We start from the raw sequence: 54,503 nt of genomic DNA on the forward strand, positions 1-54,503 counted from the left end.
TGGTGGGCCTCACGGCTGGCTGGGCCGGGGGCCACCATCTCCCAATAACATGCCATTAGCGGCTAAGACTGGGCCTTGCAGCCAGCCAGGCCAAGGGCCAGTGCTGCCCACCGGGGCACTTAAAGCAGTCACAGCCCCGCCACCAAAGGATAGTGGATACAGCCCACAGAGGGGACACCCCGGCAGCAGCTGCCTCTGGTGGTCAGGGGAGTATTGTGCTTTGGGGTCTCAAAAGGACATCTCCTACCTCTAAGGCTACCCCCTTCAAGACTATGAGACCGCGCTGAACTACCTAATACATAGAAACAGGCACAGAGAGAGTTAGACAAAATGAGAAGACAGCTGAGTATGTTCCAAATGAAATAACAAGACAAAACTTCAGGAAGCGAACTAAACGAAACAGAAATAAGCAATCTACCTGACTGAGAGTTCAAAGTAATGGTCATAAAGATGATTACTGAACTCAGGAGAAGAATGGGTGAACACAGTGAGGATTTCAACCAAGAAAGTAGTGATCAGAGCTAAAGAATACAATGACAGAAATGAAAAAAATACACTAGAGGGAATAAATAGCAGATCAGATGATACAGATGAATGGATCAGCAATCTGGAAGACAGGTAGAGATCACCCAAACTGAACAGCAAACAGAAAAAAGAAGGTTTACATGACATTAGTTTAAGGGACCTCTGGGACAACGTCAAGCTTATTAGCGATCACATTGTAAGGGTCCCAGAAGGAGAAGAGACAGAGAAAGGGTGCAGAAAACTGATTTGAAGAAGTAACTCCTGAAAACTTCCCTAACCTGGAGAAGAAAACATACATCTAGGTCCAGAAATCACGGAGAGTCCCAAACAAGACAAACCCAAAGAGATCCATACAAAAACATATTATAATTAAAATGTCAAAAATTAAAAATAAAGAGAGAATCTTAAAAGCCTGGAGAGAAAAGTACCCCATAAAACTTTCAGCAGATTTCTCAGCAGAAATTTTGCAGGCAGGAAGAAAGTAGCATGATATATTCAAAGTGCTGAAAGGAAAAAATTTTCAACAAAGAATACTCTACCTGGCAATGTAATCATTCACAATTGAAGGGGAGATAAAGAGTTTCCCAGACAGGCAAAAGCTAAAGGAACTCATCACCACTAAACTGGCTTTATAAGAAATATTAAAGGGACTTCTTTAACTAGAAAAAAAAGGCCAAAACCAGAAATAGGAAAATATATCAAAGAAAAAAATCCCACTGGTAAAGGCAAATATATAGTAAAGGTAGTAGACCAACCACTTATAAAGCTAATCTGAGGGAACGCCTGGGTGGCTCAGTCAGTTAAGTGGCTGCCTTCGACTCAGGTCATGATCCCGAGGTCCTGGGATTGAGCCCCACATTGGGCTCCTTGCTCAACAGGGAGTCTGCTTCTCCCTCTGCCTGCCGCTCCCCCTGCTTGTGCTTGCTCTCTTTCTGATAAATAAATAAATAAATAAATAAATAAATAAATAAATAAATAAATAAAATCTTTTTTAAAAAAGGCTAATCTGAAGGTTAAAAGATAAAAGTTGTAAAATCAACCATATCTACAATAATTTGTTAAGGAATACACACACAAAGATGTATAAAATATGACATCAAAAACATAAAATGTGGGTATTGGGAGTAAAAGTGTAGTGCTTTGAGAATGTGATCAAACTTAGGGGCTCCTGGGTGGCTTAGCCAGTTAAGTGTCTGCCTTTAGCTCAGGTCACAATCTCAGGGTCCTGGATTTGAGCCCCACATCGGGCTCCCTGCTCAGTGGGGAGTCGGCTTCTCCCTCTCCCTCTGCCCCCCGCTCATGTTCTCTCTCTCACTCACTCTCTCTCTCAAATAAAAATAAATGAAATCTTTAAAAAAAGAGTGTTCAAACTTAAGGGACCACCAACTTTAAATAGACTGCTATATATATATATGTTATTAAATGTGAACTTCATGATAACCACACACCAACAACCTATAATAAATACACAAAAAATAAAGGGAAAGGAATCCAAACATAACACTAAAGAAAGTCATCAAATTGCAAGGGAAGAGAGCAAGAAAAGAACTACAAAAACCACCAGAAAACAAATTTAAAAATGGCAATAATTATTTAAAATGTAAATGAACTAACTGCTCCCATCAAACTAGGGTGGCTGAATGGATAAAAAAAAAAAGCAACAAGATCCATTTATATGTTGCTTATAAGAGGTTCACTTCAAATCTAAGACAGGCACAAACTGAAAGTGAAGGGATGGAAAAAGACACTCCATGCAAATGGCCACAGAAAGCTGGGGTAGTGATACTTATATCCGACCAAAATTACTTTAAATCACAGGTGGTAACAAGAGACGAAGAAGGGCATTACATATGATAAAGAGATCAATCCAACAAGAAGGTAGAATGCTTGCAGATATTTACACACCCAACATAAGAGCACCTAAATATATAAAGCCAATATTAACCGACACAAAGGGAGACATGGACAGTAATACAATAACAATAGGAGACTTTAATACCCCCACTTACATCAGTAGATCATCCAGACAGAAAATGAATAAGGAAACATTGGCCTAAAACAATATATTAGACCAGATGGACGTAATAGGTATATACAGAATATTTCATTTAACAACAGCAGAGAATGTATGATTTTACTCATATGTGGAATTTATTTTTTTATTTATTTTTTTAAAAGATTTTATTTATTTATTTGATAGAGAGAGACACAGTGAGAGAGGGAACACAAGCAAGGGGAGTGGGAGAGGGAGAAGCAGGCTTCCCGCTGGGCAGGGAGCCTGATGCGGGGCTCGATCCCAGGACCCTGGGATCATGTCCTGAGCTGAAGGCAGATGCTTAACCAACTGAGCCACCCAGGTGCCCCTCATATGTGGAATTTAAGAAACAAAACCGATGAACAGGAGACAAACTAGGAAACAGACTCTTAACTCTAGAGAACAAACTGATGGTTACCAGAGGGGAGGTGGGTGGAGGGGTGGGTGAAATAGGTGATGGGGATTAAGGAGTACACTTATTTTGTTTTTAAGATTTTATTTATTTATTTGACAGAAAGAGAGTGAGCACAAGCAGGGGGAGTGGGAGAGGGAGAAGCAGGCTTCCCGTGGAGCAGGGAGCCAGATGTGGGGCTCGATCCCAGGACCCTGGGATTGTGACCTGAGCCAAAGGCAGATGCTTAACCGGCTAAGCCACCCAGGCACTCCAAAGAGTACACTTATAATGAGCACTGAGTAATGGATAAAATTGTTGAATCACTATACAGTACACCTGAAACTAATATAACACTATGTTAATTGTAAGGTTTTTTAAAATTAATTTTGTAATTTTAAAAACAGCAGAGTACACATTCTTCTCCAACCAAACAAGTCTCAATAAATTTAAGAAGACTGAAATCATATCAAGCATCTTTTCTGACCACAACACTCTGAAACTAGAAATTAATTACAGGAAAAAACCTGGGGAAAAAAACACAAAACGTGGAGACTAAACAACATGCTTCTAAATAACCAATGGGTCAGGGGCGCCTGGGTGGCTCAGTCGTTAAGTGTCTGCCTTCGGCTCAGGTCATGGTCCCAGGGTCCTGGGATCGAGCCCCGCATCGGGCTCCCTGCTCCGCAGGAGGCCTGCTTCTCCCTCTCCCACTCCCCCTGCTTGTGTTCCCTCTCTCGCTGTGTCTCTCTCTGTCAAATAAATAAAATCTTTAAAAATAAATAAGAGGAAATAAAGGGCGCCTGGGTGGCTCAGTTGGTTAAGTGTGGCCTTCGGCTCAGGTCACAATCCCAGGGTCCTGGGATGGAGTCCTGCATCGGGCTCCCTGCTCGGTGGGAAGCTGCTTCTCCCTCTGCCTGCCGCTCCCCCTGCTTGTGCTCTCTCACTTTCTCTGTCAAATAAATAAATAAAATCTTTAAAAAAAAATTGAGGAAATAAAAAAATTACCTTGAGACAAATGAAAATGAAAACACAACATTCCAAAATCTTTAAGACACAGCAAAAGCAGTTCTAAGAGGGTAGTTTATAGCAATACACATTCACCTCAAGAACCAAGAAAAATCTCAAATAAACAATCTAACCTTAGACCTAAAGGAACTAGAAAAAGAAAAAAATAAAACCCAAAGTTAGTAGGAGAAAGGAAATAATAAAGATCAGATTGGAAATAAATGAAATAGGAAAAAATAGAAAAGTCCAATAAAACTCAGAGCTGGTTCTTTGAAAAGATAGATGAAATTGATAAACCTTTAGCCAGACTCATCATGAGAAAAAAAGAGAGAGGGCCCAAATAAATTCATCAGAAATGAAAGAGAAGTTACAACCAATAGCACAGAAAGGCAAAGGAACAAAACAAAACTGCATGATCAGATGGCTTCACAGGCAAATTCTACCAAACATTTAAAGAAGAGTTAATACTTGTCCTTCTCAAACTATGGCAAAAATTTTAAGGGGAAGGAATGCTTCTAAACTCATTCTATGAGGCCTGCATTACCCTGATACTTAAACCAGACAAAGACACTATGAAAGAAAGAAAGAGAGAGAGAAGAAAGAAAAAGAAAGAAAGAAAAAGAAAGAAAGAAAGAAAGAAAGAAAGAAAGAAAGAAAGAAAGAAAGAAGAAAGAAAGAAAGAAAGAAAAGAAAACTAAAAGAGAAAGAAAGAAGAAAGGAAGGAAGAAGGAAAGACAATTATAGGTCAATATATGTGATGAACATAGATGTAAAAATCTTCAACAGGATATTAGCAAACTGTATTCAACAATACAGTAAAAGGATCATTCACAACAATCAAGGGGGATTTATTCCAGGGATGCAAAGATGGCTTAATACCCACAAACTAATCAACATGATACAACACATTAGCAAAACAAAGGATAAAAATCATGATCCTCACAATAGATGCAGAAAAAGTATTTGAGGGGCGCCCGGGTGGCACAGTTGATTAAGCGTCTGACTCTTGGTTTTGGCTCAGGTCGTGATCACAGGGTCATGGTATCGAGTTCTGCATCAGGCTCCATGCTCAGCAGGGAGTCTGCTTGAGAGTCTCTTTCCCTCTCCCTCTATCCCTTACCCCATTCACTCTCTCCTTCTCCCAAATAAATAAATAAACCTTAAAAAAGGCATTTGACAAAATCCAACATCCATTCATGATAACAACCCTCAACGAAGTGTGTATACACGGAACTTACCTCAACATAATAAAGACCTGTATGACAAACCCACAGCTAACATCATATTAGATGATGGAAAGCTCAAAGCTTTTTCTCTACAGTTAGGAACAAGACAAGGATGCCCACCCTTGCCATTTTTATTCAACATAGTATTGGAAGTCCTAGCCACAGCAAGTAGGCAAGGAAAAGAAATAAAAGGCATCCAAATTGGTAAAGAACAAGTCAAACTTTCACTATTTGCAGGTGATATGACTATATAAAGCAAACCTAAAGATTCCACCAAAAAACTATTAGACCTGATAATTGAATTCAGTAAGTTTGCAGGATACAAAATCAATATACAGAAATCCCTTGCATTCCTGCACGCTAATAATGAAGCAGCAGAAAGAGAAATTAAAAAAAAAAAATCCCATTTACAATTGCATCAAAAAGAATAAAATACCTAGAAATAAATTTAGCCAAGGAGGTGACAGACCTGTCCTCTGAAACTTGTGATATGTTGATGAAAGAAATTGAAGGTGACAAAATAAATGGGAAGATATAACATGCTCATGGATTGGAAGAATGAATACTGTTAAAATGCCCATACTGCTCAAAGCAATCTACAGATTCAGTGCAATCCCTATCAAAATACCAATGACATTCTTTCCAGGACCATTACAACTCATCCTAAAACTTGTATGAAACCACAAAAGACCCTGAATAGACAAAGCAAGCTTGAGGGAAAAAAAAAAAAAAAAAAAAAAGCTGGAGGTATCATGTGCTCAGATTTCAAACTATACTACAAAACTGTAGTGATCAAAACAGTATGGTATTGGTACAAAAACAGACAGATCAATGGAACAGAATAGAAAGCCCAGAAATAAACCCACACTTACACGGTCAATTAATCTATGACAAAAGGGGCAAGAATATACAATGGGGAAAATACAGTCTCCTCAATAAATGCTATTGGGAAAACTGGACAGCTACCCACAAAAGAATGAAATTGGACCACTTTCTTACACCATACGTAAAAATAAACTCAAAATAGATTAAAGACCTAAATGTGAGACCTGAAACCATAAAAATCCTAGAAGAAAACACAGGCAGTAAGTTCTTTGATGTTGGTTTCAGTGGTATTTTTTACTCTGTCTCCTCAGGCAAGGACAAGACAAGCAAAAATAAATAAATGAGACTAAATTGAACTAAAAAGATTTTGCGGGGCACCTGGGGACAGCTCAGTCAGCTAAGCATCTGACTTCAGCTCAGGGCATAATCTCAGGGTCCTGGGATCGAGCCCTGAATCTGGCTCCTAGCTTAGTGGGGAACCTGCTTCTTCCTCTCCCTCTGCTCCTGCCCCCCCAAATAAGTAAATAAAATCTTAAAAAAATAAAAAATAAAAAGCTTTTGCATAGTGAAGGAAACCATCAATAAAACGAAAAAGCAACATACTTGCAAATAATATATTTGATAAGGGGTTAACATCTCAAATAGATAAAGAACTCCTACAACTTAATATATATATTAAAAAAAACCCCAAAGTCCAATTTAAAAATGGACAGCGTGGGGCACCTGGGTGGTTCAGTGGGTTAAGCATCTGCTTTCGGCTCAGGTCATGATCCCAGGGTCCTGGGATTGAGCCCAGTGTCGGGCTCCCTGCTCAGCGGGGAGTCTGCTTCTCCCTCTGCCTGCTGCTCCTCCTGCTAGTGCGCTCTCTCTCTCTCTCTCTCTCTCTCTCTGGCAAATAAAGAAAATCCTTAAAAAAAAAGATTAAAAAAAATAAAAAAATAGACAGGACTTGAATAGACATTTTTCCAAAGAAGACATCCAGATGGCCAACAGACACATGAAAAGATGCTCCACATCACTCAGCATCAGGGAAATGCCAATCAAAACTACAAGATATCACCTCACATGTCGAAATGACTGTTATCAAAAAGACAAGAAATCACAAGCATTGGCAAGGATGTGGAGACTAGGGAACCTTTATGCGGTGTTGGTGGAAATGTAAATTGGTGCAGCTATTATGGAAAATAATATGAAGGTTCCTCCAAAAATTAAAGTAGAACTACCATAAGATTCAACAATTCCACTTTAGATATTTATCGCAAGAAAACAAAAACACAAATTTGGAAAGAGATGTGCATTCCTATGTTCAGCACAGCAGTATTTACAATAGCCAAGATGTGCAAGCAGCCTAAATGTCCATTGACAAATAAAAAGATAAATACGATGTGGTAAATAAATACAATGGAATATTACTCGGCCATAAAAAATGAAATCTTGCTATTTGCAACAACATGAATAGACCTAGAGGGCATTCTGCTAAGTGAAATAAATCAGACAGAGAAAGACAAGTACTATATGATTTCACGTCTATGTGAAATCTAAAAAACAAAAAAAATGGAACAAACAAAACAGATAGAGATACAGGGAAAAAACTGGAGGTTGCCAGAGAAGAGGAAGATGGAGGGAGAGACAAAATCCTCTCGAAGGGGATTAAGAGATACATTCTTCCAGACACAACATAAATAAAGACACAGGGATGTAATGTACAGCATGGGGAATGTTGTCAATAATATTTTAACAACTTTGTATAATGACAGATGGTAACTAGACTTATTGTGGTGGCCATTTCATAATGTATATAAATAGTGAATCACTGTATCCTATACCTGGAACTAAAATTGTATGTCAATTTTTCTTCAGTTTTGAAAAAAATAAAAAAAAAAAGAATGGTTTTGGTGCAGAGGTGAGAATGGAAGCTAGATGGGAATGAGTTCAGGAATGAATGGACTTAAAACACACGAGCGGATGGGAAGGGAGACATCAAAACCATGTGCATAGACACTTCTTCCAAGCGTTGTTTTTTTTGTTTTAGAGAGGAAGGTGGAAATGAGTTCAGTCTGATGCAGGTTGAACCTGAGGTGCCTTTAAGACATCCAGGCAAGAGTGTCCAATTAGGACAAGGATGTAGGGGCCTGGAGATCAGGAGAAAAGTCTGGCTGTATATATAGATTTGTCAACCACTCCACAGGTAATTACTGAAGCTCTAGGGACTGATGAAATTGATGGGAAGACCTCTCGAAGCCCAAGGCTGTGAGGGGATTAGGAGCCCTATGGTGGGAAGGTAAAGTCTAGATGGTCCCTAATTGTTGACATTGTAGCATCTGGAAACTACATGAACAAAGGTCATTCACAATAGCAAGGTACAAAACTAACCACTCAAATTTCACAAGGAAATGTACAGGGATGCCTGGGTGGCTCAGTTGGTTGAGCATCTGCCTTTGGCTTGGGTCATGATCCCAGGGTCCTGGGATGGAGCCCCGCATCGGGCTCCCTGCTCAGTGGGGAGGTTGCTTCTCCCTCTCCCTCTGTGGCTCCGCCTGCTTGTGCTCTCCCTCTCTCTCTTTCAAATAAATAAATAAATAAATAAATAAATAAATAAATAAATAAATAAAACCTTAAAAAGAGCAATTTAAAAAAAGGAAGTGTATGTGATGACATCATTTATGTAAAATTAAAAAACAGACATCCATGTTACATACTGTGTTTGGATATACACTACGTAGTAAAAGCACAGAGACATAAATCCGACACACTCACCAACCATCAACTTTAGAACGATGACAGCCAGTGGGGAGTGTTGGCTGTTTTGGCGATATTTGAATTTTTTCAAAGGATCTAAAGTAAAAATGGCAAAAAAAGAACATTTGTTAACTCTCGATCGTGGCTACACAGGTGTTCATTATAAAGGTCCCAGCCTCGCTGGGTTTTTACGAAGAATGAGTTCCTTCATTGAACATGTTTTGAATAGGACTGGCCCCAGCCTGCACTCAAGAACGAAGTTTTAGAATCAGCTATTGTCTCTGTATGTTTTAAGCATTTCTGAATTTTAAAAATATCTGTTTAAGAAAAATAACCACTCCGTGGGAAAGAGCACCTATGAACTTCTGAGCACTGTCCGCTGTGATGGGGATGTCAGTGTGTGAATCAAGAGCACAGTGAACGGCATCCATTATGGTCCAGACCATCCACTAGATGCAGTGTGAAATGGACAGTCCTGCAGATGCATCAAATGGAAAATCAGCTAGCTAAGCAGCGGACCTATTAGACCTTCTAGCTGGCTTTCCCTCGAACGTCTTACTGTGTTACATTTACATTGAGGCTACCATAGTCTACAGGGGCATCTCTGCCAGTTTAGAAGATTGGTAATTGCAGGACCCTCCCTTCTCTGGCCGAGGACTAGAAATGTCTTATTAGTGAGCCCAGTCCAGGCAGATCTGCAGCAGCAAGGGATGAGCACATCCTTCAGAAGGAGCAGAACCGAGTGATCTGCTAAGATTGCTGGGAAATGCCCAGGACAGGAGGGAGTGGATAGAGGTCATGAAAAGAGTGGTCAGAAGCATGTACCCAAGAACTGCCAAAGCTGGAAGGGCCCTTAAAGATCTTCTAATCTTTCTTTTTTTAAAAATATATTTTATTTATTTGAGAGAGAGAGAGAGCATGTGCATGAGAGAGCACGAGTGGGGGGAGGGGCAGAGGGAGAGGGAGAAGCAGTTCCGTGCGGAGCAGGGAGCCCAATGGGGGACTCGATCCTAGGACCCTGGAATCATGACCTGAGCCAAAGGCAGATGCTTAACCCACTGAGCCACCCAGGCGCCCCTAAGATCCTCTAATCTTTTTATCTTTAGGGATTAGAAAACTAGGGTCCAGAGATGGGACAGGACTGGTCCAACATTGACCAGCCACTCAAGTAGCAGGTCTAGGAACAGAACTTGGGGCTCCTAAGTTTTCTGTAGGGTGTTCATGCTCTTTTCTAGAGATCACTCTACCTTCCTGGGCCTTCAAACCTTCACCTGGGAATCAAGTTTAGCTGGGATGCAGCTCCCTTTGAAAAGAATTCATCTCTTCTATGGAATCTTCTCTTGGTCCCAAGAGGTAACGTGAGCCTGGGATGGCCCTCTTCCTATAGCACATAATACTGACATTACCAAACGGCAGGCCCGGCTGGAATCTTGGATGGATGGAGAATGGTTCTAATGTGTGGCCAGGCACCAAGAGTCTTCAGTCCTAGAATGATTAAATCAAGCTTTGAAAGGCTGCCCACAATGCATACGGAGGTGAGGACGGTGGTGAGGGGTGGGGATGGGGGCAATGACAAGCAAGAATGTCCCCCCCCCCCGCAAGGCCCAACAGCAATGGAGGCCATCTGGGATAGAAGGTTGGAGGGGAGAGTCATTGCTAAGCAGACGGGAGGGGAGCTCTGAGAAGCTTCTGGAAAGATATGATGGGAGATAAAGGAGGGGTAGGTGGGGACCGGAGAGAGTGAGTAAAGCCAGGAGGTTATTTAATTATTCCAGCTTCACCTTTTCTCAGAAAAGATATTCAGTCCGCTTACAAGGACACACAAGGTAAGTCAGGGCAGCATAAATTAAAGCTAGCAAAACAAGGGTGGGCAGAAAGCGGAGCCAAGAATAAGGGTAGAAGTGCATACCATAAAAGCCTCTGCTCCCCCGAGGGGTGGGCCCCAAAGTTGGCTCTAAGCTTTCTAGCAGCCAACAGGAAAGGGGAAACCTTATCGTTACACAATTCACAATGTCCAGGAGATAAAAACAAACTCATTGCTCAGAAGGGCAACTGTTCTTAGTACTAAGATCAGACAGGAATTCCTCCCGGGGGTCCTCAGAGAGGATGCTGCGGGATACAATGAAAGACATCCTTGACAACATTCTTAAAACAGCGGTAGCAACGAGTTTCAAAGGGCTGTTTTTCATAAGGACCCTCAGGATCAACCGCCTGGATCCCACTGCAGCCAGGCAATTAGGAGCTAAAAATAGTGCGCGAAGGTACACAACAGTACATCTAGTATGTTCACACTGGTGGGAAAAAAGAGGGTTATATATAGGCATGCATATGCATAGAATGCTTCTGGAAGGATACATTAGTAACAGCGGTTGCCTCTAGGGAGAGGAAGTGGAGGACTGTGGCCTGGGATAGGAGAAAGATTTCCTTTTCGTCGGAATACCGTTCTGTACCGCCTGGATTTGTGTTAACCATGTCTTATCTTTTTAATAAAATTCAAGTCACTGAATTTTAGTTCCTACTTTAGTTACCGAAATAATAATGACATTCAGCGTCCAGAGCGTCAGCTGGGTTTTATCTCAGAGCCACGGCCAGGCTGAGGATGTCCGAAAGTTCTTGATGTTTTGGGAAAGGATGAAAGTAACATTTTTGGAGCAACTCCTGGGTGTGAAGGGCTTTGGTTTCCGTGAGCTCGTTTAATCCACATAATAATCCTGGGAGAGAAATCTACCTCATGGACCGTCAACTCCGTTTCCTCGGAGGGGATGCATGAGTTAAAGTGCTTATTTTTCTTCCCGTTATTGATTTGTAGGAGAAATAAAAAAACTGGTAAGAAAACGGTGGCTGTGGGGAATTTCAGATAGCTGTTGCATGGGACATACTTACACTTTCAAATTAGTCCTTGTGTATCTGAAATTCAAATTTAGTTGCGTGTCCGGAATGTTTTTTAACTTTTAAAAAATTGAGATATAATTGGCATCCCACATTCTAGTAGTTTCCGGGGCACAACATTCAATACGTGTGCATATACTGCAAAATGATCACCACAATAAGTCTAGTTAATATCAATCTGGTATGCTTCCCCATGTTTCAAAAAAAATAGATTTTTTAAAATTTATGATTATTGTTTTAAAATATTTTATTTTGGGGGCACCTGGGTGGCTCAGCCAGTGAAGCGTCTGCCTTCGGCTCAGGTCGTGATCCCAGGGTCCTGGGATCGAGCCCCATGTTGGGCTCCCTGCTCGGTAGGGGGCCTGCTTCTCCCTCTCCCACTGCTGCTCCCCCCGCTTGTGCTTGCTTGTTCTCTAGATGATTTTTTACATTAAATCGATTTGATGTATAATTTTCATGTTCTTTAAATCCGCTATGCCAATCTAAGGTTTTTAACTGGTATATTTAGATCATATACATCAAATGTAATTATTTGCTAGTTATCCTGGAGATCAAGACCACCATTTTATTGTTGGTTTCCTGTTTGTTCTGTTTTTGTTTCTTTTCCCTAACTGCCTGTGTTTTGCTTTTACCATTTTTAGAATTGTATTTTAATTACAGGCATATGTCAGAGGTATTGTGAGTTCAGTTCCAGACCACCGCAAATAAAGTGACTATCACAATGAAGTGAGTCAAATGAATTTTTTTGGTTTCCCAGTGCATATAAAAGTTATGTTTACACCACACTGTAGTCTATTAAGTGTGCCATAGCATTATGTCTAAAAAAAAGTATTTTTTTGGAAATATTGCAAGAATTACCAAAATGTGACACACAGAGATGAAATGACCAAATGCTGTTGGGAAAATGGTACCAATAGACTTGCTTCATGTAGAGTCTCTATAAACCTTCAACATCCACAAAGCTGGGGCGCCTGTGTGGCTCTGTGGGATAAGCGTCTGCCGTCGCCTTGGGTCCTGCTCCCGCGTGGTGGGGAGCTTGCTTCTTCTCTCTCTGCCCCTTCCCCTGCTCATTCTCTCTCTCAAATAAATAAATAAAATCTTTTAAAAACATCCGTAAAGCAAATAAAGCAAGGTATGCTGCGTCTCTTTGTATAACATTTTAGCGACTGCTCTGGGCATGATATAAAATGTACATAATTGATCACGGGCTACTGATGTCTGCGTCTTAACATTTTGAGTGAAACCTAAAAACTTTATCTCCCTTTATGTCCCTTTACCCTCCCTCATTCATAATCGTCATTTATCCTATTCATTAATTTTTTCTAGCTTTATTAAAGTATAATCGACCAGCATATAATTGTCTTAAATATTCTACATACGTTGTGAACCACACCAGACAGGATTATAAGTTTTGCTTCAAACATCAAACCCGATCTAGAAAACTCAGGAGGGGAAGGATTTCTATTGTATTTACCCATATTTTGGCTAACTGTGTTTTTCTTCTTTTGTGATGTTCCAAGAGTCGATTCCTTCTTTTGTCAATTCCTTTCTGTTTAGAGAATTGCCCTTAGCCACTTTTTCAGAGTAGGTGCCATGATGACATACCATTCTTCGCTTTTCTTCATGTAAAGAATGCCTTGATTTCTCCTCTCGTGCCTGAAGGGTATTTTCATTGGATTCTGGCTTGATAGTTTTCTGTTAGCACTTCCTTCTGGCCCCATGGTTTCTGATGAGAAATCTGCTGTCATTTGAATTTTTTCCCCTATAGGTAAAGTATCATTTCTCTCTCCCTACTTTTGGGATTTTTTTCTTTGTCTTTAGGTTTTAAAAGTGTGACCGTGATGTATTTCAGTGTGGATTATATTTGGGTTTATCCCATTTGGGGCTCACTCAGCTTCTTCAATCTGTTGGTTTTGTTTTTTTCTTTTTTTGCTAAATTTAGGAAGTTTTCAGCCATTATTTCTTCTAGCACCTTTTAAACCTCATCCTTTTTCACCTCTCCTTGAACTCTGAGGTCATGAATGTTAGATTTTTTTGGTTAGAGTCATACAAGCCCCCAAGTTTCATTCTTTTTCCTTTCCATCTGTTTTCTCTCTGGTGTTCCAAATGAGTCATCTCTGTTGTTCTATCTTCAAGTGCACTCACTGATACGTTCCTCTGGCCCCTCCACTGTGCTGTTGAGCCTAGCCATTGTAATTTTTTTTTCAGTTCTAAAATCTCCAATTGTCCTTTTATATTTCTATTTCTTTGCTGAGATGGTCTATTATTTTTTTACTAGTTTCAAGCATGTTCGTATTTGCTCACTGAAGCATTTTTATGACGACTGCTTTAAAATCTTTGTCAGATGATTCTAACATCTCTGTCATCCTGGGGTTGGCATCTATTGATTGCCTTTTCTCAGTGAGCCTGAGATCCTCTTGGTTCCTGGAAATACGAGTCATTTTTTATTGCAGCTTGGACATGTGGGGTGTTATGAGACTCTGGATCTTGTTTAAAGCTTCTATTTCAGCCAGCTTTCTCAGATACCACACCGGGGAGAGGAGAGACATAGTCTCATAATGAGCCAGGTGAGGTAGAAGTCCAGGGTTCCCATTCAGGCTCCAGTAACACCCAGAGGCTGAACAGGAGTGGGAGTTCAGGATCCCCAAGAGGCCCCTTTTTGAGGGGCAGGAGTACCCCCCTGACAATATGGGGTGAGGGCCCCCTGGTGCCAGAAGCCCAGGGGCCCATGCTAGGCCTTTTCTGAAACCACCCTGATGGGAGGTTGGGGACGCATCCTTACAGCCTAGCAAGGGTAGAAATCTTGGCTTCCCATGGGGTCTCTGCTGGCTTGGGGCAGGTAGAGCTGGTTTTCTGGGTTCCCTGTGTCTCCAGTGCCCAGTCCAGGATATGCAAGGCAGAAAGAAAATCCAGAAGACTCACCACTATGTTGTTGCTCAGGTTATGAGAACCCTATAGCTACTCTACCTTCCTCTCTCAGTCTTTCAGAGTCTTATTTTTTTAAAGGATTTTTATTTATTTATTTGAGAGAGAGAGAAAGTGAGAGACAGAGCATGAGCAGGGGCGGGAGGGGGTGCAGAGGAGAGAGACAAGCAGACTCCCCATGGAGCAGGGAGCCCGACTTGAGGCGGGGGGCTCGATCCCAGGACTCTGGGATCATGACCTGAGCCAAAGGCAGATGCTTAACCGACTGAGCCACCCTAGGCACCCCCAGAGTCTTATTTTTTAAAGTATATAATGTCCTGTATTTGACAGTCTGTATTTTTATTTTCGAAAGCTGGCAACCCTACCTAGGATCCGTATTAATAGTTGAGGCAGTGAAGACATTGTGGGAATTTTGCATGCATATTCAACTACAAGGAGTGGAACAATGAGGTTTTCTCAGCCCCTATTAACTCATGAAATTCTTTTTTTTGAGAGAGAGAGAGAGAATTCAGCTGAACAGCCAATTTTCTTGCACATTTCTGTTAATCAAAGTTTTACTGTGCTTCTAGAACCTTGGCAGACTTCCCTCCCCATATATTTGCCCATGACATTGAGTTTGTGCTAATGAGGCCCTCTGCTGTCTGCAGACAGAAGGGCAACGCCATAAATCTGGAGGCTGTAGCAAATTTCTCTGCAGTGAACAAGGTGGATCATGAGTTCATAAATTACATTCAATTATTAGTGTAGCCGACCCCCAAACTTTGGGGAGCTGGAACGCCCTAGCTCTGTTTAACTTCAGCATACTCTTTCTTACTCTCCTCAGAGATGTGTAGTGGCATGGTTTAAAAATGAAGGTTATATCAAACTGCATTTTTGACAGTTAGTGACAAGCTCTCCCCTTAACACCCAAATTGGGGACTGAGAGCCACCTTGGGCCTTCGCCAAGGCAGGCCTGGCCATAGCAAGCCCGTACTATCTGCCAGAGAGAGAAAAGGACTCACAGAGGCCAAGCTAGGACATGGGGTTGTGCTAGCCTGGAACCTTCCAGAGCCTTTACTCTGCCAGACTAAGAGGGAAGTAGAACAGTGTTAAAGCTAGGGAGGCAGGAAAGCCTCAACCTACGGAAATAGGCTGGCTTTCCTTCCCTATTGCTTTCTACTCCATTCAGGCTTTTATGGACAGAGTCCCCAGTAGGGGCATGAAGAGAGGCAGTGGGAGCCGACCTTGTTCCTCAGCATGGGAAGGAAGTCTGTCAAAAGGGAGCATGTTGCATATTCTCAGGAGCTCCCCCCCCCACTCCCGGAAGGACAGCACAACACAGCTACTCTCCCCCCTTAAGCTTTTCCCTCCCTCCCTTCCTCCAACCCATGGGAACAAAATTGCAGTTGGTACTGATTCCCTGTTGCTCCCTGCAGGGAGGAAGGAGGCGAACTCGTGCATACTGAGTGCCAGGAACCGTACCAGGTGTTTGATAGAATTTGCATCAATATTCACAACAGCCCTACTGCTAATGATGGTAAGTAACACTGCTGTTGATGGAGGGTTGGGTTATGCATCAAGCACTATTCTACGCACTTCCCAGGGGGTGTTTCATTTCATCCTCACCCCACCGCCTCAAGCTCTATACTATTACTGCTCCCTTCTTGACCACACAGCTGAGGAGTGGCGGAGCTGGGATTTGAACTCAGATTCGACTTCGAAGCCCACTCTCTTAGTCACTACACTCAACTTTTGGAAAATAATAAAACTCAGATTTGAATCCGGGTCTATGAAGAACTTTCAAACCCACGGGTCTAGGCAAGGAAGTCAGATTGATAAAAGCTGTGTGCCCGAATCCGCAGTCCTACACACAAGAGGGCTTGTGACATGCACACACACACACACACACTCAAACACACACGTGTGCACATACACACACACTGGAGAGAACTTAAGGCTGTCAGGTTGCACCTCAAGCTATTGATACCCTTCTGCTAGGCCAGCCAGGTAAGAACCACAAGGCCCCTGCTAGTTAACTGCCTTCTCCCCTCCCTGTGATGCTCTCACTGCTTCCTTAGAACTGCTGCAGAAGTCAAACTTGACCATCTGGAACCCTGCTGGAAACCGTAGCTCTGTAACTGTGTGATTGGCCCAAGTCTTTGTTTTCTCACCTCACTTCCCGCCCAGTGTCTGGAGCCACGTCTGCCTGCTTTATAATCTTGAGGTGTCCACAGGCGAGATCCCGGGTGGTTTTGTGTGCAGAATAAAAAGGCCTCAGTGACCCGTAAAAAAACAAAAAAAGAAAAAGAAAAAGAAAAAAATAAAAAGAACCACTGAGGTAGTAGCTACTCTAGTGTGGAGAGTAGTGGCTGAAAGGAGTCAAGAGGGTGCTGGTCAGGTTCTGGCTATTTTTTTTTTTAAGATTTTATTTATTTATTTATTTTAGAGAGAGCGTGCGTGTGCATGTGCACACGCACGAGTTGGGGGAAGGGCAGCGGGAGAGGGAGAATCTCAAGCAGACTCCCCACTGAGCGTGGAGCCCCATGTGGGGCTCCATCCCATGACTCGGAGATCATGACCTGAACTGAAATCAAGAGTCAGGTGCTCAACCGACCGAGCCACCCAGGAGCCCCATGTTCTGTTTTTATTTATTTATTTTTTTAAAAGATTTTATTTATTTATTTGACAGAGAGATAGAGAGCACAAGTAGGCAGAGTGGCAGGCAGAGGGAGAGGGAGAAGCAGGCTCTCCGCTGAGCAGGGAGCCGGACGTGGGGCTCGATCCCAGGACCACAGGATCATGACCTGAGCTGAAGGCAGCCGCTTAACCGACTGAGCCACCCAGGCGCCCCCCCACCCCCCATGTTCTGTTTTTAGATCTGGGTGCTGGGTACGTTCAGTTTGTGAAAATTCAGTGAGCTATAAACTTGTGAATTGTTAACTTCCCTATATATTATACGACAAAAACTTTTGATTTCTTCAAAGACATACGAAGCTCTGGGAAGATCAAGTAGACATACTTTTTCTATTCCTTCTGTTAAGTACAACTGAAAGTTCTGGCCATTAGATATGAAACAACCATAGAAGACTCTGAGAGGTGGAGAAAAGGCAGCATAGCTAGGGGTACTGACTCAAGGAACAACATGGTTGTGAGTTCTCTGGGTTTTCTTTTTGCCTCATATATTCCAGACTTGAAGCTGAAGAAGCCGATGACCAGGAAACGCCAATGGGCACAGGCAAAAGAACCCCAGCAAAAGGCATTTCTCTCTAGGAAAGGGGCAGCCTAAGAAAACAAAATTTTAGATATCAGTTTTTCTACTGTATCCAAACAGCACAGGAATAACTGGGGCCCCACCCCCACCAGCTAAGGCCACGTAGGGAGCAGAGACTTCGACTTCAGGCTGTAATGAGCACCACAAGCCGTCGCCTGCACCCCCTGCCAAGGGGTGTCAGAGAAAACTGAGCAAGTAGAGAAGTGGGACTTTCATCTGGTTGAATGATAATGAGGTTCCTCCCCTCCAGCGGTATCAGTGGAGACCATGCGGGGCGCCCGGACTTCCATCCCCACTAGGCAGTGATATCTACCCTTCCTGGCTGGGTAGCGTCAGATCTGGTGGAGACTTGAAGATTTTCACCATCACCTAGCAGTAGCGAGACAACATTTCTCCAACCTTGTGGTGTCAGTGGAGGTCATGTGGGGAGTAGCTACAAGGAACTCCTACCCCTCCCAGCCAGGAGGAATCAATGGAAGTCTGGCGGAAGCTGGAACTCCCAATCCCACCCTGCAGTAACAAGGAGGCTCCCCATTTGGCTGTCAACAGACGCTGAGTGGGACCTGTAGTTCAACCCCCAGCTGGTAGTCCTGGGGTGATGCCAATTTCCCCTTCTAGGGCTGGAGCAGTGTCAGAGGGAGCCAACTAAAACAGCTTGGAAAGACTTGATTGGACACCCCAGCAAAGAGGATAGAAGGATGGCAAATAAGCACGTGTAAAGATGTCCAATCTCATTAGCCACTAGGGAAATGAAAATGAAAACCACAATGAGACATCACTACACACCGATCAGAGTAGCTACAATTAAAAAAAAAAAATTAGTGACAACACTGAATGCTGGTGAGGATGCAGAGAAACTCTTGCCGAAAACCGATCTCTGTGCTCTGGAGCCGAAATAGAACACAAAGACAGAATTTGGGGATAAAGAAGAATGATAGGGGTGCCTGGGTGACTGGGCATCTGACTCTTGATTTTGGCTGGGGTACTGATCTCAAGGGTCATGGGATCGAGCCCCAAGGCAGGCTCCATGCCGGGCATGGATCCTGCTTAAAATTCTCTCTCTTTCCCTCTGCCCCTCCACCCCCCGTTTGCTCACTTGCTGTCTCTCTCTCAAAAAATTAAATAAATTAATTAAGAGGAGCAATAGTTTTATTACTTTGCAAGGCAAAGGAGGCTGCAGCAGGCTAATGCCTTCACAACTGCAGACCCACCCAGGCAGGAAAAGGCTGAGGGGCTTTATAGGAAAATACAGAATCTGGGTGGTTTTGATAGGAATCTGGTACATGCTGGGAGCCATGTTTGATCATGTCTTCAAGGTAGTCTCATGACTGGACTAGTACAGGTGCCGGCCATCCCAGTCTCGTTACCTAGTATACATTGAAGTCAATGAGATGTCAGTATCAATAAGGAGTTCCTGGAACAAAGGATTCTACAGAAGAACAAGTGAAGGGGAGAGGGCGGCTTCAAGAATGAGGAAAAGAAAAATCTGTTCACCTCAGTCAAGCCTTGCTGAAGTGTTAAGTGTGTCCATCTTAATTTCCATCCATCTTTATGTTTCTATAGCAGTTTGAAAACTGGATCACTCATATATTGCTGGTAGGAATGCAAAATGGTACGATCACTCTGGAAAACAGTTTGGGAGTCTCTTTAAAAAACAAACAAACTTAACATGCAACTACCATACAACTCAGCGACTGCATTTCTGGGCTTTTATCCCGGAGAAGTAAAAACTTAGGTTCACACAACACCCTATACATGAATGTCAACAGTGGTTTTATTCTCAGCCAAAACCCAGAAACACAAATGTCCTTCCTTAAGTAAATGGTTAAACAAACTGGTACAAGTATACCATGGCACAAAAAAGAAACAAACTATTGAAACATACAACTTGGATGAACCTCCAGAGAATAAGGCTGAGTTTAAAGAAAAAGCCAAAAGGTTACATCTTGTTGGATTCTATTTTTACAACATTCTTGAAATGACAAGATCTCAGGGAATGGAGCACAGGTTAGTTAATTGCCAGTGGTTAATGAGGGCCCCCCCGGGGTGGGAAGGAGGTGGCTGTGGTTATTTAAGGCAGTGGAGGGCTCCTTGTGGTGATGGCACTCTGTATCTTCTTTGTATCAATGAATCAATTCCAGTTGTATATTATACTTCAGTTCTGCAAGATGTTACGCTGGGAGAAACTGGGTGAAAGGCATATGGGATCTCTATTGTTTTTTTACAACTGCCTATATGAACCTGTAATTATCTCAAAATAAACATTTTAATTAAAAAAAAAGCATAGGGACTCTGTTCAGCATGGACACAAGGCTCTGGAGCCCTCACCACCACCACCCCCTTCCATGAGTCTCTGATTGCCATTCTCTATCTGGGTTGCTGATGTAGCCTTCCAAGTCTGGCCTTGGACTTGTTAAACGGTTATTGTAGATCTTCCTCAGTTAGCCTGCATCTGTTACCTCTTGCTTCACTCAGCCATACCTCCTAAATACACTGAAATAATCTTCACTGTGATGACGTGACAGATCATGAGTTAAGGCTTTTCACGCACATTTCCCAAATTGTCTGTAATGCTGCCATGAACGGTCTATAATTTTTTTCTTTAAAAAAATTTTTTTTAAGATTTTATTTATTTATTTGAGAGAGAGATAATGAGAGATAGAGAGCACAAGAGGGAAGAGGGTCAGAGGGAGAAGCAGACTCCCCGCGGAGCAGGGAGCCCGACGCGGGACTCGATCCCGGGACTCCAGGATCATGACCTGAGCCGAAGGCAGTTGCTTAACCAACTGAGCCATCCAGGCGCCCCTAAAAAAAAATTTTTTTTAAGATTTTATTTATTTATCAGAGAGAGAGAGACAGAGGCAGGCAGAGGAGCCCGATGTGGGACTCAATCCCAGGACCCTGGGATCATGACCTGAGCCGAAAGCAGATGCTTAACCGACTGAGCCACCCAGGCGCCCCTGTCTGTAATTTTCAAAAGACCCCCATCTCTTTCTGTCAGAACCTTCTGTTGGCTTCTATTTATTTTCCTCCTGTAGATAACCTATAACCCAGACTTTTATCTTGTGCATTTTAAAACCCTTTTTACCCTTCTCCAGTGTAGCCCATCTTTCCTCGGGTTCCATGACCTCCCCCAACTTCTCCTTGTCCTTTGGATTCGAACACCCAGAATACTCGAGCCTGGCCTCGTTTGCAGCCCCGCGGCTTCAGGAGTATCTGGAGAGGGCATCTGGGCAAAAGTGTTTCGATGGACTCCTCTCCACTGGCTGCAAAGGCTGCCCGTTGAACCCTCCTGGCGAGGTGCCCCGGGCGGGGTACCTGGGACTGAGCAGTTCCTCAACCGAACTCAGCCTCATCCCTGATACTCCACGGTACCAGCGTCTGCCGGGCACTCGGGCATCCTTCTCCCTCAATCAAACATCAAACGTCACCAGGTTCTGTGGCATTTTCCTCCCGAATCTACTGTAAATGGGTCTTCTCTCACCCTGGCTGCCCTCCTCCCCTCTCCCCCCACCCAATCCGCTCTTCACATTTCTGCCACTTTAACTGAGTGACTCCAACCCAGTCAGCACCCTGCTTAAACCCCTCGGTGGCTCCTCTTTGCTCCCAGGATAAAGCTCAAACACCAGAGTATGTCTTAACACGAGTAGGGTAACCATATAACAGGCTTACATTGTTATCTGAACCAGGGCGCTTTTGAGAGCGAAAGGTGGTGCCATCAATAAATACACTGGGACAACAGGTGTGTGGTCACTCTACTTCGAAGATCCTTCAGATCTGGTCTCAGCAGCCCCATCCCTCATCACAGCTCCCCATCCTACCCTCAAACACATACATACACACCCCCCCATTCTTTAGGGGGCCCATGTAAGCACATGCTATTCTGTCTGCCTGAAAGATCCTTCTCCCCATCCCTCCTTTGGTGAATTTCTAATCAACTGCTTCCAAAGTCAAAATAATTTTCTCCAGGATGCCTTCCTGACTCCCAACATTGGCTGAGGCGCCCCCCCTCCTGTGCTCCCATCAAATCTTGCTCTTCCCTCACCACAGGCCTCATCACACGTAATTGTAATGCCCTGTTTTCCTCTCTAGACCAGAGTGCCTCGGGGGGGGGGGGCCCTGTCGGATTCGTTTCTGGGTCCCTAGCATCTGGCACCGCGCTTGGTTTGTGAAAAGGCACTGAGCTGCGCACTTACACTTTGCGCACCTTCCTGTCTGCCGAATGAATGGGAATCGGGCACCGTATTGTCCCCCTGGCTGCTGGGGGTATTAAGGGGAAGAGGGGACCTGGAAGACCAGCAGGTGCTCAGGCTCCTGCTCACGCCTCTCAAGGCTGGAGCTAGCCTCCCCCCCCCCCCGCCCCGCCCCCGGTCCCGTCCTCTGCTTGGCTCCCCCTAGTGGCAGCTGGGCAGCAGTGACGGGTCCCGTGGGCCAGGCGGCCACAGCAGCCAAGGGACGGGAGGAGGGCAGCGTCCTCAGTCAAGCTTCAACTCCTGCTGGGCAACCCTCCCTCCCTTGCCTGGCTGCAGCCCCTCCTGCGCCACAGAGTCCCCATCCACGGGGTCACCAGAGGCCCTACCCCAAGAACTTTGAGGGTGAGTGCTGAGGTTGGGTAGTGTGGCTCCAGGCTAACTTCCATGCTAGAGGTAGAAAACCGCTGTTCCGTGTATTGCCCTTGCAAAATGTATTGGTCAAGCCTGGCTGCCCTCTTTTGCCTTATATCCAAACCCTGGATCAGAGTCACAAGATGTGAGTGAGCTCAGGGCAACACTACGGATGAAGCGACAAGACCCAGCTGCGGCATGAGTGGATGGGCTGAGTGTGGTGGTGGGGACTTGGAAAATCTAAGGATGGGGCCAGTTGAAAACACAAAGCAGGGTGGAGGGGAATGGGATGAAGGTCCGTTGCCCCACTGCAAAATGAGCTTTCCCCTCCCCCTATTTGGAACTTTATAGTTGGTAGCTGAGCTATTGGGAGGAATACCTTGGGGGAAAGAGCTCAGGGAAAGGGAAAGACGGGAGAAGGGTCTCACTCTGGTGGCTTAGGGCATGGGTAGGGACAGTAGCCTGTCGCCGAGGGGCATCCAATAGGCCAGCAACAGAGGATCACACTCACATGGACTCAAGCTGGAGCAAGGAGCCAAGCCAGGTTTCTGAGTCTCGGCGAGGGGGCGGGGGGGGGGGGGCTGGTGAGGCGACCAAGGGCTGCGATGGAAAAAGCTACCCTGCCCCTCTGTCTCTCCTTCCCGGTCACTCTGCAAGCAAAAAAAAAAAAAAAAAAACCAAAACCAAAAAAAAAAAAAAAAACCCACAAAGGAACACTCTCAAAAAAGGCCAAGTTCACGGCAAGACTACTTGGGCATCTCAGAGGCTAAGGGCATCCAGGGGTGTGAGCAGGAGAGCAAGGCAGAATGGAAGATGGTGGTCAGGAAGAAGTGTCTTCTTTCTTGGAGCCCTTGGTGCTGAGACACAAAGCGATCTCGGGAAGGATGGGGTGGTAGCCATCTGTCCAGCTGCCACAAGCCCTCTCCCTTTGCAATCTTTGGGGCCTTGGAGAGCAGAACTAGATAATCGTGACCACAGGTCTTCCAGGTCTGAATATGCCTGCCGCTATCCCAGCCCCCTGCTGTTGTCCCACAAGTACCTAGACTTTGAAGAAGGGGACTTAAAAGAAATGCTTTACCAGAGACTCTGTGGAATACTGAACTTTATCCAGCAGGATTCGGGGCAGAATTTCCTTTACTCTGAAACAGGGAGTCTCAAGACTAGTAGAAAAAAAGATCTGCAGGAGAAAAACAGGCCTCAAAACATGGCAGGAATAAAGTAGGAGGGGGGAGTCCTGAGCTGTAGCATTCTTGCCTTGAAACCATGACCTGACGTCATGACAGGAGCCACCTGTTCCAAGCAGCTGGGGGGTGGGCGGCCGGGGGGAGATACCCCGGTGTGCTCTCTCAGATAATCGTTTGCAAAAGGCTGAGCCTGTAAGAACAGCCCTCCGGGAGAGCCAGCAGTTGGCAAAAAGGCAGCAAATGACTAACAGGCACAAGGTCAATCCTTGGCCTGAAAATGAGGTGTGAATTAACTTCCAGTATGTTCCTGCCCCGTGGTTGTATTAATTCTAATCCTCCCTTCTCCCATTTGCAGCTATTGAGGGCAGTATAGAGGACTCTGGTGACCTCAGTTATCATGTGATGGGCAGGGGTGGGGGGTGGGGGTTTGGCATCCCTAGAGGACGCATCTGGCGGGAGGCTAGGGGTGCAAACTGAAAGGTAGGAAGCTGGCTCCCCCTCCTGACCAAATGTAATGGCTGTTTTCACCAATAGGGCATTTACTCCCTCAGCGGTCTTTAGCCCGCTTGGGGGGCCCAGCGGCAGTGCAGAACCTTCTTTCTTCATCCTCACTTCCAGAGTTTTCGGGGAGGTGCCTCCAATAACCAGATTCCTTTCCAGAAGCTTACCCTCCCCCACAACCAAGAGCTACTAAGAGATGGTAGGAGGCAAGATTGCTAAGAGGGGCAGGTTTTTCTTTTTTTTAACTGCAGGCATTTTCCATGATCCTAATACCCCTCAGGTCAAGGGCTACATACTATTAACAGTCCAATTAAAGAACTCTCTAGCAGAAAATGCTTCAATTCCCAATCTGGCAGGGAGACCAGCAGCCCCAATTTGAAATGACTCTTTTATAAAGGCATTAGCTTGGGGACTCAGTGTGGTGAGGTTAGTGCTGTTCGAAGGAATCTCCCCTCTGGCTTGGAGGGTGGAAGGTGAGGGATGTGGAGTAGAAGCTGGGGATGCCTTTGGCTCAGCAGCAGTCATCTGGCCCTTACAGGTGCAGGCCCATTTGGCTTCGGTGCCTCCCCCTCCCACCGCACCACATCTGTTCCTGCTGCTGTTCCCTAGTCGAGAATCACTTGCCTTCCAGGGCACTTGGGGCGCTCCCACTAGAGGCAAAAACGAGATGGCCTCGGAGGTGCTATGGCACTTTGCTGGGTGTCACAGGAAACTGAATACTGACCCTCCCCCAGGCAGAGGGGCCAAAGGTAGGGACTGAGGGATTATCTAGGAACTGGATTCCCCAAGGGGGCCCACAGTAGAGTCAAAATGTTCGGACACAGCAAGCCCCGTGCCACTGATCCAATACTTGAGGGAACTGCACGGTTGGCAGGTTAGGGCACCGAGGCTCCATGTCAGCGGCTGCCGGAGCGTCGGCCCGATTAGCTCCAGAAGCATGTGGCTTCTCCCGAAGTAAAAGAACTCCCTTATTTGATGAGGCACCAAAATAACAAAAACAAAAACCCAGTGAGCGTTCTGGAATGCATAATTCATTCAATTGTACACATTCATCTTCCCCAGTTTTTAATTAGAAGGCCTGAAATTAAATGCCACACGTGTGTCTACTACTGATAGAGGGAAAGTTTGCATTTGGCAAAATTGGTTCCAAATGAATAAATTCTAGAGATTGAGAAAGCACTGAATTTCTAGCCCTGGGAAGAAGAACTGGAGATCCAGCAGGCCCGACACGCACTGCACCTCACGTATAAGGCACAGAATCTCACCGTATTTGGTTCTTGGTAAACCCCCGACTTCTCAAGGTCTTACCGTTGAACAGAACTTCGGTCAAGGCCTTCTCTGGGCTTAACCACGCAGCTAACGGTCTGAAGACACGGAAGTTAAGAGCTATCCATTGGGCAGCAAGACCCCGAGACCAACCCTGGAGCAGAAAGATCAGCACAGACAAGAAATGGACGAACGAATCACACACAGACACTTTATTAGTTTCCTCTATGAGAGACAGCAACATCAGTCTTTTTAACAGAAATCGCAGGTCACTGGAGAGGCCAAAGAGATGGAAGGAAGATGAAATATTTAAATTAATCAAAAGGCACTACGACCCCACCTAACACCTACTACCACAGCGGTAGCGGGCTAAGGAAGATTACGCTACGGCAAAAATAATCCTGTTAGAGATGACGTAGCAGGAAGCGACTTTGCTTTCCAGAAGACTGTGGTACGAGGAACACTTGCACCCCAGAGGACACCTGGCCAGGGGAAGGGCAAGATGGCTGAAGGTCAAGCCAAATGGAAAGGGACGGGTACAAAGGAGAATCCAAGCAACACAATCCCCAAGCAGGGGGTGAAGGATCAGGCTTTTTCCTCCCAAGAAGCATTCACTGCCCTGTGTGCCGCCTCCCCCCCTACCCCGGGCACCCCCACTCCCTCCAGAGAGCTGCAGCTTTACAGGACTCAGTGGCCTGGCCCGAGCTGGGCTGGGGCAGCCTAGGGTTCTTGCTGTCATTTTGCAGAGACTTTTGAGAGCCTGTCACAGGTTGGGGGTGGGGGGGGGAACTGGGGTGGCTTTGTTGCCAGTAGTTCTGAACAAAGGAAACCCTGAAGTATTCACATGCAAAGTAGTCTGCGCTTTCCCCCCCCTGCACATTCACACCCCTACAGAACACCCTCCGAAGCCTGAACTCTTGCTGTGCGCAGCTCAGCAGTTCAACTCGATCGATCGATCATCATTCTCTACATTTAGGAGAAATGCTAATATACCCGATGAGGGGTGGAGAAAGCTTCACCAGAGGCAAGCTGGGCCTTCTGCGGAATTTGTCATCAAATACCAAGGGAAAACAAGGGGGCGGGGTTCACTTTCTTCGTAAAAAGCCTCAGCAGTTACTCTATTATAAAGGGACGTGGCTGAACAGGTAGGAAACCGACTCCCCGTTGTGAGTTCTCCTGATGGCTTCTGCCAGGATCATGGAGATGTCGATCACCTAGGGGAGCCGAGAGGAGCATCAGGTTAGCAGCACACAGACAGATGCCAACCCTGGTGAGCAGCCTGACGAGGGGCCTTCCCCTTAAGGCTGCTGCACTAGGCTGTGTCCCCTCATGAGCCGCCCCCAGCTACCTTCTGCATAGTACTTTTTAACATAACCGCTTGGGAAAGGGCCAAAGTGCTCAAGGAGGAACACCCCTGACTCAGACTCACCAACACGGTGGTGCGCTGACACTTACAGATCCTCAGCAGTGAAAACAAGGGAATGCTTAAGCTGAAAAAACAAATCCTTAAGAAGGACATCGGTGCTCCACTTCTCCATATGAATCTCAGAAAGCTAAGGGATTACTGTACACGTTTTTAATGAGGCAAGGCCTTGTTCTTTTGGCGCCAACAGCCCTTGAACGTTAGTGTCTAATTACTTGGGGGAATTAAAGGAGGGGTCCCGGGACCTCCTGGTTTTGTAGGTCTCAGGTGGAGCAAAGGAACCTGCATTTTAACAAGAATCCTAGGTAACTAACTTAGGCTGTTTCCAGAGCATGCTCTGAGAGACACTGAAGTTCTGAGGGGTGTACCCCCCCCCCCCGTTTAAAGGTTTCCTACTGTGTCTGCAGGGGGCCAACAGTTCAGAGTGACACACACGCAAGTGTAAAGCACGGACTTGCAAATTTGGGTGTTAATCACAATCACTGAGAGCGTCCGCTGAAATGCTGTAGTCCCAATGCTCTGTCCTCCAGAGGTTCACCTCACAATCGGAATCTTTACATGTGATTTTTTTTTTTTTTTAACTTTTGGGTCACAGATCCTGATGACGGACTCAGCCCTTTAAGAGCAAAGGAGGACATCTTCAGAATCCAGACCCCTAACTCGCCATAGGCAACCACTTCCTGAAAATACTTCGTGGAGTCTTTTTTTGCAAGAACCTCCTCCTCACCTGTATTTTGGAGCAATGCTTCATCTTATCCTCCTGAGGTATGGTATTGGTGACTACTACTGCTTCAAAGCATGCGCTGTTAATGCGGGAAATGGCCGGGCCCGAAAAGATTCCGTGAGTCAAGATCGCATAAACTCTGGTGGCTCCAGCTGACAGAAGTCTAGAGGGAAACGCAGAGTTGCTCTGGATTACTCTCACTTGTCACTAGGGGACCTGAGTTGGGGGGGGGAGGAGTGTATCTGTCAGCCTGGGTGCCTTAAAAACTCGCCCTCTCAGTTCTGGAAGCTGGGACCCCCAAGATCAAGGTGGTTACAAGGTAGTGGTCGCGCTGAGGCCTCTTCTCTTGGCCACCTCCCTGTGCGCTCACGTGACCTCTGCGCGCGCCCATGCACGGGGGAACCAGCTCTCAGTGTCTCTTCTTACAAGGGCACTATTCCCATCATGAGGGTCCCCCCCACGACCTCATCTAAACCTAGGTACTTCCCCCAAAGGCCCCATCTCCAAATATCATCACTGGAAGGGTAGGACTTCCAACGTATGAGCTTTAGGGGGCCACGATTCAGTTCACAGCAAAGAGAAATAATTGGACTAAGAACTTACCCGACTAGGTTTGGATTAATGTAGTAAAATTGGCACAGACTGCTATGCTCAACAAAATCCATTGCCTTTCCCCACCCCCACCCCGGGCACACAGCTGGACTACATTTCCCAGCCTCCCTTGCAAAAAGTTAGGCGTGGCCATCTGCCTGAATTCTAGCTATCAGAATGTGGGCAGATGCAATGTATACCACTGGCTGGGCTCAGAAGAATCTTCCATGGGTGATTCTCCATGCTCTTGTTTTCCCTTTCTGGCTGGCCAAACTGGAAATGTCTCCCAAGGTAATCTTGGAAGCCTTATGTTAAAGATGCAGCACCACAAAACTGAAAGAGGGATACCTGCACTGGAGTAAGCCAGGAACAAGAAACTATCATGGTAACGAACTGACATTTCGGGGAGCTGATCTGTTACAGCAGTTAGGGTTAACTTAATCATAAAGGACGAAATGAGTTTTATCAGTGTATACTCCAGGGTCCCAGTCAGGAATTGCTCAGCCCACAAATACTTTTTTAGCCCCTATTATATGCCAGGCCCTCTGCATGGCACAGACACCCTGAGGTTAAGAAAAAATTAGAGGAGAAACAAGGCTCTTCGCAGTGGTGTGGACTATAGCAATGAGGAGCCACTTAAGGTTTTCAAGGAGAGGAGTGATGGGCTCTAGCCTTAGTTTTAGACAGATTAGCAAGTGGGGAGGCAATGAGAGAGATGGACTAGGGAGGTAATAAGAGACTGGTGACTAGCAGCAGAGCGAACAGAGTGAAGGCACAATTTAGTGCAGGCAAGGGGGCACCTGGGTGGCTCAGTCGGTGAAGCGTCTGTCTTCGGCTCAGGTCATGATCCCAGGGTCCTGGGATCGAGCCCTGCATTGGGCTCTCCGCTTAGCAGGGAGCCTGCTTCTCCCTCTCCCTTTGCCTGTCATTTCCCCTGCTTGTGCTCTCTCTCTCTCAAATAAATAAAATCTTAAAAAAAGAAAAAGAAAATCATAAGGAAATTATATTTATAGTACCGCACTGTATTTATAAAAAAAAAAAAATGCTTAAGTGGACTCACACAATTCAAATCCGTGTGAAGAGCCAATTCCTATCTTTTCAGGCCCATACATTTCTACTTTAATTTGTTTTTAAAAACGAACAAAAGTCGAGTATTCAGAGTGGTGAAAACATTTTGGAAATAAATACCGTCACACGGCACTGCCAATGTACCTAATGCCACTGAATCGTATACCTAATGGTCAAAACGGCAAATTTTATGCTCTATATGGTTTAGCATAATAAAACTCAGAAGATCTGGGGGAAAAAAGAAAATATCCATCAATGTATGCATATTGCAATTCAAAAGCCTCGGGTGATAACAACTCCCAAAGCTAGTTACCAGCCCACTCGACTTACTTCTACGAAGAATCCATAGGTGTAAGGCACTGAGACAGTGGCTAACTATGTTCCCCTTCTAACCACCAGCCCCACCTCTCCGCACTCACTTGTCGGCTGCGTGGCAGATTGTGCCACACGTGTCAGCCATGTCGTCCACCAGGATGGCCACCCGGTCCTTCACGTCTCCCACCAGCACCATGCGGTCTACTTCGTTGGCCTTCTTCCGCTCTTTGTGAATCAGAGCGAAGTCCACGTTCAACCGGTCTGCAATGGAGGTCACTCTGCAAAACAGGGTGTTCGCAGTTAAAACCTAAGGATGAAAGACAGGGACTAAACCATGGGCTTGCTTTCCGGCGGGGAGGTGGGGGGGGGAGCACTCTTTGAAACCAAACTGTTCCCAGGGCTAGAAGAAAACAGCTCTCATTGATTGACTTCTCAGAGGCCAGCAGCACAGAGTGGGTTTTATAGACTAATGCCTCCATATCCTGAGAGCAGTTTCTGAGCGTATTAGTCAGACTTCGATTATAATTAATTCTGGTTTACAGCGAGCGGGGGATAGCCAGATGCCTCACCAGTCCCAGGAAGCAGTAGGATGCGAAGGCACGTTCATTTAAGAGATTGGCAGCAGAAGGGGGAGAGAGAAGACGTCATTAACTAAGGCCGCGAGTGCACAGATTGGCCCAATTTGACATGCGGATGTTGTGAGAAGTGAACCTGAACCTGGCGGGAGAGGAGTCAGAATGCCTGTGCTCTCACCACACTCCCCTCAGTGCTCCATCAACTGTCAATGTCAACTGTACCTGGACACCAAGCTTGGAAGTTCCTTTTAGGAGCGCTAGAAAGAAAGTTATACCAATTAACCAGGAAAACTGGACATCTGGCTGCACAGCCCGAAGTATCTCCAAGTCAAAACGTCAGTCTCATTTTGCTATTACACAGTAATACAAACTGAACTAGAAGGTGGGACGGGAAGACCGATCTCTGATGACCAAGTCCCGTATAATTCACTCAACCAGAAATCGATTCAGTGTAAACGACAGCGTGCTGCTCAGTGTAAATGACGTGTAGGCCCCCCGCTCCACTGAGCCGTCCTCCCCGTGCATGAAGAAGCCTGTGCTTTGGGTCTTGTTTTTTTAAATGCAGCACTGATCCAACCAGAGCATTATGCCCGGTTTCCGCTGTGACTATGGTCATGTGACGGAGGTTGTGCTCGACAGGGGAGAATGTATGACCCTGTCATAGAGAACACAGAAGATCCAAACCACAACCTGGACGGTTCATGTACCGGCCTAGATGAACCACACCCTGTGCTCTCCTCTCCATGACTACGGTGTGGGCAGAGGACGTCAAGAATAACCCATCTGCTTGGAACATTTACTTAATCCAAGACAAACGCACGATCCAATTAGCTCAAGCATCCCCCACCGTCCAGACTCGATGGCCAACAACCTCAATGACCGACAAAGCGGAAGGGCTGGGAAGGCACTCCCTATACCTCTGAGGGGAGAACTCTGTGCAAGTCACCAGCACACAGGGATCTCCACTTACTCCGAAAACCCTGCCAAGACAGAAGTGATAATAGCCACTCACTCTGAAAATACTCTACCGCTGTTAAGAGAATTATCAACACACACACAAAATAGTAATGAAGCCATAAGTCACCTACTGAAGGCAGTTTTCCTGTACCCAAATTTGGAAAGAAAATCTTGCTTGATTATTTATTTTGAACACTATTTTCTAAGTCCCATGGCAAGATGGGAAAACACTGGCCAACAAGTTAAGACAAGTTTGACAACTACCATTAGGGAGATGCTTTTTAGGCTTGCTTGCTTTTACAGATGATAACTAGCGATTACGTGGGACTCACGAAGCCATGCATCTGGCTGGATAACGGAACCCAAGTTCTCAGCTTAGCTGTTCTGTTGAAGTTACTGAAATAATGAGGTTGTTGAGAAACAGTCTTTGAAGATTTGAATGGCCTTTAGAAAGATCTGAATTAGCTTTTCCTAATCATCTGTGTTTTGTAGCCTCTTCATTCTATTTCCACAACAAGAAGAACATGTGTCATCCTTTTGAATGCATTACTAATGAGTGATCCACTAAGGAAATCAAGAGCTCTTAGTCCGCGCCACGTGAGCTGTAAAGCACTGCAACTGGCAATCCTTGGCAATCAGTTTGTTTAAAATGTTAAGGTCCTGGTTTTAAATAAAGTTACTCCACTTTATTTTCCTTCCTGCTTAATATCTTAATGCCAGAATGAAGACGGTCTAACCACTGGCATCATGAGGTGTGGAAAAAGCCTACTTGTCCACTAATAGCACGTAGTTCGAAAGCGGGTGCCATTCATCAGAAATCCAAATTTCCCACCATTCCGGATCGCTTCACAGCGGTGTGGCTAGCTCTGCGGTGCCCAGTGACTCATGGGTTTCAGTCAAGCCTACAACACGGTAGCTACTTAAGGGCCCCCTCTGTGCTGTCCTGCCTTTCAGACAGTGACTCAGGCCAGTAAAAGAGGGTTAGTAAAACTATGTCTAGCCCGTGTCCTGGTTCCAGCCATTCTGAAGTAGAGCTGACCCTTGGAAGACACGGGTGTGAACTGTGCAGGTCCACTTATGAGCTGATATTTTCTTGATGCAGTACAGTACTGTAAATGTATTTTCTCAGCAACATTTTCTTTTCTCTAGCTTGCGTTCTTGTAATATAGTATTTAATACACATAAGATACAACATAGTTAATCGGCTGTTTATGTTATTGGGAATGCTTCCGGTTAACAGTTGGTTACCAGTAGTTAAGTTTTGGTGTGGTCAAAAGTTCTATGTGGATTTTTGACTGCATGGGCGGGGGGCGATGCCCCAAACCCCCATGTTGTTCAAGGATCAGCCATACTTAAAAACTGTCACCTGCTAGAAAAATATCACTTTCTGGGGCACCTGGAGGGGCTCAGTCAGTTAAGCATCTGCCTTCAGCTAAGGTCATGATCCTAGGGTCCTGGGATCGAGCCCCAGGTCGGGCTCTCTGCTCAGCAAGGAACCTGCTTCTCCCTCTCTCCCCCGCCTGTGCTCTCTCTCGCTCTCTCTCTCTCTAAAATAAATAAAATCTTGAAGAAAAAAAAAAGAAAACTATCACTTTCTGACACAGCTGTCTGAACGGTTTCCCCAGTACTTTGAGAATAATATGCATTCCGGCCATACCTCTTCGCTCCACCAGCGTCAGGTGACACAATAGTACAGTTCCTCCACTCAGAGATGTTCTCCCTTATCCACTTCAGGACAGCTGGCTCTGCATACAAATTGTCCACTGGGATATCAAAAAAGCCCTGTAGAAAGAAGCTGAGTCACGTTTGCTTTGTTTTTCTGCACTTCCATTTATAAATGACCAATACAAAGAGGTTAATAACTTGCCCGAAGAATACCTTCCTGTATCATTCAGACTGATTAGAAGGCATGCCCGCTGGAGCAGACTAAAAATGGCTTCCTCCTTCCTCAAACCTGGGCGGCACAAGAGAGTCCAGCCAAGAGGGGCAAAGCCTGCCCTCGGCTAACCCACAGCTGACCACAGGAACATGAGTGAGCCCTTGGCAAGAACGGCCAAGTTCAGCTGATACCAGAACAGCCCAGTCAATGTGCAGACCCATGAGGTCATATTGCCTTATGGCACCAAATGTTGGGCTGGTTCGTTAGGGAGCAAGAGCTAACTGCTAAACCAGTTAGACATGCTTTGATACGTAAACCTAGTGGAATGCATTTATAATAAATGGTCACAGAGAGTAACTCTAATACTAGCTGCTACAGATTAGTTGTGTTTCTCAACAGATCTGTTCCTCTTCTATAAAATGGGTAGAAGCACCTACCCCCCGGGTACCTCACTGGATCGCCACAAGCCTCCAATGAGGATGTGAAAGCCCCTTTCAATAGTACAGAATATAAGGTAGTATTCTGCTCTGCTTTCTCCGGGTTTATGCTACAAAGTAGGTTCCGACAGCTGCGGCTCTCAATTTAACGATGACAGTAACAGTTCCTATTAATTGAGCACTTGTCCTGGGCCATGCGTTCTACCACAAATTTCGCACTCACAACAACAATGCGGTGTGTGTTCAGAGCAGTTAAATAACCTGCCCAAAGTTACAAAGCTGCTGAGTGTCAGAGCCAGTATTCGAACTAGGTCTGAACCCAAAGCCTATGCTCTTCTCAGAATTCCAGACTGCCTCCCTTATCCAACCATCCCAAAGGCCAAGATCAGGAACTATGCTTAAGGCGAGGGTGCTTACAGCACTGTCAATGTCTAGTTCATCAGAGCCGTTCCTGGGCAGGTTTTTGCTTCTCTGCAGTCTCCAGCATTATCAGCTCTCTCCTCTCCCACCCCTTTCTCATGCCCAATATTTAGCTTCCAGATACCTGAATCTGAGAAGCATGCAGGTCCATGGTGATAATATGATCCGCGCCTGCTACAGAGAGCATATTTGCCACCAGCTTGGCTGAGATTGGAGCCCGGCTCTAAATGGAGGGGGAGGAAAGAAGAACAAAAAAACCAAAAAGCCATTTTGAGAAACAATTCATTTGCTCGAGAAGCATTCCTTTATTGTGCACTTACTATGTTTAAGGCACCGTGCTGCCAGGAAATTCATAGAAAGTGCCATGGCCGTTGACTTCATGAGTAGATCACAATCTAGCACGAATAGTTAAGTGGAATATCACTTTTCCAAATCAGGATATGGCTTTCAGAAGAGAAAAACACCTTCCTACCTTTTGTTTTCTTAACTTAATGTACATAGTTTCAGCCTACTGAGTGTTGCAATGCTCAATGATTTAAACTAGGCAGACTTAAAAAAAATCTTTTTCACAAAAATTATTAAAATCTCTTTTAACACATACTCAAACCTGTATGACATCTAACATGCCGAAATTTAAAGATCACAGAATGGAAATTATAGTTTATTTTGTAAATGATACCACTTTCCTACTCATCTGGAGGTTGACCTTCCGGCAACTTCAACCTCTTTAAATAACAGGCAAATACACCTGGCTGCACTATAAAATAGGAAAGGCCTTGCCCTTTATATTCTGTAGGAGCACTATACTCTCTCAGAATAAAAGTGTCTGGCTTTCTCCCAGACACTGTATGCAAAATTTGAGCACCGATTATTACAATAGTCCTGCAAAGTTTTATGTACATTACCTTAGCCTCTAAAATCCCAGATAAATGAGGTGAGATGTGTATGTTTATAATGAGATTAAGCCTTCATGTAACCGACTTCAAGTTTTATGAAGACATCACAGCTGGAACCCCAAGAGGGTCCCAGAGGATCTACCAGAGTTTAAAAAATATTCCACTCCACAGTAGCTGGTGCTTAGTCCTACTGACACAATTAAAAAGTCGCAGTGAGCTAACATATGGATGGATGTTACATATGTATGTAACATATGTATGAAAGTCACATTATGTATGACTAGAAAAAATACAGACTACAAATGAGTTGATTTATATAAACCAACCCCGTGTCAATTGTTTTTGAACACTGGGTGATACCCAAAAGAATGTGATTAAAAAAAAAAAAGTAATATACCCTCTAAATATGGGTCTGAGGATTAAGGAATTTTTGTGACTTTGGGCAAGTGCTGCTTCTGATTAAAAAAAAAAAAGTTATTTTGTTGTTTTTTTTTTTTAAAGGAGATTCTGCTCCCACCTTATCCTTCTTATCCTGTCGGGCATAAGGGAAGCATGGGATGACTGCAGTAACCCGGCTGGCTGAGGCAATCTTGCAGGCATTAATCATGATCAAAAGCTCCATTAGATTGTCATTGATTTCGCCACAACCACTCTGAACAATGTAGACATCCTCTCCACGTACGCTTTCTCCAATCTCCACACTACAACGAGAAAGGAAGGAAAGCAGAAAAAGAAAAAAAAAAAACAAAACCAAGAGATTTTATTTTTTAAAAAAAATTTTAAAAAGATTTTATTTATTTATTTGAGAGAGAGTGAGCGAGAGAGCATGAGGGGGGAGGGGCAGAGGGAGACGCTGACTCCCTGCTCAGCGGGAAGCCGGGACTCGGTTCCAGACTCCAGACTCCAGGATCATGACCTGAGGCGAAGGCAGACACTTGACCAGCTGAGCCACCCAGGCGCCACAAAAAAACAAGAGATTTTTAAAAGCACTACACTACATTTCTACGGACAGTAAGGTCTAAAAAGTACAGCTTCCCTATGTTCACGGGTTATAGACTAGTGGGGGTCAGGCGAACACTGGTCCCCTCATTTTGGGAGATCCCCTGTACCAGAAGCAGTTTACTGCCTCAGTTTACTCCGGTGTGCCATAGAAATATTAGCTACTTTTTACAAGTGACGTGGCATGAAGATTGGTTAAAACACAAGTAACTGGAACATAATTTCAGCGAGCTGCCTGTACCTCATTATATACAGGAATAGGACATGTGAATGCAAATTTGATATAAAATCTGTGACTGTCACAATTCACACAGAACAAAAGCAGAAGGATCACGTACGGAATGAATCACTACTGTTCTATAATGATGGCTTCTACGGAAGCCAGCACATCTACCATATTGGCACTTTACTCAACAAACAGTCCATGTTCATATGCCAGTCACTGTGCTAAAGTGTCAGAGACGCATGGAGAATAAAACAGATGTGGTCCTTGCCTCCATTTTGTGCCAACTGTATTCTGTCCAATTAGTAAATCTTGTTTAAAAAATATCCCACAGGAAACTAATTATGGAGTAGGGCTATACTTTACCATAAAATGAAAGTTTTAATATCCACGCTTGGATCCTTACCAAGAATAACTTAGGATTAAAAAAATCATAACCTCCCTGACACCTCAAAGCAACACCATTTCCCGAATTAATCCTGCGGGGGAGGCGGGGGTTATCTGTGGACGTGCATACAGTATGTAGTGTGTATCGATCCAGAGTAGGTCAGAATGGTTGATAACTCCTACTGATCAAGAGCAAAACTGCAACAGGAGGTAATTCCATTGCCAGAAGCAGCTGATATAGGAGAGAATCATTTAATATTTATCCCTTTCCAATCCAAGTAACAGTTAATTTTAAAAAGAATGTTTATATTGTAAAGCAAGAAAAATAAGAGCAAACGGTAAAAATCAAGCCAGAAACCAAGGAGAACGGGGAGGCTGAGATTCCTGGTAACCAGAACGACGAGGAAAACACAATGGTTGGGGATATCTGGAGATAGGCCTTCAGGCACCGAATTCAAGAAGTATTGTATACTAGGGATCCTTACATTAAAAGTGCATTGTTTTCTCAATAATCAATATCAATAAGGGATGCCTTATTGGTTAAGTGTCTGCCTTTGGCTCAGGTCATGATCCCGGGGATCCTGGATCCCGGGGGCTCTCTGCTCAGTGGGGAGTTTGCTTCTCCTTCTCCCTCTGCCCCTCCCTCCGGCTCATGCTCTCACCATCTCAAATGAATAAATAACTAAGTAACCTTTAAAAAAGGCAAAAAAAAAAATCAGTATCAATAATCTCAGTTCCTACACTGATAAAGTAGAAAATGCGCAAAATAAACCCAGAGCAAGCAGAAGAAAATAACCGTAAGAGCAGAAGTCAGTGAAACCGAAAACAGGAAAACAATAGCGATAAACCAATGAAACACAAAGCTGGCTCTTGGGGTGAGGGGAATGAAAAAACCGGTAAGCCTCGGGGCACCTGGCTGGCTCAGCGGCTCTTGATCTTGGGGTCGTGGGTTTGAGCCCCATGTTGGCTGCAGAAATTACTTAAGTAAATAAACTGGAAAAAATTTTGAAAAAAACTGATAAGCCTCTAGGAAGACTGACCGGAAAACAGCTTCACTGGAGAGCTCTACCAAACACTTGAGGAATGAACACCAATTGTGCACCATCTTTTCCAGAACCGAGACGAGGCAGGACTATGTTCCAACGCATTTTACATTTTACAAGGCCAGTACCAGCGAGACACCCAAACCAGACAAAGGCAAGCTAAGGAAACTACACAGAGCGAGAAGTGTGGGTGTGGTTACAACAGGAAGGAGCCTTGTGGTGACAGGATGGTTTAGTATCTTGACTGCATGAAGGGCCATATCGTGCCTCTTGCATTACACTAGTTTTGCAAGAAAACTATAGTTTGGGAGAACTCTGGTTGGGAGCGTTGGGAAAACTGGGAAATGGATACACAGGATTTCTCGGTATCATTTCCTACAATTACATGTGAATATACAACTGCCTCGAAATTTGGTTTTAATGACAGAGGGCATTATTACACTTTGTGTGGATCTGGGTAAACCATTACCGCAGCCCTCCATGAAAGCAGAGGTCATAAAAGTGTAACTAGAAACAAAGGCATTTCTGTATGAAGTCAAAGAGCGTCATCCAGTTGGATTACGTTCTGAGAAACTATGTAATACGGTGAGGGAATCTGGAAAACTCTGACTTTTTTGATTTGAGAAATAGCTCATCTCCACGTATTTTATCCCTAGGTTACTATGCATCAGTCACCTGGTCTGTCTTCCTCTACGTTCCCTGAATCTGTCCTTCATCATGTCATTGCCCTGCACTTGGTCCCACTACCTGGAATGTTCTTTGTGTGACTAGCTCATTTATTTCTCAGGTCTTCAATCAAAATACCTCCTCTGATTATCTTAATTAAAAAAAGTGACTTCCCTGAGGACCAAAAGATTAAATTGACTTAAAAAAAAATCAACCTGGGCGCCTGGGTGGCTCAGTTGGTTAAGCGTCTGCCTTCGGCTCAGGTCATGATCCCGGGGTCCTGGGATCGAGCCCTGTGTCAACCGACGACTAGCTCCCTGCTCAGTGGGGAGTCTGCTTCTCCCTCTCCCTCCTCCCTGCTGCTCACTGCTCATGCTCTTGCTTGCTCTCAAATGAATAAATAAAAAATCTTAAAAAACAAAAAATCAACCAATTGCACCATATGGGCTTCATTTGCATACCGATTCAGGCAAACACCCCCCCCATATTTATGAGAGGGAAATTTGGAACACTAGCTGGGTTTGATATTGAGACTGCTGTTAAATTATTTAGGCAAGAAAATGGTATCATGGTTACTGAAATACATATGGGTGATATGATATAATATCTAGGTTTGTTTCAAAATAATTGTGGGGGGTGTGTGTGGAAGGGGAAATTGACAGATGAAACAAGATTAAGCCAATAATTGATAACTGCTAACCTGGGTGGGTGATGGGTACACTGGGGGAGACCATTATACTATTCTCTCTACTTCTGTTTGAAATGTTCCACAATAAAGTGACCCTCCCCAGTTACTACCTTCACAACACTTACCATAACTTGTTATTGCTTTATATTTTTACCCACTTGTTTATGGTCGTCTCTTCCCTTAGAATGCAAGCTCCATGAAGGCAGGGACCAGATCTGCCGTGCTCTTCTGTGTCCCCAGCCAGCCAGGGCCGGTGTGACACAAACAGCGAATGAATAAATACTCCCTCAGGATTAGGCTGCCTCTTGGGATCCACTCACTTGGGGATCCACTCACTTGAGTCGGAATGCAAACCTTCTGCAGGTGTGCTATTGAGAAGATTTAGAAGACTGGCTTCTATCATCCTTCACAAAGTAACTCACTTCGCACTAGAGGCAAGTGGGTCCAACATGTTTCTTTAAAAGATTTTATAAATCTGCTCAGATCCTTTTCACATATACTCAGCTGGCAGAGATTTCGTTTTGGGTAGAACTACAACCTGTTGGGCCCACCACAATGGGGATAGCTACGAAGAATTTTATGCCAGGCTCCTGAAATCTTAATACAGAGGCAACCTAATGAACAATATAGCAATTTTGTGGACCCTGGTTTAGCTTAACTGACATCTATTTTTTAAAGATCTTATTAGAGAGAGAGAGAGAACAAGTGGGGGGAGGAGTAGAGGGAGAAGCAGACTCCCCACTGAGCAGGGAGCCCGATGTGGAGCTCGATCCCTGGACCCCGAGATCATGACCTGAGCCAAAGGCAGACCCTTCACCGACTGACCAACCCAGGTGCCCTGTGAACTGACATCTATTAATCACCGGGATCAGCCTTAAAAAGCAATGGACTCTGTCCGCAATGTTAACTATGCCAATGCCAAATCTGCTTTCTGAAGACATTCTTCAAATTTCAAATGGACAAGCAGGAGGGAGCCAGGGAGGGCTTTCTGGGAGAGCAACTTCCATGTTTTCCAAAGTGTAGGTCCTAGAATGGCACCGTCCAATCTGGGAGTCACTAGACTTGTATGGTTATCAAGCACTTGAAATGTGATTAGTGTGTCTGAGGAACTGAACTGAAATGTGCTAGAAGCATAAAATACACACTCTTTTGTGCGGATGGTATAAATAAAAGGAAAAACATACCTCAAGGTTACTGTCACTTATGTGTTAAAACTATCCTATTTTTGGATATGCTGGGATAAATAAAATATATTATTAAAAAACTAAAAACCACAAGCAGACAAGGCTGAGTAACACCTCCCGGAGGAGACCATGTTCTGCAATGTACTCACTGGGGCAGGCCCAAGTAAGAGGCAGTGGTGTTTAAAGGGACTTCTCAGATCTCCTTTACTCACAATGCCCACCCTTTGACAAGTTCCAGGCTACAAGAGCCCTTTCTATGTTTTATGGTGCACAACTCCGGGGTCTTTACCAGGTACTTCAAATATCTGAGCAACTTCAAAACTGGGGTGAGAGCCCCATACCTCATCACCTCCTTGACTAAGATCTCCATTTCCCAGGGGTAGAACCAAAATCAGGCACACTTATTTCCAATAAAGTCAACGGTATCCTCCACATCTGATATGGGAGGCCTGTGGCTCTTATTTCAGTCAAGAACACAGAATATCATCTGTAGTCCAGACGTTCACTCAACCAGAACCAGGTTGTTTGATTAGGAGCTAGGGGACAGTAGTTTAGCAACTGATCCAAGATAGCATTAAGAGAAGGGCTAATTCTCTATTTCAAAGCTTTCTTATTTTCAAGGAAGACCAGAAAGCAACATCCTTGGACCATGATGGCTTATCTCTCTTTACAAATGCCTGGACTACCAGAATCAATATAAAAAATACCCACAAGGGGCGCCTGGGTGGCTCAGCTGGTTAAGCCGCTGACTCTTCAGCTCTGGTCTCAGATCTTGGGGCCCTGGGATGGAGCCCCATGTTGGGCTCCACGGTCAGCAGGGAGTCGGCTTGAGATTCTCTCTCCCTCTGCCACCCCTCCCTCCCCGCTGGCTCTCTTGCACTCACTCACACACTCTCTCTCTCTGGAATAAAGAAATCTTAAAAAAAAAATTACCCACAAAATTGCTTACATTGTTCCTTATGTTACTCGATATCCTTATTTAAGGATCCCACCCATAAAATTCTTAGACTTTTCTGCCTGGAGGTGTCTAAAGAGTTTTATGAAAAAAAAAAAAACTACATAATCCACTGCATATGCCTTTATCCCTTTGGCTGCCATGAAGCCAAGGGATACAGTTAAAGTAACACTGACCTTCAGTAATCACTTTATGCCAAATTCTTGGCACGATTACAATAGTCCTTTGTTTTAGAAGGCTTCTGATGCATCTATTTAATGACCCTTTTGTACGTGTGACTATCATGAAACACACTTAAAAATCCTTTCTTGAAAGCAGATAAGGTATTAATTATAAAATTAAATTATCACTGCCAAGTAAACATCAGGGGTCATTTGCTAAATACTTTAGTAGAGGTGATTCTTTTAGAAATTATAGTCTAACATCATAGAAGGTCTGAAAAATAATTTTTACAAAAGCACCAGCTCACCGCCCTACACAATCACTAGTAACATTTTTGTGTTATTGTATCATCTGATGATAGTCACCCAGCAGTTCAACCACTCCCCAAAGCCAAATTGAGGACTAAAATTTACCCTCAAGCATAGAAAGGTGTTATGACCAGGCATGTATCTAATAACTTGAAAATTTTCTTCATTAAACTATATCCCAAATAAAGTGGTGCAGGGGCCCCTTGGTGGCTCGGATGGTTGAGCATACAACTCTTGGTTTCAGCTCAGGTCATGGTCTCATGGGTTGTGAGATTGAGCCCCGCATCAGGGCTCCACACTCTGAGGGGAGTCTGCTTGAAGAATTCTCTCCCTCTGCCCCTCTGCCCACTTGCACACTCTTGTGCAGCCGCTCTCAAATAAATAAATAAATCAAAATAAAGGGGTGCGAGTAAACTAGGACACCGCCTTATTTTACTGTACATAACTGATCTCACTAATTAAGATCAATCCTTCCCTCCAGTAGTATTACAGTGTACAGACTTTCATAAAGCCTAAAAAGCCTGCAAACTACACTCAGATTATACAGCTTGGTCAAGAAACAGTTCAAGAAATCTTAATATTTGTCTTATGGTTTCCTCTAAGTCAAAGATGATAAATTAGGCAGTGACTGATGGTAGAACAGCTGTGCCTAAAACCTGTTTGCTCTTAATGTAATCTATCAGGTGGAAAAACCTGGTTTAGCAATTTAAAGGGTAATACTCCATGTTCTCTCCTTCTAGCTAATGGCGTGTTCTCCAACTGGCTTTGGGCCAATCATTCTCCCAATCTTCTAGTGAGGGCAGACAGGCCATGTCCTCCAATGAGAAAACTAGCTTCTCCATTACCTTTCCTTTAGCATCAGGCATAAGGGCATCCATAAGGCTACACAAAAGGAAATAAAGCGAAATCTAAAAGGCAGGTAGCATTCTTAAGAAAATCTCAAGAATTCAGACGGAGACATTGGCATGTGCAAAATGCAAGGGATTAACTAACCGGGGGATATGGTTCTTAGGGAAATCCTGGCAACCAAAGTTAGTCTTCCCCCTCTCAGCCTATCCAGAGTAATGAAATAAACCAAAGGTACTTACCGCTATTGAAGAGAATAAGAAAAAATAAAAACTTTTGAATATACTAAAGTTTTAAAAGCCAGATGAAATACTGTATCAGCAAAAATTTAAACAGTAATACCTAGAGTTGGGCAAATTACTTAACTTCTGAATCTTAGTTCCTTCATCCATAAAATGGGGATGGTAACTTCTCAGTAGTGTTGAGGGGATTAAAAATGGATAAAGTACTTAACATAGGAACTAGCACATCTTAAGCACTCACTATACATTAATCACTATTAGTACTGTTATTGCTGATGAGAACAGAAACTGGGTCAACTCTTTTAGAGAGTAATTTGCCAACATGTTACCAAATACCTGAACGATGGTGTATACCCCTTAACCTAGTAATTCCCCTTCTAGGGATTTGTCCTAAGGAAATCATCAGAAATGGTCAAAGATTTATGTTCAAAGGTTTTCATATAAAAGCATTAGTCAAAAATGGGAAATATCTAATAGCAGGGACTTGGTTACCTAAAATTATAGTAAAACGATAAGACAAGACTCTACAGCTATTTAAAACCATGTAGACTAAAATATTAGGGGAGAAATTATTCAAAAAATACTGCTAAGTGATGAAAGCTATAAATACCTCACATTTTTAAAAAGATTTTATTTATTTATTTATTTATTTATTTATTTGAGAGAGAGAGAGAGAGAGAGGGAAAGAGTAAGGGAGAGGGACAGAATCTGAAGCCGACTCCTCACTCTAAGCACAGAGCCCGAATGTAGGGCTTGATCACACAACTGTGAGATCATGACCTGAGCCAAAAAACAAGAGTAGGGTGCTTAACTGACTGAGCCACTCAGGCGCCCCAAACATCTTACCTTTTTGAAAAAGCACTTAAACACACTAAAATATCTGGAAGGTCATAAATTAAAACGTGAACAGTCGACTGTGGGTGGTAAGACTACTTGGGGTGTCTTTTTTCTCCTTGTCCTCTTCTGTATTTTCCACATTTTCTGCAATATCATCACCCCCACTTCTTACCAACATTCACTGTGCATTTATTGTGTGGGACAGTGTTTTCCTTTACTCCCATCTCATTTCATCTTCACAGTAATTCCATGGGTAGATATTACTTTACAGATGAGATTACTGGGGCAAAGAAAAGCAAAGACTTCACATGCAGGTTCTCTGATTCCAGAGCATGAACTTCTAATATCTTATCTATCTGTGTGTGTGATACACCCACCTCCATGTATATATGTATGTATGTTTCCTAAATAACTGGACATCAATGGATGATCTTGACTCGAGAAGAAAAGCCACTCTGCTCAAGAGAGCACCAACCCCTGAGCTTCTGCCAAATTGTACAGATAGCAAAACTGTCTCATTTGAGGCTGGGCTCTGCAGTTCTCCCTCTGATGACCCAGAGTACCCACTGAGCTGCTCAGTTCATGTCCTTAAGAGCCCAGGAGTCACACAGGGCAGCAGTTAACATTTCTACAGTGCAGAAGAGCCAAAGGTGGGGGGGGGCGGCGCAGAGAGGGGGAAGCTCCACAGGTAACATATTCCATTATGTTCAATGAAGATTTCAGACCATCTACGGCACCAAAAGGCTAATGATTAAGCCTGAAACAGGGAAACCAAACTAGTCAGCAATTTTCCATGTTGGGCTTAATCTTAACCAGGGTTTCCAAGCATGCTATTGTCCAGCTGTTTAAAAATGAAACCAGCCTGATCTCCGAAGTAGATTGGGATTGCTGATGAATTCAGATCAGTCAGAACACTAAATTGTTCTCACCCTCCCTGTCTCCCAATATAGCTTCAGGTTCTAGGGTATTGCTTTAGGCAGAGGGTGAAGGGTGAACACAAAGAAAAATAAGGTCTTTGTATTTTTCCTAGAAGCCTAGGAAAAGGATTTAATAACCACAGTTCTCTAAGGGGGCCAGAAAAACCCCTCTAAAAGAAAATCATTCTTGGCCCCTGCCTATACTGCCACTGGCCAAGTCTGATCCTGTACTGTCTTATTATGGTGTCATAACGGTGTGGTCACAGCCAAAGACAGCAGCTTGGCCAGCCTCTTCTGACTAAGCTATTGCCTGGTTACAGACAGTGTCAGCGTTTGCACTATCATCTGCATCACAACCAGCGGCACCGTAAGCAAGTATCCAGAAGGAAGCTGTCCACTACACATGAATGCTTTTATCAGCAGGTCTAGGAAGGATAGGGGAGTTGCACTTCGGTAGTAAGTTTAAGGAAAGAAAAAAAGGAAAGGCATCTAGGAAAAAATGTTGAAAGTAACCTTATCTAATTTAACTGATCCACTAGGTTTGGTGTAAACCTTCCCCTTAACAGATGACTGCATCTGTGAGATTGTGGGCACCGGCCTGATTTGATCGACAGGGCAAAGAAACACCAAGTATGAATATCAGAACCGTTAGATTCTGCATTCAGGTGGAAGGATCAGGTAAGTAAGTTTATCTCTAAGATGGCCCCCAAAGTGCAGGAGGAAGTTGGAAGTGGGGGGGAGGGAGCAAGTTTAATTAGCAAGGCAATGAACAAAATTCGAGCTGCAATGCACTATGCAATTCCGGTCTTCCACTCATCTTTCCTCCATTCTCTTAACACTCGGGGATAATAAAACTGTTTCCTAAATTCCCCACGCGGGCTAAGAAAAGTGGACAAGTTCAGGATAGACTCTGCTAACTGAAAAATAGGTTTCTGTATCATGTGGACCAGTAGCTGCACTGGGGAAGGTCAAGGATTCCAGAACGAAGGTTCCCTAAAATTTTCTGGATGGCTCAAGCTGAGATGCTGGCAATCAGGATGCAGAGCTGATGCATCACTTTATCTGAGCAGCTAGATTTAACTTCAGTACGGCTCCACTTCTAAAGACGTGATGCTGAAGATGTGAAAAGCCAACGCCTGCCAATCCAACGGAAGTCCTTAGTAATAATTTTGGCGCCCTCAGTACATAATGTCAGTTTCCCTCACTACAAAAACCCGACCGACACCATTTCGAATTGAAAAGCTGCTTAAGACTCTAAGAGAAACATCGGGAGGACTCAGTACGCCGCAGTAAGGTTCTCCCAAGCAAGCTGGTCCAAGAGTTAAAGTGAACCCAGTCCTGTCTGGATGGCTCCACAGCGAAGCGACAAAGCCACGTGTCCCCCTGGCTGAGGCTAAGCGTCTTTCCCTTTCCGTCGCTCTAGGCAGCCGCTATCCCCGTCTTGGGTCCTCCAAGCCCTTGCCTTCAAACCCAGCAGCTTCGCCTCCTGCTCCATCTTGACTCCACCCCACCGCACGGTGAGAATGAACGTGACCCTCCCGCGAGAGGTAACATAACGGAAACAACCCGCGGGGCACGCTCGCCACAGAGCTGCCCCTTCCCCTTCCCCCGCCCCCCCAACCCGGGTCGCACACAACTCACGCGGCGGCCCCATCCCCCTACCCTCTGTCGCCCCAGCGTCGCCCCCCGCCGCCCTGGCAGGTGAGGCCGGTCGGGGTCCCAACTTCGCCCTTACCAGGTCTCTTGATTGCTGAATTTCTTAGTCACCACCTTGCCTAGCTCCAGGCCCAGGCGGTCAGCAATTTTCTGGGATAAGTCCTGGTGGGAGCTGCCGCTGAAGATTTTAATATTCGGCATCTTGCCTCACTACCCTAGGCACTCTCCGCTCAGCGATCACTGCGGCTGCCGAGACGGGACCCGAAGTCGGCCAAGAGACTCGGTGCTGACCGCTTCGCGTTGCTACTCCGCCATCTTGCATTCCCGCCCGGCGTGCGGCTCTAAATTGCCCCGCGCCGGGGAGGCGGGGTCAGCAGGCTGGTCCACACCCCGCCGCCGCGATTAGCTGAGCGGGAGCGAGGGGCGGGTTTCTCGCCGCGGCTCGGCCTGCCCCCGCCTGTCTCAGGTATTGGCTGGAGGCCATGAAAAGGGTGAGGCTAAGGCGCGGCGCCGCCCTCTGAAGCTAGGCGGTCGGGGCGAGCCGGCTCCCGAGCGCCCAAGCGAAGCGCGCTCGACTGCCGGGGGGTGGAGGGATGTTGGTGGTGCGTCGTGCCAGCTCTTTCCCGCAAGCGGGAGATCAGACACGCTTCCCCCCCACTCCCGCCCCTTGAGCACCAGAAAGTAAGTCTGGCTCTGGTTTGCCGTTCCTTTTAAGAAAATCTGTTTAGCGGGATGGCAGCCAGTTTGTCAGAATGAAAGGGAGATTTCTGAACGGGAGTTTGCATGTTTCTGAACATGATTTTTACCTCTTTATAAGGGCAGGGCTGATTTAAAGCACGGTGACATCACCGAGAGACACCCGTGGTACGGGTGCGTCCAGAGGGCGTGTTTGCCCTTTGCCACTGTGCAGCGTTGCCTTCGCCTGGAAGACGAGTCGCAAGGGGAAAAGGACTGAGCGCCCGCCACCTCCATCATCCAGAGCCAGGGCAAGAGAAAGCTGTGTTTTGTTTTGGACGATGGGACCAAGCGTGTTCAAACAAGTGAAGGAGTGTGGATTTTCCAGAATACCCTGGCAATAAAGGTCTAATTTATCTACCCCTTGGAAAGGAGAGAAAATAAAGTATATGTATGGGACTCCAGATTAAGAGCCCCGAAGGAATCAGGAAACCTAGTCTTTGGTCTTTCTGCCTCATGTGAGCCTCAGCGTCATGTCCACATGTTGCTCATGAAGCCTTTTACACCATGTTTTATTATTTTTATAATGATACACGGGCTAATGGGACCAAAGAGAGCCTTCATCCCTACACCACATTTTCATTCAGCATATTCCAAGCACAGGTTAGAAGAGAAAAATCATACAATTTTAGAATCATACAATTTTAGTTATGAGCACCATAACTACAAGCTGTAAAAATAGAGGGGACTTCAGAAATCATCTAGTCTCCTAACTTCATCTTACATATGGTGAAACTAGGACCCAGAGATAGGAGGGGATTTGTCCAAGTGGCAAAGGCAGAAAATACTCAAACCAGCATCCTGTGTTTCTCTCATCGCCATGTTCAGCAGTGTCCATGGAAGACCTCTCCCGACCCTTTGTCATACTTTTACGAGTTCAGAAATTTAATGTAGGCCCAGGTGTCTAGGGGTACTTGGGGAAGGAAGCAAACAGCAAGGCAGGATATTAAGGCAGAATATCCATCCTAGTTCATTCATCAAATATTTATTGAGTGCTTTGTCGCATACAAAGAGGTGTGGGGGCACCTGGGTGGCTCAGTCAGCTAAGGGTCCGACTCTTGGTTGTGGCTCAGGTCATGATCTCAGGGGCCCTGGGATCCAGGCCCCGGTTGGACTCTGTGTTAAGCAGGGAGTCTGCTTAAAGATTCTCTCCCTCTGCCCCTCCCCCCCGATCCTTCTTTGTCTTTCTAAAATAAATAAATAAATAAATCTTAAAAAACAGTGTTCTAGGCATTGAGGGAATTAGAAAGTATTTGCACCCAAGGAATTCGTTCATTCGAAAAATATTTATTGAATACTTTTAATGTACCCGGCCCTGTTCCGGGCACTGAGAATATGATAGTAATCAGTCAAAAACCCCTGCTCTCATGGAGGTTATGGTTTCAAACAAGAAATGTGTAAATAAAGACAATATATAATATGTCAAATGATGGTAAGCGCTGTAGAGGAAAATGAGGCAAGGAAGTGGGATGATGTGCCAGGATGGTAGTAGGGGAGAGGGAGTTTTAAGTGGGGTAGTCAGAGGAAGCTGATCTGGGAAGGTAACAGTTGAACAAAGACCTGAAGGAGATAAAGGAAGGAGCCATGTTGATATCTGGGACAAGCAGAGGGAACAGCAGGTGCAAAGACCCCAAGGCAGGAGAGTGTCTAACTCGTTTGCAGAATAGTACAATGGTCGGTGTGTCTGGTGTGGAGTGAGTGTTGGGGTGGTGGGGGTAGAGCACACCTGTAAGAGAAAATAAGGAAAATAAAGTCAGTGAGGTAAGGGCAATTGGTGGGAGGCTGCTGATCAAGGACCTTGCAGGACCTCGTAGGCCTTTCAAGGATTTCTGCTTTTACCCAGTAAAGTATTTTTGTTGTTGTTGTCCTTGTTATTATTGTCGTTATTGTTTTAGGCAAAGCATGACGTGATCTGACCTCCCTTTTAAAAGGATCATCTCAGGGGTGCCTGGGTCGATTAAGCATCTGCGCCTTCGGCTCAGGTCATGATCCCAGGGTCCTGGGATCGAGCCCCACATCAGGCTCCTTGCTCACTGGGGAATCTGCTTCTCCCTCTCCCCCTGCCCCCCCCCACTCGTGCTCTCCCTCACTCTCTCTATCTCAAATAAATAAATAAAAAATCTTTAAAAAAAAGGATCATCTCAGCTGCGAATAGAATGTAGGGGTCACAACAGGAAGCAGGGAGACCAGTAAGGGGTTGGCTTCTTAGTGGAGAAAATGAGACACTCATAAGCCACAGAACAATTTAATACACTATCATGGAGAAGCCTCTGCTTTGGCCAAGCCCCTAAAACGCAGCAGCTCAAGTAAGACAGATGATTTTTCTTTGACATCACATGCCGGCCATTCGAGGCCAGTGGGACAGTTATGCTCCATGCAAGGTCATGAGAGCATCCACAGTTCTAGCTCATGGGAAGGAAGAAAGAGGTCCAGGGAAGGGCTCTCCTTTGAAGCAAGTCAGGTGGAATTTGTCCATTTCACTTTCTGTCATATCCCTTTGGCAAGAGCTCTGTCACATGGCAACAGCTTAGTTGCAAGTCACACCTAGCTGCAAGCAAGACTAGGAAACATCTTGGGAGGTGGCCCTGTGCCCAGGCAGGAGAAGAAAATGGATTTTGGAGGTACAACTAGACATTGGCCACAAGATCCAAGCAAAGTGATACGCAGATTCAGTGGGAAAAGGCATCACCTCTGTGCGGCACATCCTGGGAGGTGGTTTTGGAGGTTGAAGTACATTTTGTACTGTTTTGACGGGCAATGATTGGGAGGGGGTGGGTCTCCCCAGGCTTGAGACAAAGGTGAGGGAGTAGAGAGGGGTTTTAAGGAAAGGGAAGTAGTCTACTTTGGCTGGAATATCAGGTACTATGTTGAGACTTTATTCTGCAAGCGATGAGAAGCCATCCTTCTGGAGTAAGGGAATGACATGATCATAATTGTGTTTTGGGCAAATTTATCTGTAGAGGATGGATAATAGGGAAGAGATTGGAGGCAGGTGAACCAGGTTGGGAGGGTAAGTTAGTCATGTCCTTAACTGGGTCACTAGTTATAAGATTTAACAAGAGGGTCGGGAGGAATGTGATTTGTGAATCTCAACCTTTTGGAGATCACAGACCCCTTCGAGAATTTTATGAACACTGTGGATCATCTCTCCAGATAAAATGATCATGGAACCCTGGACTCGTCAGATTAAAGGGGCCACTGGGAGAATTTTGTAAACACCCTTGTTGTTGGAAGGGCTCCCTTCCTTTCAAGAGATTTTCTCATTCTAATGAAGGATAGTGGGAAGAAAGACAGGCAGGGACAAGGGGCTCCTGCCCTAAGAAGAAACCACCCTTAAAAGTATTTTACACCCCCCTGGAAGGAGCCCTCCACCCTTTCCCACGTGATAGGTAGATGACAAAAACATGATTGTATGACAGGTACATGGAGGGTTAATCTGATTAAAACAGCCCGCCAACAAGCCCATAAAACCCCCCTAGACTCAGAAACTCCAGTGGCAACCCTCTCAGGTCCCCTCCCTCTTCCAGAACTTTGTACTATCGCTCAATAAACTTTGCTGCCCACCACCCTTCATCTGGTCTACCGCTTCATTCTTCGAAGCGGCGTGACCAAGAACCATGGGCACCCAGGGAGGGAAGAGAAACCCTGCAACAATTTCTGTCTCCTGTGTTCTGATTTTTTTCCCTCTGGAGGCTAGGGTGACCTGTCCTCATTGTTCATACTGTTCAGTGATGGCAGGTGGGCGTCTTGTGTGTAAGCACAACAGAGGGCTTTCAGAGGCTGCCACAAAGCACATCACATCTAGAGAGAATTCCCCATGTGTTGCCGCCCCACTGAGCTCACCAGCTGTCAGCAACTGGCCCTTCCATTGGGCCCTGAACTCCTGGACTCATGTCTTCAACAAGTATGCAAACTCTTTGAGGGCAGAGACCACATATCTCCCACAGCCCCTAGCACAGACTCCTGGAGTGGGTGCATTTTAAACACTTAAAGATTTGAAATCAAGATCTGGATTGACACTGAAGATAAATGAGGAGGTGAGTATTTGTGGCTTTTCAAAAATTTTCAGTGTAGGAGTCCTTTGAAAGAGCAAAGGACATATACGGCAATCATGGTTTTTCTTAACGAAAATGTGTCTTAAAACTAGTCCCGTTCCGGGGGCGCCTGGGTGGCTCAGTCGTTGGGCATCTGCCTTCGGCTCAGGTCATGATCCCGGGGTCCTGGGATCGAGTCCCGCATCGGGCTCCCTGCTCCGCGGGAAGCCTGCTTCTCTCTCTCCCACTCCCCCTGCTTGTGTTCCTTCTCTCGCTGTGTCTCTCTGTCAAATAAATAAATAAAATCTTAAAAAAAAAACTAGTCCCGTTCCGGAAGCTTTATCTCACAAAGCCAAGTTGGCTGTTTTACCTTAAGTAGGATCTGGCCGGGCCCTTTAGATGCATTCTCTCCTGGGGTTCTCATAATTTGGTTTCCTGGGCATGTAGGCTTGATTGTACAAGGTCAGTATCCCAAAAAGCTAGAATCATCTAGAAATTTAAGAGATGGGAGACTTGAGCACCCCCTGGGCAGAATAGCACTGGATAAAAACAAAACAAAACAAAAGCAAAAACCCGCAGGGGCAAGTGGGCTCTGTGGTTTGCTCTGGTGTTTGACTTTTATGAGCTTTGGTGTTCTCCCAGTTGAATTACTGATTTGGGGAATGTTTGGGTGATGCTGGAAGTACTTTCCTTTGTTTTAAAAAAATCCTTAAATGAAAGAACGTAGAAAAATGTGCCTTTTAAAAGCTAATAGGCCCTCCAAGTTCAACCCACTCATTTTACTTAGCAAGAAACCTGACACCCAGAGAAAAGACGTGAATGCCCAAGGTCACACAGCTAGTTCTTGGAAGAGCTTTGAATAGAACCAAAGTCTTCTGGCTCCTGATGTATGGCTCTTGCCTGTAGCTCCAAACTGCAAGTCAAATCAGTCTTTTCTAATGCTCAGCAGGGGGAAAATCTGTCCACTTTCTACTTGGTTCTTTGAATTTTTTTTTCAGGTCCCTGGGGGTCGTTGTACTAATATTCCTGCCATGCCAGGTTAGGAAAGGGGCAAGAATGTTTGTCTTTGCTCTCACTTTTCCTACTGATTCTTCTGTCCTTGGTGGCCAAGGGTCCTGCCATTGTCATCGAATACCGTTTTGCCTGTAAGTCATACTAGGAAGCAGGAATTCCAGCTACTCCCAAGAAACTGCCAACCTGCTTGTCCATACTGCAGATTTAGCAGGGAGGAGCAGATGGGCTCCTTAGTTTACAAGTGGGCAGGCTGAGGGACAGAGTGATTAGGGTTTTAGAGACGTCAAAGAGAACGTGTTAGCTCAGTGGCTTGGCCACTCCCCATGGTCATAATCCCATAACTGAGAGAAGGGATTTCCAGTAGCCATGTTACCAAGGTCACACAGCATGCCTACCAATTTAAAGATCAGATTCACCGCATCCCTATTGGATATGGCTATGTCTATGTTAGAAGGAAGCCCTTAAGGCACAACACAAATTGCTTTATTTGTTAATCAGATGGCTCAAAACGGAACATATGCTCATAACACCAGTTTTTGCTGGGAGAAAGAAGAGGAAGAAGAGGTCATTTTGAAGGGAGGGCCGGCCTAGCGGGTTGTCACCATGTCGATCATTGAGAAGCCCGAGGAACTCATGAGGACCCAGGTTGTCCTGGCGAGCAAGGGGTGGGGAGGGCCTCCAGGGGGCGGGAAGCAAGACCACCTTGGCCTCCTAGGCCATTGTGCCATGATCCTGGGAGCTGAACTATCCCCCTCCCCTGCGGGTCTTTGAAATTCATTTCCCTTGCTGCGCTCAGATGCCATAGGTTGGCCCCCGGCTAGGGTGGCGGTGGGACCCACAGGAACTAAACACTGGGCAGCTTGAACTTGCAGCTGCCCCTGGGAAGCTGGCTAAGGGTTTGGAGTCGCAAGCCCTCTCCTATGAGCTAAGCCTAAGCGTTGACGAAAAATCAGAAGTCCGAGCCTCCTTCAACTGTAGCTGCTTCTAGCGAGGAGGAGAATGGAGATGGGGCAGGAGGATGTCGGAGAAACGAGCCAGGGCACTGGCCAAAGGGCAGGAAGAGCCTTGGGTCCGCCCGAACGTGCCCACCGCAGGACGAGGGTTCCCCACTGAGGTTCCCAATGTCAAAAGAAAGGCCCAAGGGGGCCGGGGGTCCTGCATATCCCTCTTGAGGGGAACTGACGGGCAGATGGCTTTGACCGAGGACGGCAGGGATTTGAAGGAAACAGTCCCCTGGGTTTCTAGTCCCAGGCTCTTGGTGCAAGCTTAATTAGTTTCCACACCAGTTGCAAAGGGGGGCAGTTCCATTTGCACTTGTTAAGCTCGTACAACTTGGGCGCGGGATTTTTATAGCTGCTTTTCAGCACCACCTCATTAGTCCTCCGAGCCGCCGAGAGAGGCCGAAGACCCAGTCATCTTTGTTTTAGAGAAGAGGCACAAAAAGGTAAAATGACTTGTACCCCCATCATATGGCAAGTCAGCGACTGTGCCGAAAATAGCACTGAGTTTTTATTCTGGGGAATCGCTCAACTTAGCCCACACGGCCTCCCTGCTTCGCTTGCTCATTGCAGGTGCAAAAATCTCCGGCTTGGAGGGAATCTGGCTCCCCTGTCTATTCTTGGGGGCAACCCTCTGCTAAAGTATGTCACAGGCAACTTCTTCCCAGCACCGTGCCACGCCAGGTGTCTTATTCCCGAAGAAGTGTTTGGCCCCCACCTGTGTGGCCAGATTCACAGACATAGGCCAGTCCCCGATGTCCTACCTCTGGGACCCATGCCAACAGTTAGCTCACCTGATGGGCCTTGAGTGTGTCCAGTTATTTCGACTAAAGCACGTCTAGTAGTAGAGGATAGTGAACGCTGGGTAGGTGGGCATGGGGATAAGGCCAGAAGTATCAGACACGAGTCTCAAGTGTCTCTGAAATGGTATGTATTCTTTTCTTTTTTTAAGATTTATTTATTTGAGAGGAAGGGAGAACATGAACTGTGGGGAGGGGCAGAGGCAGAAGAAGAAGTGGACTCCCCGCTGAGCAGGGAGCCCGATGCGGGGCTCGATCCCAGGACGCCGAGATCATGACCTGAGCCGAAGGCAGACGCTTAACCCACTGAGCCACCCAGGTGCCCCGAAATGCTATGTATTCTTTACAAGGCATGAAACTCGTGCATTCCTCGCCATGACATTTTTACATAAAAAATATTTAATGTATTATTCACATGATGTTTTCCTCCCACATCTTGAGAAAAATGCAAATGCATAAGGAGTATGGACTCAGACTCCCGTTTGAAGAGCATGAAGGGGGGCGGTGTCCATAATTTTGACGGTGGCTTTTTGGACACACTGCTCTCCCCACAAATTCCTGTACACAAATAGCACTCCACCCCCGGGTTCCAAGAGGCATGTGGCACTGGGGCAGCCTGCTGAAGAGAGGTGAGGGGGGCAGGTGGGCTTGCAGCACCCCACACCTCACACCCCAATGTTACCAATGACGTTTTGGTCACCCACTTGCTGCCTGGATCCGTGAGCAACATTTACAGGCCATCTTCTGATGAGCATAGCCACACCTGTGCTTCTGTTTCCAGGGTAACTGCCTCAAAGGTGGGGCTGGGCTGACTCCCGGAGGGTGGCCCTTGAAAGCCTGGGTAGGTCTGAACTCTGACTGGCTTGCCACTTACCAGCTGTGTGGCCTCCGGCTAGCAATTGAACCTCTTTAGGCCTCAGTTTTCTCCTCTGAGAAATGAATATTTAGTTTTTAGATTTTTATTTATTTATTTGACAGTAAGAGAGAGTCAGAGAGCACAAGCAGGGGGAGTGGGAGAGGGAGAAGCAGGCTCCCTGCTGAGCAGGGAGCCCGATGCGGGGCTCCATCCCAGGACCCTGGGATCATGACCCGAGCCAAAGGCAGCCGCCCAACCAATGGAGTCACCCAGGTGCCCCTGAGAAATGAATATGATCAT

General features: G+C 45.3%; 1 protein-coding gene across 3 annotated transcripts; it reads right to left on the reverse strand.

The window, feature by feature from the left end:
- Positions 1 to 25,553: 25,553 nt before the first annotated feature.
- Positions 25,554 to 46,130, reverse strand: PRPS1 (phosphoribosyl pyrophosphate synthetase 1). Of its 3 annotated transcripts, XM_027608835.1 has the most exons (7): positions 45,846 to 46,130; positions 35,171 to 35,354; positions 33,882 to 33,980; positions 32,679 to 32,803; positions 29,594 to 29,767; positions 27,519 to 27,678; positions 25,554 to 26,582 (listed from the first exon to the last, which is right to left on the reverse strand). In XM_027608835.1, the coding sequence occupies exons 1-7, from the start codon at positions 45,965 to 45,967 to the stop codon at positions 26,490 to 26,492; spliced, it is 957 nt and encodes a 318-aa protein (XP_027464636.1). In that variant the 5' UTR covers positions 45,968 to 46,130; the 3' UTR covers positions 25,554 to 26,489. The 3 variants fall into 3 exon arrangements, with proteins under 3 accessions (XP_027464636.1, XP_027464637.1, XP_027464638.1); XM_027608836.1 differs by lacking the exon at positions 35,171 to 35,354 and having other exon boundaries at positions 45,846 to 45,982; XM_027608837.1 differs by lacking the exons at positions 32,679 to 32,803; positions 33,882 to 33,980; positions 35,171 to 35,354 and having other exon boundaries at positions 45,846 to 45,979.
- Between the last annotated feature and the right edge of the window lie 8,373 nt (positions 46,131 to 54,503).

The sequence above is a fragment of the Zalophus californianus genome, chromosome X (genome assembly GCF_009762305.2).
Source record: "Zalophus californianus isolate mZalCal1 chromosome X, mZalCal1.pri.v2, whole genome shotgun sequence".
Classification (NCBI taxonomy): Eukaryota; Metazoa; Chordata; class Mammalia; order Carnivora; family Otariidae; genus Zalophus; species Zalophus californianus.

Bases quoted from the DNA above. Each gene is read 5' to 3' on its own strand.
- PRPS1 (XM_027608835.1), bottom strand. From the start codon at position 45,967: ATGCCGAATATTAAAATCTTCAGCGGCAGCTCCCACCAGGACTTATCC. The intron at 33,981-35,170 runs GTGGGAGCAGAA...CCCTCCATTTAG, and splicing joins GACAGGATAAGAAGGATAAG to AGCCGGGCTCCAATCTCAGC. The intron at 27,679-29,593 runs GTGAGTGCGGAG...GTTTCCCTCTAG, and splicing joins ATCTGCCACGCAGCCGACAA to ACTTCTGTCAGCTGGAGCCA.